The 72,089-nt window shown below is 32.1% G+C and overlaps 1 pseudogene; it reads right to left on the bottom strand.

Annotated features, from left to right (window-relative positions):
- Window positions 1–54,383: 54,383 nt before the first annotated feature.
- LOC149576779 (floricaula/leafy-like protein) lies at window positions 54,384–58,844 on the bottom strand (annotated as a pseudogene).
- Between the last annotated feature and the right edge of the window lie 13,245 nt (window positions 58,845–72,089).

The raw sequence follows: 72,089 nt of genomic DNA, 5'->3' as shown, positions 1-72,089 counted from the left end.
TTATATGACATAATGATCCAACTAATGCCAATGTAAACATATCTTGTCCTTCAATCTATAGTATCACACTATCCAATGTGATCACATCTATGGAATTGACTTCTTCCTTGACTAGTTGTGAAATCTCCTTTCACTATCAACCTTTCTACTATAGTTATCGATCATCTCTTGTGATCCCCAATGATTACTCATGGTTTTCCTTTACTGATTATCCCATTGTGATGAACTAAGTTTGGTATCACTAATTGATGCTATGGACATCCACATGAATTTCTATGAATTTCCATCAATGACAACCATATAATTCTTTACACAATGCTAATCTTTAAATCTCCTTGCAGAGTATCGATCTTGAAGAGGTAATGCCAACAAACTTCTAACAATCTCTCAATGCCAATAGTTCAAACATACTACATATAACTCAAGTAATTAATCTCTACCTAAAAGGAATGGAACTCTAATACTGATTTTTGAAAAATTCAAATAACTAAGTGAAGTGATGAATCAATTATTCCAAAACATTTTTCATAAACTTTATCAAACTAGTATAATCATAGACCATTCAACTATTTAAGATTGGTAAAACCTTGAAAGAGGAAAAATGGTAAGCATTATAACACCAAATATAACATGAAATCAAAGATGGGAAAAACCATAATGAAATAACTCTTATGAACATAAACCGTAGTTAAGGTGACACCTCTTAAGGTGATTTTTACAAAGGGCCTCACTACTAGTCTACTTATTATAGGTAATACTCGCCAATATTACACTCACTTCCAGTTGATGTAATTTTTGAGACACAAAATATTTATATCAAAGATATCTTATAGACAAAATGTGAATAGATATAGGTACATCTACATATGCATGAAATAATGCTAGTTGAAACCATGATAGTATTCGATTGTAATAAAAATGCTTATAGATCTTTTGTTATAAATTTTAAAAATCTTTTTATAGAAACTGAACACTTTCTCCTATAGGTCTTAACTCTATCTTCTCAACAATATTGGTCCTTTTTTTTTCTCATATAGATCACAAAGGATGATGAATAATCATACTCACATTATACCGCCTTCAACACACACAAAAACACTATCTCAATATCAAATACCAAGTGATTTCTACATACACATGCACATGCACACACAAGCACATTTACACACATGCACATGCTCACACATGCACATGCACACACATACACATACACAAACACAAACACATACACATACACATACACATACACATACACATACACATACACATACACATACACATACACATACACATACACATACACATACACACACATACAAAGATGTGTGTGTAGAGGTATAGATATATGTTGGCCTAGCAAGAAAATATGTCAAATTTTATTAAAAAAAGTATTATACATAGATACAGATACACATATAGATACACATACAGATACACATACACATACACATACACATACACATACACATACACATACACATACACATACACATACACATACATGTACATGTACACATGCATGTATACATACATGTACACATACATGTATATATACACGTACACATACATGTACACATACACATATAGATACAGATACAAATACACATACACATACACACGCATACACATATGCATAGGACGTACACGTACATGTACACATATACACACATACATGTACACATACACATACACATACAAAGATGTGTGTGTAGGTATAAATATATGTTGGTCTAGCAACAAAATATGTTGGATTTTATTAAAAAAAGTATTATGCACATACACATACACATACACATACACATACACATCCACATACACATACACACACATACACATATGCCTACACATACACATATGCCTACATATAGGCATACACTGACACATATGTATATGCATACACAGACGCATATGCATATGCATACACATATACATACATATACACATATGCATACATACACATACACATACACATACACATACACATACACATACACATACACATACACATATAGACACATAGACCTACACCTACACCTACACCTACACATACACATACACATACACGTACACATACACATACACATACACATACACATGCATATGCACATAAACATACACACACATATATTGATGTAATCATTGAAGATATATATAGGTGTGCATGTGTAGCTATGGATGTATGTTGGCCTAGCTACAAAATACTTCAAATTTTATTAAAAATAAATACAATATAATTTTACATTCTAGAATTATAGTTAAAATATTGGTCATACATATGATAATATTATACCACATTACTAAAGGACCTAAAGATAGGACACACAATTAGGTTTGACTCCTTGCCCATTATTACCCAACTACAAACACTTGCAGAAGGTGCTAGTTATCCCATGGCTAAAGGGATTAGTCTCGAGCCAAGCTTGCCTTGTAAAGGGAACCCGCTAGGCTTGGGTCATGAGGATACTGTCCGAGAATGAAAAAAAATGACAGTACACAAAAAACATAGCTATGTTAGAAATAGGGAATACTAAGAGTTGGGGGGGGGGGGGGAGTGAATTAGTATTCTACAAACTTTTTCCCAAAACCAGATATTGTTAATTAATTTATAACATGCATATAAAAGTAAACTAAAAATGTTGAATAGTAATAATAACCATACACAAAGAACTCATAATAGTGTATGTGTAGGATCATGGTGTGCCAAAAAGTGGTGATGTGAAAAAAGTGGAGCTTGAAAATGTCTAAAAGCATTTCAAGATCCACTTTGACTTTTTTCCACCCATCCTGGTACCAAGGCAAAAAGGTTAGACCAAACCTTAATGGGCATCCAATCCTTTATCGAGCATCTGATATAAAATTGGATACCCAAAACCTATGACTTTGAATTTTTTTTTTAAAAATCTTGAGAGAAAATAACACATTTGTGTTTGGGTTTTGTTTGGGTTTTGTTTGTGCTACCTCCATTTTGGGTATTGGATATAGGAATGGGTTCTAGATATAGGTGAGTTTTTTTTTTGTATTTTTTTATGATTTTGAACAAATTTTAATATAAATTAGGTATTTTAAATATAAATTATTGAAAATTAGGTTATTTTCAATAGAAATAGTTGAAAATTAAGTTTTTTAAAATAGAAATGTTGTTTTGCAATTTAATAGGTATGGCTATCCCGAATGATGACACTGATCTAGAAAACAATGTTCCTCAAAACCCTCCACCAAATGATCCAGTACCCCCCTCAAAACCGTCCACCGAATGATCCCCTACCCCCTCAAAAATCTCATTGAATTGAAGATTTGATAGAAGAAAATCTCACCGAACTGAGGGTTTTACAAACCACATATAATAATATATCTTCATTGGCTCCCATGTTATCCATGTTAAACACCATAGTGGATAATATTCAAATACTTACCAATGAACAAAATGTTGCTCTTCGTTGGTGTGAGAAAATGCATGCCATGTTTAATGATGGGTTGGACTATCATGAGGTTGTGGCCCTAAATAGAACTAGAGATGATATAGTTAACCTTTTTGCAGACCCAAAAATAGGTAAAATAGTAGACTACAAAAAACCCAAATTATCAATTAAATGGTACATAAATAAGGCTATGCATGCAAACTTTTGGGATCATTAGTGGATAGTTTTTGAGAAACCTCTACACAATAATTTAGAGGTGCCATTCTTTTTCATTAAAAAACTATATGCCAAATTTGTGTTGCACCTCAAGGTGAACTACTGAAGCATGAGGCCCAACAGGGGTGTAGGAGGAGGAGCTCCTCAAGATAGACCCTTTTCCTAGAAAAAAAAGTTAGCACTTCCCCCCGATTATTTCTCCCCCCTCCTCCAGTATGACATCCTGGTATCATTGCAGAGGATATCTCTTAGACTATTATATCCATCCATAGATTGAGTAGCCTGTTGATATCCTAGGCTAGGTTAGTGTTGCCTCCCTGAGTTGATAATGCTAGATTGAGTTCATCATCAATAAGCTCATCACATGTTTATGTGTCCCATACTTGCATAATGTGCAAGAGTATTTGTTTGGGTCTCATAGGTGATCTTTCTAAGTATTAGTTTGTATTTGAGGAGGATGATACACCATACACAAGTACATAGGCTATACACCCTAACATGATAGAGGAGGGGCATGGAGAGCCATGGAATCCTTCTATTTTGGTACTTGTATACATTTTTTTTTATGACATATGTGATTTAAAGTTAATCTTGATAATAAAGAAATTTTAACCCATACTGACTTATACATGTATGTGATCTTCATTCATGTTTAGTTGATGATTAAGGAGGAGCTCAGATAGGTTGATAATGTCATGCTCTTGGCTATTTCATTTGGCCTTGAGACATCTATGATACATTATGTTGTGTTCTCATTGTTTTTCTATTTGATATTGGAGTATATATTATTTCTAATCTTTCTTTTCTCTTGCAAGTATCACTTGTCAGTGTGGGGCAAAGTGTGGGGGGTGAGTCAAAGCCCATTGAAAAAGGGAAAGGTAATTAGGTGCTTTTAAAGTGATTAAACATTGATTCATTCTTGTAAAATATTTATGCTAATGAATTTTAATTACATTCTTTATTATATAGGGCATGGCTACTAGTGATGAGTCTAGGAAGATTTAGCATCGTAGACCCTTTGGCATTTCCATTCACAACGAGAGGCCCATCATATATATAAGTATCATTTATTTGTTATTTTCCTTATTTTCATAAACAAATTCAAAAATTATTTCCATGATATTAACCAGGCTTTTGTATCTCATAGGAAACATCTAGTGTGCAGGAGGCTGGATGTTAGAGTTGTGTATCTTTGCTCACACAACCATTATATCCAGAGTAGGAGTTAACATACATAAGTTTTAGTTTGAATTTTTGATTATATGTTATAAATTTAGTATGCTATGAATAATAATGTGTATCATCTTAAAATGGAAGAACTTCCATCTTGGTAGGTTTAGCACCCTCTTTTAGCACATTTATCATGATAGATTTGCATTTAGGACACATTTTGTAGTTGATTCCTTATTTCTAGGTGAAACTAAGGTTAGGATCTTGAAGATTCTCCTTAATTTCCCTTCTCTATGGCTCTATTTTCTAGGTAAGACTTAGGAATAGGTCCTCCTATCCTTATTATATTAATTATAGGATTTTGTGCCTATTCCTAGCATTTAGTCCTATTCTCATATTATTTCTAGGTTTCTGGGCATCCTCGAAACCTTCTATTTTCTACTCTGACTAGGTTTGGATCCCTAGGTCAACCCTAACCAGGGCAAGGTCAAATAGGTCAACCTTTACATAGGGCAAGGTCAAGGTCATCCTTGACCTTTGAGATTTGATTCCCCTCTTCAAATTTTGGTCCCGGGGGGCCCCAAAATCAATGTCAAGCTTTTGGATCTAAATGTGGAAGGGTTTCAATTTGAGATTCATTTATTTATTTTCCCTCCTTAGTTGGTTATTGTGATTGGACCATAATTTGAGGTGAAATTTGAATTATGGGTCCTCACATTACTCTAGGAGCCTCACCTTGAAGTCTCTATATAAAGATTCTCATTTACATCTATTTAAAACTAGAATCAAGAGATAACACGAAAAAAAGATGGCACTATGAAGATGCAAGAATGCAAGATAATGATATAGAAGATCAAAATATTGTGGATATCAAGCATTTTTATGACTACACCATTGTGAAAATCTATTTGGAGCAAGAGAGATCCTATCTTCCTTGATTGACCATTATCAATATTCAAGCATTCAAAGATAAAATCATGGGGTAGAAATTATAGATTATGAGTTTGGTAGGAGTACCTAATCCTTGGGGGCTTGGCATGCTTTCTTATCTCATTCAAATCTACGCATTGCTTTCTCATATATATATATATATATATATATATATATATATATATATATATATATTCATGCGAGGGTTTCAATCTAGTGGATAAGATCTTGGCATTAAACATTCAATACACACACATTCTATTATATTTTGCTATTCGTGGAGGTGGAAATCACCAAAAAGGGGAGTTTGACTACGGAAAAACTCTATATAGCCACCCCAAGTCCCCATTTTCAGATATATGCAAGTGTTGTTCCAAAGATCAAAGTACAAATTTGGATACCTTTTTTGGAAAAATTGTGAGATTTGTTTATGAAATTCATTAGAGTAGTGTAGGTCAAGGTCAACTTTTTGGGGCATAATTGTGCCCTAGGGTAAGATTGTGCCTCACCGTTTGGGTTAAGGTCTACTTGCCTTCAGAAGGATAAAATTTTTCTGGGTTTTATTCATCTCAACATTTCCAGTCTGGAATGGATTTCAAATTTTCTAGAAACTGTGCATAGGCATCATAGAATAGGTATTTCCAGATTGGTGTGATTTTGAGGTATGTATCTTATCTTGTCTAATTTCAAGAATTTCTATTACTTATTCCATATCAACTCTAAAATTCTAAATGAATAGTGGTGAATGTTATAAGCATTTTTTAAGATCTATTTTTACACTATTCATAATGTTATAGTTTAAGTTGTAGATCCATATGAAAACAATACTTGAACATACATAGGCCACAATCAATGAGGTTCAAGAATTTTTGTGGACATATGAGAGGACTGCTGACCACCACAGGAGGTTGATGAGAGAGGTATTTATAATTAAACTTTAATACTATAAATCCTCATCATGCATTTGATTAATTCAATGTTGATACATAGAATCATATAAATTTAGTAGTCTAACTTTGGGTTTTCCTTTTTTGTTTATGTAGGAGGCATTCGATCCACCTAGTTTAGTGAAGAGGCTACATTTTGATCATCCACCAACATAATAGAATAGTATAGTTTCCATTGGATGTGTTATGAGACATTTTCAGATGGCATATGTGACATTGTATACAAAAACATTGATATTATAATAATTTCAATGACATGATCAACCACATTTTGTATATGGATCTATGTATTTTGATATATATATATATATTTGCATAATGTATCTATGGATACATGAACTTTGATATATATATTTGTTGAAAATTGGCTATATGTAATGATGTAATTGTTCTCATTAATGTAAACACATGATGTAAATATTGTGGTAAACATCGGAAATAAAGATACTTAGCTTTTGGTACTCAAAAAAATTGTCCAAGTATGAAACTTTCTTATGCATGGTTCAAAGTAACAAATAATATCCAATTGGTGACAAGAGTTTGTAGATTACTGATTCACACCCCCTCTCAATATTCCCTATTTCTAATAATATTTATTTAACTTGTCTATGGATACATGTATTTTGATAGATATTTTTGTCATTTATGTGCACGCTAATATACATATTAATTTAGTATAGTATTGCTCAATTTATCATGGATCATGTGTATTGTTCATGTTTATGGAATATCATTCATTTTGATCATGTTTGTTAAATTCGATTCAAATGCAATAATTTGTGAAGAACATTTTAAAAACCTTTATTATAAAATTTTGGTGCAATATTTAATTTGAAATTATATCATATATGTTTAGTTTGAAATGATCTCTACAATCCCTTAAGATGTCTATAGTTAGCCAAATCCATGGCCAATTTGGTCTTAAGAACCTATCTTTGGTGTTACAAGATGTTTTAGTATTTATTGGTCATAAATGTTATTGGGGCTCTATGTTCAGAATAGGGGTCTGACTAGATTATTGTAGATATTGGCATGATCATCTCATAGCATTCAACTTTTCATTGATAGTCCCCATGAGCTCCAAGTTATGATACTCAAAATATCAACCTCCAAAGGCACTTAGAGTGTTGGAATTATGATATATTTTTCATTAGTTACAACACTTATTCGATTCTGAATGATTATCGAGCTCATCACTCAGTCTACAATTTATACCGAGCATTGCTTTGGAAATCAAGCATATGGGTAGTTTAGCAGTATTTACTGAGTTCATAATGGTTACCAAGTAGAATAGTGTTCTCCAAGCAGTTAGTGGTTACCGAGCTTCACAGTGTTTACCAAGTAGTCAGTGCTCACTGAGTCATTAGTAGAACTTAGTGTTTACTGAGTGATCAAGGTAAACAAAGAACTTAGTGTTTACCGAGTGATCAAGGTAAACAAAGAACTTAGTGTTTATCGAGCGATCAAGGCAATCAAAGAAATCAATGTTTACCATGTAAACAAGGTAAATGAAGGAATTAGTGTTTACCAAGTAAACAAGGTAAATGAAGGAATCAATGTTTACCAAGTGAAGAAGGTTATCAATGGATTCAGTTTTTACCAAGTGACACAATATTCACTGAGTCACCAATGGTTACTAAGTTCCAAGCTACTTAGAATGATTAGTATGGACTGTGACTCTACTCTTACCGAGTGCATGAAAATGCAATGTATTGTAGTGGATGCCGAGTATCAGAAGGTCACCGAGTCAGTTTGAGGAACCCGAGTTTTCTACTATCTAGCCGACTCAGTAATGTTTGTTCACTTGTGATTGGCTGACCTTGCCAGTGTAAATATTGGAATGATATATATCATTTGAAATAATGAAATATTGATCATCGTTGGTGTTATATTGCAATATTTTGAGAATAGGAAAAGTGAATCACCAGCAGAACAGAGGAATACAGTAAGGTCAACAATTGATGCAGAAAAGCTATATCCATCACATTAGGTGATCAGAGTACAAGGGATCTTATCAGCAATCAGTTGTAACTAGATCCACTGCTTCATCCTAATAGGTGAACCAGTTTGTAAATCCTTTAATAGGGTAGACATAGCATTCTTTTGTAAAACTCCTAACAGAGTGCATACTTCATTGTATGTTTGTAAATCCTCTAACAAGGTGGATCTAGCAATCCTACTTGCTCCTAACAAGGCAGATCATCAGAAGTGATCATTGTAAGCCTTAACCAGCCAACTTTATACTACAGTATTGAAGTTTTGTGGGCATCATCCCCACCCCAATTTTACTTTCTAATTGGAAGGTTTCTGGGTCACCAAATCAGTGTGTTCATGTGTTATAAATATTTTCATGCATATAGTAGATTAGATGGATGAATGGTGAATGTGTTATTATACAAAATTGAATTAAAGTTTTAGGGTTACTGATTCACCCCTCCCCTCTCAGTAACCTTGTTAGTTTGGATTATTTCCAAAATAGAGCACGTCTTTGGTACAAAGTGGCTATGAATGTTGGAGGCTCTCCACAAATGGAACAAGGGTATCACTATAGTTCAACCACCCATCTAGATTTAATGGCACTGATGATTTGATGCCAAGATCAGAGGTTTCAAAGTTGCACAGTGATGCACCAATGACTTGAGGCACACTGCAAGTTTTGGTATCGAGTGAGATCATTTTGCTGAATCCAAATAAAATATGATCAATCCAAAATAAGATAGTTTATTGTAGGCCTCAACATGACTATCCTATAGCATTCAAATTTTCACCAGTAACACCCATGAGCTCTAAGTTACGACCCTTGGAAGATCAACCTCCAAGTGCACTTAGAGCACCCTAGAGACTCTTTGGTATGGGCTAGCTATGAATGTTGAAGGCTATTTGCAGCTAGAAAAGGGTGTCACTAGGGTTCACCCGCCCAACTAGAGCTAATGGTGCTAACAATTTGATTCCAAGATCAACAATTTCAAAGTTGCACAATGATGCACCAATGAACTGAGATACTACAAGTTTTGGCATCGAGCAAGATTGGTGTACCAAATCCAAATGGAATGTGATCTCTCCAAAATGAGATAGGTTATTGTAGACCTCAACATTACCATCCTATAGCATTTTAAGTTTCACCAATAGCCCCCATGAGCTTCAAGTTATGACCCTCTAAAGATCAACATCCAAATGCACTTAGAGCACATTACACACTCTTTGGTATGGGGTGGCTACGAGGGTCATGGGCTCTTTGCAACTAGAAAAAGGGTGTCACTAGGATTGACCCACACATCTATAGCTAATGGTGTTGATTATTCAATTCCAAGTTCAGTGGTTTCAAAGTTGCACAGTGATCCAAAAATGAACTGCGGTACTCTACAAGTTTTGGCATCAAGCAAGATTGTCATGCCGAATCCAAATGAAATATGATCTCTCCAAAATGAGATAGGTTAATGTAGGCCTTGAAATTTCATCGATATCCCCCATGAGCTTTGAGTTACAATACTCATAAGATCAACCTCCAAATGCACTTAGAGCACCTTGGAGACTCTTTAGTACATGGTGGCCCTGAAGATCATAGGATCTTTTCCACTAGAAAAAGGGTGTTAGTAGGGTTTACCTACCCATCTAGAGCTAATGGCTGCAATGATTTGATGCCAAGGTCAACGGTTTCAAATTTGTGCAATGATGCACCAATGAATTGAGGCACACTACAAGTTTTGGCATCAAGCAACATCATTGTGCAAAATCCAAATAGAATGTGATCTCTCTAAAATGAGATAGATTATTATAGGCCTCAACATGACCATCCTATAGCATTCAACAATTCATCGATATCCCCCACAAGATTTGAGTTATGAGCCTCGAAAGATCATCCTCCAAACACACTTAGAGCACCTTAGAAACTCTTCAGTATGGGGTGGCCATAAAAGTTGTGAACTTTCATAGTCAAAAAAATGGTCTCACCAGGGTTCATCTCCCCATTTGGAGCTAATGGCATTAACGATTTGATGCCGAGATCAATGGTTTCAAAGTTGCATAGTGATGCACCAGTTAACTAAGGCATACTACAAATTTTGACATTGAGCAAGATCATTGTACCAAATCCAAATAGAATTTGATCTCTCCAAAATGAGGTATATTATTGTATGAATTAGCATGAACATCTTGTAACATTTGAAATTTCACTAATATCCCCCATGAGCTCCAAGTTATGACCCTCAAAAGATCGACCTCCAAATGCACTTAGAGCACCTTGGAGAGTCTTTGGTATGGGTTGGATGCAAAGGTCATGGGATCTCTATGGCTAGAAAAAGGGTGCCACTATGGTTCACCCTCCCATCTAGAGCTAATAGAGTTGACGATTCAATGCCAAGATCAATAGTTTCAAAGTTGCAAAGTGATGTATTAATTAACTAAGGAAAATTGCAAGTTTTGGCATCAAGCAAGATTGTTGTGCTGAACCCAAAAATAGATTATTTTAGGCCTTGATATGACTATCTCGTAGTGTATTATGTTTCACCAATAGCCCCCATGAGGTCCAAGTTACAACCCTTAGAAGATCAACCTCCAAATGCACTTAGAGTACCTTAGAGACCCTTTGGTGCAGGGTGGCTATGAAGGTTGTGGGCTCTTTATAGATAGAAAAATGGAATCACTAGGGTTCACCCACCCATCCAAAGCTAATGGAACTGATGATTCAATTCCAAGATCAATGGTTTCAAAGTTGTGCACTGATGCACTAATTAACAAAGGTACACTACAAGTTTTGGCATCGAGTGAGATAATTGTGCTAAATCCAAATAGAATGTGATCTATCTAATGAACATGAATATCTTGAATCATTCAATGTTTCACTAATAACCCCCACAAGCACTAAGTTATGACCCTCAGAAGATCAACCTCCAAACACACTTAGAGCACCTTGGAGACTCTTTGGTACTAGGTGGCCATGAATGTTGGAGGCTCTTTGTGGATAGAACAAGGGTATCACTAGAATTTACCTACTCATTTGGACCTAATGGTGCTAATGATTTGATGCCAAGATCAATGGTTTCAAAGTTGTGTAGTGATGCACCAATTAACTAAGGCGCACTACAAGCTTTGGCATCAAGTGAGATTGTTGTGCCAAATCCAAAAATAATGTGATCTCATTGAAATGATATAGATTATTATAGGCCTCAACATGATCATCCTATAGCATTCAATATTTCACTAATAACCCCTATGAGATTTGAGCTATGACCCTTAGAAGATCGACCTCGAAATACACTTAGAGCACCTTGGAGAATCTTTGGTATAGGGTGGTTACAAACATCATGGGATCTCTACAACCATAAAAAGGATGTCACTAGGGTTCACCCACCCATCTAGAGCTAATGGAACTAATGATTTAATTCCAAGATCAATAGTTTCAAAGTCCCATAGTGATGCACCAATTAACTAAGGAACATTGCAAGTTTTTGCATTGAGTGAGATCATTGTGTTGAATCCAAAAAAAATGTGATTTCTCTAAAATGAGATATGTTATTTTAGGCCTCAACATGACTATCTTGTATACTTTGACATTTCACTAATAGTCCCCATGAGCACCAAGTTATGACCCTTGGAAGATCAACCTCCAAACTTACTTAGAGCACCTTGGAGACTCTTTGGTATAAGGTGGCCATGAATGTTGGAGGCTCTTGGTGGTTGGAAAAATGGTGTCATTAGGGTTCACCCACCCATTCAAAGCTAATGGCATTGATGATTCGATGCCAAGATCAATGGTTTCAAAGTTGCACAATGATGCACCAATGAACTAAGGCACCCTACAAGTTTTTTCTTGAATGAGATTGATGTGCTAAATCCAAATGAAATGTGATCTCATAGAAATGAGACATATTATTATAGGCCTCAATATGACCATCCTATAGCATTTGACATTTCACTAATAGCCCCTACGAGCTCCAAGTTACGACCCTCAGAAGATCAACCTGTAAACACACTTGAGCACTTTAGAGACTCCTCAATATAGGGTGTCCATGAATTTTGGAGGCTCTCCATGGCCAGAACAAGGGTGTCACTAGGGTTAGTATTAAGTAATTTTTTTTAGCTCCCTCAAGTTTTTGGCATTGGGCATGGTGCAAGTTTGGTGTTAGTATTAAGTAAAAAGTAAAAACATTAATTTTTTGCTCCCTCTACATAAATTACATTAAGTATAAACATCTTTGTTTCTTACATAAAATAAACAAGTTTACATTTAAAATATCTCAAGTATTTCATCATTATTACATCGATACACAACTACTAAAAATCATAGTGTCAAAAATAGAATAGATTTTTCTTCATTTTTGCTCCTTTTTTAGTTTTTATCTTCATGCATGGCTACTCTTCATGATGTACCTACATTTCAATATCATAATTTTTTTAATAAATAATAGAATTAAACAAGATAAGCATCGGTTCACCAAAGCATTATGAACACAATAACATAAGAAGTAAATTTATACCTAGTCAAGTGTTCTTGTACAGTCCACTCTCTATTTTAGGGTCTCCAGTAGGGCTTCATGATCAACATTAGTAATAGTAAAAAGTTATTTTACTCTTGGTATTTCTTGATGCTTCAAAAACTTCACATTTTTTTCTATAATAAGATGTGAATTATTTTGTGCTTTTGATAGTCTTTGAATGCAAGAATTTCATTCCTTCTAAGCATGTATGTCTATAGCCATGTTCCAACAACAACAACAAAACCAGTAGGATATGTGAATCCATCATCATCAGTGATAGGTTATGTAATATTTTCTTTACCTCTTACAAACATGCTAACTAATAATTTGATTTCTCATCATTCCCCTATGGTGCAACTAATTCAAAGACATATATTGGCTAAAGAAGATCCGATAGATGGTTATGCTCAACTGAACTTTCTATATCATCATTTATGATAGACTGTATGATAAAAAATGGAGTAAGGTAATGTGGAGATGATGTGTTCACCCACTCACTCAACTCAAAGTGATCCTAATCAAACTGAAAATGAATAGGGCAAAAGAAAGCTATTTGTCATGTCCAAATGGTCCATGTACTAGAATTAGGGCTTGGGAATGAATGCATTTTTATGAGTCTCTAATAGTAGCACAATCTGGGCTATCACCTATGGACCCTTCCTCAACTAGCCAAAAGAATATGCGTACTATTGAATCAAGAGCCCCCCCTGTGATAATGCTCTACTACACTAATCAAAAATTCTAAGAACATCAAGAAGCTCTGCTCCTAAAATCTTCAATTTCTCCTTAACTAGAGCTCTCTTTACACATGCCTCTACTCCATCATGTTCCCCTTTCCCATGGCTAGACTCAAAAAAACTCCAAATATGAGGCACCCCCTTGTCTACATGCATTCTACACAACCAATAAAATATGCGAGCATTCTTGAATTGACCTATACAATTTTCTAACCAAATGATATATCTATCCCTAGCAATGTCATGCTCTTGTAAGAAATCAAAATAATTCTTGAAACAATGTTGCACAAACTTGTGAGAGTGGGATCTATCATCACTCATGTAAAATAATACTTTCTAATAATCTTCTGATTATCTTCCACACTATTAGGGGCATATATATATGTTATGTGCACAAAAATAACAATTTGAATGTAGTCGTAATATTGAGATTGTGTGTCATTTTGGGGCTGCAATGTGTAGTTCTTTGCAAAGTCAACAACTAATATAATAGTGCGAATGGGAAAAGTATACTTCCACATTATAAATTGTTGATCCAACAACTGAGACCTATGACTATGCCTTTCATATTTGTAGAAAAGATTTTTCTTGAAATTTGAAATAAAACTAGCCAAATTGATTTCTTTTGCAACCAATTCACATCTAGAGCCCTCACCTCCACTCATCAATGTGTATTTCACTATTTCATATACCATTTTGTTTACTATTGTCCTCCCAACATCTTGTTCACACCCCTAATGAGAACATGTGTCAAACTTGGATAAGCCACCACATGTTGAATACTTCTCATTTAAGAAAGAATTTCTCTAAAAGAAACATCCATCAACTCTAGGACATAAAAATTGATCTAGCAAGTCTCTTTATAATTTTGGAAGCCCACTAGCACCACAATTCTCCAACATTTCTTTACTATGCAAAGTAGAATTGATGGAGTGTAATAGTTCATGGTGCATCGAAAACTACACATGATATTTACAACATTTATTTCAAATTTTAAGCGGCACACAATAAAATGGCTTCAAGGATTCAAAAGCCCATTGTGATATATGATATCTTGGATGACTCTCTCTAAATTCTTTGAACAAGATAGTTTTACTTACCTCCAAATAATGTTTAGGATGTGGCATGTGGTCTCTAATGCCAACTCTCAACTTCAACACATCTTTAGCATTGGTGATACTCTTGATCTAGAGTGCCAAACTGTGTAATTTCTTGCTTCACATTATCGGTTAACTTCTTATAAAAATGTGGAAGTCTCCAACCAAGAGACCATGTATCATTTTGAAGAGGATAACCAATTCTCTCTCATCTATTAAGTGCTCTTCTAAAAGTAGTATTATTTAGGTTCAAGTCAATACAAGTTTGTCTCATATATCTACCCTTTCTCAAGTGATGACTTACTAAAGAGGTTGTAATAACCCTTTGAGCAACTCTCTTGTCCTTCTCCCTGCTATTTTTTCCAATGCTATTGAGAGCACTGAAAAGATTCTTCACAATAATGACATTTGTTTCCATTTTCTTATTGACACAAATCTTTAATTTGGAAAGCATAGGTCCAATTTTTTTAAAATATATTCTTGAAGCCCATAATCAAATGGTTCTTTATGATTTTTTTCCTTCCAAATTAGTAATAATTGTTTCATCAATTTCAATTATCCATTTTGGTGTTCTAGGACCTTCATGTCAATTATAATTAAGAGATATGTAGCATTCCTATGCATTTTCATTTTCAACATGGTCATTCATGGCTTTCACATTATGAACTGGTAAATTTTCATTATCCAAATTTTCAATCTTGACATTATCATTATCAATTGGTACGTTTTCATTTCTCAACTGAACATATTCATTTTTTGACTCTATGATTTCACCTTTGATTAATACATCTTCAACTTGATTCACATTTAACATACCTTGTCTCTTCCTTTGGTGATTTACCTTGTTCCTTTCCCTATATGTTGCAATGTACCTTCCTTTTGCATTTATCCTTTCAACAACTACTGCTTCCCATTTAGACAACAGTACCAGACATGTAATCGAATCTTGTAGCAACCTTTTTAGTCGAATGGACCCCAAACAATATTTTTTCTCCAAACCCGTGAAAATGGCTCCAAAAACATGTAGTTTTCGGGTTTTCTAGTAAAATAATTCAAGTACCTGATCCCATATTGGGTATTTGATGTTTTTAGGTACCCAATTCAAGATCAAATACCCGATATGATATCAGATACCCGAAATGATCGCCCAAATTTTGGAGGGAAATCAATTGGGCAAGTGTGGGAATTGAGAAACTATTGTATATTATTATATATTAGCATATATTAGTATATTATTATTATTATTAAATATAATATAGTAAAATATGATTAAATATATTATTATTATATAGTAATGGGTTCGTAGGCTAGGGTAATTGATGCAATGTGTCAAATGGGGTTGCGGGCTAGCCATTGCATCACAACATGTGTCCATAGGAGTCCTAACCCCTAAGAACCTATTTCATTTGTTTTAATGGGTCAAAAAGGTTCATAGGATAACCTATCACCCCTTTTAATGCATTTCATGACAACATATGTCCTTAGGGATTCTAGGACCCCTAGGGACCTATTTTCTTTGTTCAAATGGGTCGAAAGGGGTCATAGGATAACCTATGACCCCTTTCGACATATTGCACTACAACATATGTCCCTAGGGGTCCTAGGGACCTATTCTATTTATTTGAATGGGTCAAAAGGGGTCATTGGATAACTTATGACCCCTTTCAACACATTTCATGACAACATATGGACCTATTTCATTTGTTCAAATGGATCAAAAGGGGTCATAGGATAATCTATCACCCCTTTCAATGCATTTCATGAAAAAATATGTCTATAGAGATCCTTAAACCCCTAGGGACCTATTTCATTTGTTTGAATGGGTTGAAAAGGGTTATAGGATAACCTATGACCCTTTTTGACACATTTCGTGACAACATATCCCCCTAGGGACCTATTTCATTTGTTTGAATGGGTCAAAAGGGTTCATAAGATAACCAATAACCCCTTTTGACACATTTCCTGACAACATATGTCCCTAGGGGTTCTAGAACCCATAGGGACCTATTTCATTTGTTAAAATGGATTGAAAGAGGTCATAGGATAACCTATGACCCCTATCGAAGCATTTCATGACAACATATGTCTAGGACCCCTAGGGACCTATTTCATTTGTTTGAATGGGTCAAAAGTAGTCATAGGATAACCCGTAACCCCTTTTGATGCATTTCATGACAACATATGGACCTATTCATTTGTTTGAATGGGTCAAAAGGGATTAGATGATAACCTATGACCCTTTTTGATGCATTTCATGACAATATATGTACCTAGGGGCCTATTTCACTTGTTCGAATGGGTTGAAAGGGATTGTAGGATAACCTATGACCCCTTTCAATTCATTTCATGAAAACATATGTTCATAGGGGTTCTAAGACCCCTAGGGACCTATTTCATTTGTTCGAATGGGTCGAAAGGGCTCAAGGATATCCTATGACCCCTTTTGATGCATTTTATGACAACATATGTCCATAAGAGTCCTAGGACCCCTAAGGACCTATTTCATTTGTTTGAATGGGTCAAAAGGTATCCTATGACCCCCTTTGATGCATTTCATGACAACATATGTTTGTAGGGGTCCTAGGACCCCTAGGGATCTATTTCATTTGTTCGAATGGTTTAAAAGGGCCCATAGGATAACCTATGACCCCTTTCAACACATTTCATGACAAAATGTTTCCGTAGGGGTCCTAGGATCCCAATGGATCTATTTCATTTGTTCAAATGGGTTGAAAGGGGTCATAGGTTAGGATAACCTATGACCCCATTTGAAGCATTTCATGACAACATGTGTCCATAGGGGTCCTAGGACTCTTAAGGACATATTTCATTTGTTCAAATGGGTCAAAAGGGGTCATAGGATAACCTATGATCCTTTTCAACATATTTCACTACAAAATATGTCCCTAGGGGTCCTATTTTATTTGTTTGAATGGGTTGAAAGAGGTCATAGGATAACCTATGACCCCTTTCGATGCATTTCATGACAACATATGTCCATAAGAGTCCTAGGACCCCTAGGGTCCTATTTTATTTGCTCAAATGGGTTGAAAGGAGTCATAGGATAACCTATGACCCCTTTCAATGCATTTCATGACAACATATGTCCCTAGGGGTCCTTGGACCTGTATGCACCTATTTCATTTGTTCAAATGGGTTGAAATAGATCATAGTATAACCTATGACCCCTTTTGATGCATTTCATGATAAAATGTGTCTATAGGGGTTGTAAGACCCCTAGGGACCTATTTTATTTGTTTGAATGGGTCGAAAGGGGTCATAGAATAACCCATGACCCCTTTTAATACATTTCATGACAACATATGACCCTTGGGGTCCTACGACCCCTAGGGACCTATTTTATTTGTTTGAATGGATCAAGAGTGGTCATAGGTCCTTTGGATGCATTTCATGACATGTGTCCGTAGGGGTCCTAAATACCCCTAAGAACCTATTTCATTTGTTTGAATGGATCGAAAGAGGTCATAGAATAACCTACGACCCCTTTCGATGCATTTCATGACAACATGTGTCCCTAGGGGTTCTAGGACCCTAGGGACCTATTTCATTTGTTCGAGTGGGCTAATTTAATAAAAGATATAATACTATGTAATAATATATATTATAATAATAATATATAGATAATATTTATAATATTATAAATAATATATAATAATATATAGTAGTATGATACTAATATACTATGTAATCATTATTAATATCATATATAATACTGTAACAATAAAATTTGTTATATAATATTAAATTAAAAAATTAAAAATAATAATATTCAAATATATCATTGTATTTTAAATTGCAAAACAAATTTAAATATATTTTTTAACTAAAGGAGAAAATATATTTAAATATGTTTCTTAAATTTTTGTTTAAAATGTACAATTATTTCCCACCTTCCCAAATTTTTATTTTATTTTTTGTCATCACATTTCAAGTACCAGATTTTGGATCCGGTGCCCGATTAGGCTTGTTATTTACCAAACCTTTTTGGTGAACTCAAAAAATGTGTTTTAGACATGTTTCTGTAACATTCAAACTTTGAGTAGCCATCTGATGATATATTTCATCAAAATTTAATGAAATGAAAAGGGTTTTTTGATAACACTCTTAAGATTCCATTGATATAATTGTTGTCAAATTATGAGTTCAATAAGTATTTATTAGTTAATTTTTAATAAAGATGTCTATAAACTGCTGATCAACATAGTGATTGAAAAATAGTTGTAATTTTCAAACGGTATAATAGTTTTGAAATCCAAAAGTTGTGTCACAATCTATGCTTCGCCTAGTATAAGAGAATTTTTTTTTTTTGTTGTTGTAAAATTTTCAATTAGTTAAGGTGGTTAGACACAATCATTTTTATTCTGAAAAGTTATAGTAGAAAATTCATATTTAATTATTTATTTAGAATAAAAATACCCAAAAAATATGTGTCACATCCGAGCATGAGTCAAAATTTTATATCTATAATTATATTAAAAAATATTATCATTTGATTTTGATTAAGGTGGTCAGACATACACCTATTTTTTATTTTTGCCCTAAAATTTTTGTAGTCCTACATTAAAATCCAAAATTTTGACAAATCAAATAATTTTTTCTCTAGATAAGGCCTAGTATTTTATAAACTATATTTAATTTCCTACATATTCTTTTCTTACAAATGTTTGATATAAAACCCATAACTACTTTAAAATTATGTGCCAAGTGAACATAACCCTAATTTGCTAGTTTTTCACTACTACTTAAAGCCATAGTTTGGTTGACTATGATTATGCACATACCCAACACCATATTTTGTTAACTAGGGAAAGAGTAGACAAGGGAAAACCCTAGTGGGGGATGGTACTCACAAAATGATTCACTAAGAAAAAGTATCCTATTAAGGATGTTGGCCCTTTTTAGGAGTCTATTAAGTACATATAGTGTCTCAGTCATTGGTAGAGGACTAGGCCCTATTAAAAGCCTCAAACCTATTAGGATTTGTTCCAACTCTATTTTAAGTTGATATATACAATTTAAAAATGTATGCAAGATGAGCCCACTATCCAAATATGCATTTATACAATACAATTCTTTATATAAAGAGATAGATACACAAATCTCTTTACTACTGATATCTTCAATACATGATCTTTCCTTTGCTTCTTTTTTCATAACTTTGATCATACATCAGAATTCACATCAATATAGTTCACATATTACTTACAACTTTATACCATTATCTTTCCTTTATACCTTTACATTTTTACATAACTATCTAGTCAGCCTTCAAGCATCCACATACTAGGAAAAATACAAAATTAATTCTTTCCCTCTTAGGGTTAACATCTAAGATGTCATCCCTAATTAGTCAAATAATCATTTCCTAAAAAAAAAATTTCTTTAACCCATAATTACCCAATTACCAATATGCTCTATTATGCTTTGTGCACTACCTTTACTAGTGTTTAGACCATAACTCGTTCTGTACTAACTTGTGCATTTACATGTTCCATCCTGAAATTCTATACCATCCATATCTAACCACACACATGCTAATAATAACTCCATCATTTGTACACATCAAAACTATCTCTTCTCTGCTAAATAACTATCTAATACTCAGATAATTTTCTATATCTAACTGTGGGGTCTTCATTTGTACATAGTGCCTTCTTCACATAAGGTATATGTTTCCATAAATGAAAACTCTATCATTATACCAACTTATCTTAATTAGACATATTTCTAACAATCTCTGACTTTGGAATTAATGGAAACATATGGGAAAATTGCCCAAGTCCCAAAATGTTGATCAAAAAGTTTACGAAATTGTGACCTTTAAAAAAAATTCAAAATTCAAAATTTTAGGATCATTATATTTATAACCATATTTCCTTATAACTCCTATTATAATACTTCATATAAGTACTACTCCCCCTTAGTATATTACTATTACTTCTCCTTACCTTATACTTTATACAATTTCCCTATACTTCCCCTGCTTTGATATCAATGAAAAAGGTGTCAAAATCTATATACATATCAAAATTGTAGAAATTTACATCTACATTTAGGTGGATAAGTGTGAAATCAAATCCTCAAAACTTGTCTTCAAAATATTTAAATTATTCTCTCTTGTGTCCTTAACTCCATTTGATATACTAAGGAGAGCACATAACCCACATGATGGAATTTCTATTGCATTCAAGTCTGAATATGCAAATTTATCAAAGGATGTCTCTAGTTTTAGAAAGTCCTCCATTTTCTACTCAAGTTTGCTTATCTTAAATGATAGGTGTTCCCTCAAAATTGAGAGACTCTTTGCAATTATTTCTTTATTTAGTTTTATTAGATTTATCTCATCATAACTCTTGCTTATTTTCCACTCAATGTCTTCAATTCTGATGCCTAGCTATTAAAGCTAATATGCTAATGCCTTTAATTCATCATGCTTCCTTCTCAGCTCATCATCATTTTCCTTTGTGAAATTAAAAGACATGGAACATTTGGCATACAATTTCCTCCCTTCTTGCTTGCATCTCCTTAGCTCCTTGATGCATGCATCAATAGCTCCTAAGTCATTCTTTATGATCTAACACACAATATAAAACATTTGAACATCATCCTTTACTTGGATTTGGACTACTACCACATTTGACAAGTAAGTGAATTCAAAATCAAATGGTTGAAGCATTGCCTTAGCTTTATCCTCTGGATCTGGATATGGTAATCCCACTACAAGAGTGCTTTGCAATTTTTCTGTTACATCCATTAGAGTTTCCTACAAAATATTCACCTATCTATTCTTGTTGATTATTTTTTTAGAGATGATATCATCTCTATCTGATCATCATCATTTGATCCTGTTAAATGCTTCAATGGTAAGAGATGTGCTTGGTGCACTCACCTTCTTTTCTTCATCCTCCTCCTTCTTCTTTTCTTCATCCTCTCTTCTTCTCTTCTCTTCTTCTTCTCTTCTTATTTGTTCTTCTTGTTCTCTTCTTCCTCTTTTTTCTCCTTTTCCTCTTTTCTCTTCTTTTCTTCTTCTTTTCCTCATCCTCTCTCTCTTTCTTCTCTTCATCTTCTTTCTTTTCCTTCTCCTCATCTTCTTTCTTTTTCTTTTCTTCACTATCTTTCCTCTTCTATTCTTCTTCTACTTTCCTTTTCTCTTCTTCCTTCTTCCTTTTTTTTTCTTCTTCTCTTTTATTCTTCTTCTTCTTCTGAATTGGTATAGCTGGAGATATTGCCAATAATGCTTGTACTATAATCCTTAAAAGGATTTTCAGTTGTATCTACTACAACCTTTGCACCACCAACTTGCATGGTGTCTATTTCAATTATGATTTGAGGTGTTGTTTTTGCTACCTTGTTTAGGTTTGCCATCATTTTCACAATGGCCTTTTCTATTTCCTCATCTACTTCTTGATAATTGCCTCCCATTATCAATGTGGCTATTTTCTTATTTCTAAGATAAGGTTCAACATTCTTTATCAAGTTAGCTATATGGTCATTGTTATCTACTTGGTATATAGTTTTCTTATTTGTTTATGTTTGATGTTCTTATCCTCATCCAGCACTCCCTTCTGTTAGTCAGCCTCTCATAGAGGTCTTTTGGAATTTCATCCTTAACATCCTCAAATTTCTTGTATTAAATGTCTAATAACAACATTTTCTAACTCCAATCTATCAATGCCTATATAAATGATAAGACTTATTTAACTAAACAAAATTTCCTTCATTGATGATTACACTATTTACCTTTTCAATCTTAGGATTCCATGCCTTTCTTCTTGAGGGTGCATTTTTAGGTTTCTTTTCTATTGTCTTCTCTGACTCTACTTGTCATCACATCTTCTTGCTAGGCACATTAGGCATTATTTATTTTTTCCTCTTTCCTAGTCATGTAGCCATAGCTTTCATTCTCTTCTTCTTGGGAGAGTCAGGTGACTCTTGCTTCACCTCTTCTAGTCTAACTAACTTTCTCTTTACCTCTACAACTTCTACTTATTTTATTTCTTTTGATTCATTTTCCAGTGGAATTGTAGGTGTGATGGGTGCCTATTACTATGATACTATTGCATAGAGAGCAATTGGTGCTATAGTATATGGTAAAACTAATGTTACTCCTTTAGATGGTCGAGTAGATGTGAATGGTGGAATGTACATCATCCCCTATTAACCAATTTGTCTAATTCTAGTGATGGTCTTCCTTGCTGCATTAGCTTCTTCTACTATCATCATTTCTTGTTCCATAGTCTTTCTCATGAATGATTCTACTTCCTTCTTGGTTGATTTCTCTAACTGAGCTTGACTAGTTGATTGAATAAGCTCTTCATAAGTTCCCAATAGGTCAAACTCTTCATCCTTGTTTGTTTCAAGGATTTCCTTTAATATATCCTTCTATTTCTTCTGCTACAATCTCATAACCCAAGGGTTCAACATACAACATCCTAGGCTCTATTGCCTTAATGTATGTAAAATCAATATCTACCATAAAACATATGTCTTCTTTGAACCTTTTTTGTTATAGAGGGCTAGATTCAAAATCTTTCCCTCATCTCTATCTGGTATGTCTTCATGATTAAATTAGCACTATCATTGACCTTCTCAATAAGGTTTCTGTTGTAAACCTCAAAGATCTTCTTCATGGTTCTCCTATCATTTCTCATCAAATTTTATGCTTTCTTGAATGAAAATATCTTTGATTAAATGAAAAAAGCATATGTATGATCAAGGATTAGAATCTAAATTGACCATTAATGACATTTTTTTATCTTTTTCAGATTCTTTGTCAACTGTGCTCTTAGAATTGCACACAAATTTAACTTTCTCTTTGTAAATACAGATCTTGTAAGTTGCTTGTATAAAGCCAACTACCATATCATCCTCTCTAAATTGTTAGTACATCCTTGTTTCTATAATTCTACTTAGGAATTTGACATCATCTTTCTTATTATTATTGATCACAATTCCTCTACCATTGTATACAAACTTATTATTGTCAAGTACTAAATTCTTGAAATTATTTTCATTTACAAGACTAGTGCCTTCATTACATAATCTAGTGACCTCATGAATAAGGTTAGCTGAGATTTCAGCCACATTATCACTTAACCAAAACTTGCCATCATGAATTCTACTTAATATTACTTTAGTCCACTCTTCATTATCAAATTTTTAGTAAAACAAAAACTTAACTAGGTCATTATCCTTCAAGTATCTATATCCTTGTTGATAACTCATAGCTTGGTTGTAAATCTCGTTGAATTCCTCAGAGACTTGTTCTTCTCCTATGTTTTCAAACTTGCTTCTAAGATAACTACTTACATCATCAAGGTCAATAACATTTTCATACATTTTTGACAATGTGGTGCTAGGGTCATAAAAAAGAGGTTTAACAAGTTTTGTCTTTAGCTTAGGTCGAGCTTCATCCTCAACATTGTGAATCAAGGACTTATCCATTTCTACACTTGAATTCTTAACACAATTTACTGATCAAATCCTTTCTTAAGAGTGAAATACCTCACCTCAATGTGTAACTTAGGGCTTTCTGTTCTTCATGCTTGAAATGCTTCAATTCTTCTTTAATTTCATTGTCAAATCACTCTTGATTTCTCCTTAAACCTTCAAATGGTTGAATGATACACATAGCCTTGCTCGTATGACTTTATCTCATCAAAATGAACTTTGCATTAATTGTGCAACTGCTCAATCCACAAAAAATGTTTCTATTCACCACTAAAATTGTTTTCCTTCATATAACTTCATGTAATCTCCAAATGACATTCACTCTTGACCAAAGCTTCCTCTTGACATGTTCCACCTCCTATTAACCTCACAAATCTTAAAGTCAATCTCAAACCTTAGTTATATCTTTTTGATATTTGTTCTTCAATAGAAAGGTTCTTAATTCAAATAGGATGAATCACATATAATAGCCAACTTCAATCTTTCATTAGGTTCATCAAAGTACTATTCTTCTAATGCTACATGTGAAATTAATGGATCTTTTTCTTTGACAAATACCTCTTTGAATTCCTCCACATGTTCTCTCAATTCATCTTTTTAACTAATGTTGTTGCTACCATTCCTTTTGAAATTTCTATTATTGTTCCTTCTATAATTAGGGTTCTTGTTGATGTCCCTTATGTCCATTATGAAAAATCTTGCTATATGGCCAAAGTTGTTGCATAGCTAACATATTGGGGTACTTCTTCTCTAATTGGGTCTATTCTAGTTAACTAGTGCTCTGTTATTTCTAGCAATGTATCCAATGTTGTTACACTGTAAGACACAATGTTACTCCTTGTTCCATTAGATCTTTCTCCTTCATTAGATCTACTATAGGATCTTCTTCTCTCATTACTTGCAAGATTAACATTTCCAAATATTCTACTATTTTTATCATCACTATTGAATCTAGGTTTCTTACAATAAATTGCTTTATGACCAAAACCATGATAATGATAACAATAAAAAATTGTAATAGGTTTGAATGACTTGCCTATATAGTCTCTCTTTATATGACCAAATTCATTACAAAGAAAGCATCTACCTTTAGATTCATATCTTACCTCTTTAGGTGGTTCAACTTGCTCTATTTTCTTAGGTTCATCATGTTTCTCAGGTTGACTTGCATGTTCAACTTCCTTAGGCACATATTTATATTGATTAGGTTCAATCTCATTCTAATCATTCTTCTTAGGTTCAGGATGTTCAATATTTGGATTATTTTCCTTTCTCGATTTAGTTTTCTTTGTTGACTTTTCCAATAAAATATCCAAGACCAGCCTTATCATAGGAAGGTCTCTAAGAATATAGTTGCTCATCAATTTTCTCACAAGTAGAATATAACTTTTCGAATTGTTGCTTAGCCTAGGTTAATTCTCCTTTTGCAATATTATTGTCAAGTCGGCCTTCAAGCATTCACACACTTGGAAAAATAAAAAATTAATTCTTGCCCTCTTAGGGTTAACATCTAGGATATCATCCCTAATTAGTCAAATAATTATTTCATAATTTTTTTTTCTTTAACCCATAATTAACCAATTACTGATATGCTCTCTAGACTACCTTTGCTGGAGTTTAAACCATAACTTATTCTGTACTATCTGTGTTAACTTGCACACTTACATGCATCATCTTGAGATTCTATACTATTCATACCAAACTACACACATGCCAATAATAACTCTATCATGTGTACACATCAAAACTATCTCCTCTTTGCTGAATAACTATCTGATACTCAGACAATTTCTATGTCTAACTGTTGCGTCTTCATCTATATATAGTTCCTTCTTCACATAAGGTATATGTTTCTATAAATGAAAATTCCATCGTTATACCAACTTATCTTCCTTATCCATGTTTCAAAAAATTTATTCTACATAGCATAAGCATGAAAAGATATACATTCAGGGGTTGATGGAAATGCCACAAACAAAAGCATGTATTGATCTACAAAAAATATGAACCAATAAATTGATAGAACTAAATAATACTTATGTAGAAATTGAATGTAATTTGTTGTAGAAAAATAGATGGTATACTGCATTGAATTTATAGGTAGTAAGATGCCTAGAGGAACACTAAAACATAATGACATATATCTATCCAAGATTTCACACTTATGTATTCACTAATATCATATACGTGGTTGCAAAATAGGTTGCCAAAAAATAGGGTAAATAGGGAGAGATGAAGGAGGATAAATTTTAACCTTGAGGAAGGAAGACAACCTATAAATGCATTTATGGTAATCCAACGAACAAACCATGAGAGGACCTACCATATCTTTACTAATCTTACCAATTTTTATGAAAGTATCTAGATGGCATTCAAAAGTCAAACCATGATTAATGGATGATAAAAATTCTATAAGAACACCACATTCAAAAAGTTAGAGTATAAAACATCACTAAAACAATATTTGGGTGAAACAATCTTATAAAGTTGCAAAGTAGAACCCAATATAGATGGACCAAATAATATTGTAATGGATATAACTTATTTCTATCCATCTAGATAAGTGAGAATTTTATTCAATATCCATGTGTTAGAATACATAGTCTACCAATATAACTGGGGGCAGGGAGGGGAGCGGGGGGGGGAGGGTGGGGGGTGGGCTGGGGTGGTTGGAGGTGAATTAGTTATCCAACTATTATCACAATTATCAACCTTAAACAAACTTAACTATATGGGAATTAGAAACCACAAAAAGATACTCATACACAATAACACTACATATGTTAACTAGGGAAACCCTTGATCAAAGGGAAAACCCCAGTGTGGATGGTACCCACAAGATGATGTGCTCATATTAATATTCCTTATTAGAGGATGGAACCTATTAGGAGCCTATAGAAAAATTTAATACATATCAGTCCCTATTAGGAGACTTTGAATCCCTATTAGGAGATTCCAACCCTGTTAGAAGTTTTGCCAACCCTATTAGGAGTTGTGGAAGATAGCTAGACCTACTACCCAAACAACTTCAAGGTTAAGACCAATAAACCCACTGTCCAAATGATCTTTGTCTTATTCCTTGCACAATAATAGAAATGAATAGTACTTCCTTCGACTGTCCTATTAATCATAACTCTGCTCCTTCTGATCTTGTAACCAAATAACAAAACTTGCATCCAATAATCCCTTGGATCGCTTACTTGCATTCAACAAACACTCTACCCCTTTTTTCACTTCACACTTCATACAATGTTAATTCCTTCATACTCTCATTAAAAACAATGAAAACATATTTCATTTATACCATCTCTTCAAAATAATTCCTAGAGTTAGCCTTGAGGCTTTCCCAATTAATTATAATAAGATAGTTAATTAATTATAATTACAATAGCATTGTTAGCTCACAATCTATAAAAAACTTCAAACATGTGATACTAGGGCTTATGCACTTGCTGTCATCACCAACATACCATCCTCTATCACTGGCTGACTGCACATGTCTTCATTGCATCTCAGATGTGAGATAGTGAACAAACATTAGGAACTACTTTCCTAATGCTCTATTTCTATACTACTCTCTATAAATCAGTTACAACTTATGTATGTCTTCAACTTATGTATTGTGCATTGAACCACATCATCAGGATACAATGTTGAACATGTCCATGACCACACATCACTAGACAAGAAACACCTTATCCATACAACTACAATCTTTCTCTATTACTTTGCTAGTCTTTATAAACTTATTGCTATATCGACATCAATGAAAAACATAGTCATGGATAAAACATGACGACCCCAAAGTAGTATCATCATCATTCATGCTAATAATCTCCTCCTTTGGCATTGATGGCAACATAGATGAAAAACATCTAAGTTCCAAGAATACCAAAATAGTACTCTATTGTTGCTACTACTATTCTCATCTTCTCAAATCTTCTTCATTAATCAAATCTAAAATCCTCTAGAACATTGCATGATTCTTCTTCTTCTTTAGGATCAGAAATAGTTGTTCACAATAAATAACACACAATACATCAGGTGCACATCTCCTAGAGATATTCTTGCTTCCTTACATGAATCTTTCTAAATTTCCCTAAAGAGATATCTCACCCCCATTTAGGTACAAATTTCCCATTCATACTTAGTAGTTCTTCTCCCCCTTTACTTAGGAGATGTTTTTCATGCATATTCTCCCCCATTGACATCAATGTCAAAGGTCTTAATATGATAATATAAACCAAATGTTAGTAAACTACTCCAAATCTTTAACCAGCTCGAGTGTCCAAAGACACTATTCAAAACCAAATACCAAGAGTCCTCAATGACTCAAATCTTGTTAGATACTCCCCCATACAAGAAGCATCAACATTTATTCCAGTCTAACAAAAGTGCTCTATACCATTGGACTAATGCACTTGCTACATCATCTAATCAGAAGTAGGCAATGATATTAGCCCAAGAATACCTCTCAAGTACTGAAATGTATCTTTAGGTAAAGATTTCATAAAGATATCTAAAATCTGATCTTTAGTACTTACATACTCCAATCTAATCTCTTTTTTTGATGCTTTCTTTCTCAGCACATGATATACTAAATAGATATATGTTTAGTTTTAGAATGCAATACTGGATTCTTAGACATACTTATTGTACTTGTGTTATCATAGTAAATTATAATAGGTTCTTCAAACTCAATCTTGATATCCTTCAACATTTTCTTCATCTACATAACTTGGTTATAGTTATTTGCTGCTGTAATATACTTTGCTTCAATTGTACTCTGCAAAATACAATCTTGCTTCTTTCTTAGCCAAGAAACCAATGGTCCTCCAAGAAAAAATGCTTCGTCACTATTACTCTTTCTATCATCCATACTGCCTGCCTAATCTGCATCACTATATGCACATAGAGTGAAATCTCTTGATCTATCATATGAAATTCCATAGTCAGATGTTCCTTTCAAATATCTAAATATCCTCTTTACTACTGCATAGTGATACTCCTTAGGATCAACTTGAAATCTAGCTACAATCCCAACTACATTTGCTATATATAGTATGGTGTGAGTCAGATATTGCAAAGCTCCAATCATGGATATGTACTTCTTCTTCTTTGGTGAATGCACAAAGTTGGGTCATAATTTTTTAGAATGAGACCCCTTCAGAAATGGGTACCCAATTTTTTAGAATCAGGTAGCCATTATGGTTCAGGTACCCAATCTATATTTAAAAATTGGGCACCTAATTTTTGAATATAGATCAGGTACTTGAACCATGATTTTAAAATTGGGGCACAATTTTAAACAAATCAGGTACCTAATTTTAAAAATAGAGTACCTAATTTTAAAAATGCATATAATTCATTTTTGTGGGTTTTTATTCATTTTCATCCTCATTGTAAATGAGAGTCCAATTTAAGCTTGGAAATGGGAGCTCATTTTTTGATTTCTACTAAGCCCCAAATTTTTTTTTTTCACTGTACCAGGTATTTTACCTTTTTAAAAAAAAATTATTTTTCATTGTTTTTAGTTTTTTGCTTTATAAATTTGACAATTTTTTTTTTCATGTTTGATAGTTTTGAATACGTAAAATTCTACATTTCCATTGTTAATAGTTTTATATTTAGATTATTGTATTTGTTCATTTAAATAGTTTTGCATCTGTTCATTTAAATTTTTGTTTTGTAGATGTTCATTTAAAAATTATTATTTTAGATGTTTCGATGTATTTAATAAAAGTTAAAGTGATCAATGATTAGAAAGATGTTTAGATCATTTAAACATGTAATTACATCGATGTTTTAAATTTATTTCAACTAAATAGTAATTAATTGTAAATTAGTTTGTTGTGCATGTTTATGAAATTTATTTTTCTAACTCTAATATATTAACTTATTACCCTATTTGTATCCCTAATTTAACTATATAATCTAAATCTTAGGTAACTATAATCCCTAGAATTGAACTATAATCCTAATTTGAATGCTAACCATGTAATCCAATTTTAACTAAAGCCATAGTAACATTGACCTTAATTTATGTACATCCTAACTGAATCCTACGTAATGCACATAATCTAAAACCCTTACTTCAATCTACATCTAACTCTAAATCTTGAATGCCTAGGACTAGATAATAAGTTAAGTTTCAAACTGTATATTCCTAACTCTACCATATAGACACTAAATTCTAAACATAAATGTAAACCATGATGTTAGCTACCCATATCCATAGCCTAACACTAAACCGAACCAAGTTTAATGAACTCATACCCTAAAATGTTATTTCTAAAACTTAACCATGTAACCCTAATCTTGTAGTTTAAGGTGATGTATGTATGTTTGGATTGAATGTAAGTTTAATATTTTATGTAGATGTATTAAATTTATAAAAATTGGTAAATGTTGTAGTCTCTTAGTTATTCACATATGTTCACATGTATGAATTGATAGGTTATTATATGAAAAAATCAAGTTAGAATTTATTTTAATTTTTAAATAATAAATAATTAGCCTTTATGTATTAAAATAAATTCTAAATTCAATATATCAAATAATAGATAATTTAAGTAATTTACCTTTATATCAAATGATCTAGAGTTATGTACATGTATATATGTATATCACAACAACAACTTGGTTCATATTCGATATATTAAACTTGAAAATTTTCCTCTATCACCTCAAATAGGCCCCTAGGACTTGGTAAGACAATATAAATCCATGGACATTTAATTTTTTTTAAGGTTAAGCTAATGTCACAAGTTGATTTCAATGGCTATATTTTATATGTAACATAACAATGAAAATTTTCTTTTTAGCCTAAATAAATATGAAATATCTAACATGAAAGTTTTACTCATAGGTAGAATTAATTTAATTGGGGATAAGACTAGCAATCTAAACAATAAATATAAAACTAAGTATAATGTGCTCCCTTACCTTAAAACCATAATTTTAACTCAAAACCCTAGATTAATGAATGTAAATGTAATCCTAAGTTGAACTCTAATCCTAACATTAACTAAAACCCTAATCCTAAACAATCATTACCAAATCCTTAACACAACCTTAACCCTAATTATGACATAAACCTAGACTAGATCTTAAATTCTATTTGTGATTTTCAATAAGTCATGTTTCCCTTCCAAATCAAATGTAAAATTAAATATAAATTTGATATTTATATTTGAAAAGTGATATTGCAATAAATATAATTTTAAATAGAATTAATTAAAATTAACATTTAAATCTAATTTTGATATAAATATCTACTATATAAAAATCAAAATTTAAAACTTTTATCACAAATACAAATTAATTAAAATTTAAAATTCAATATATTTGATATAAATACTTATTAAGAAAAAATAAATTTAATACAATTGAAATTGTAAAATATCGATTAATGAATGTAACTCTAATATTAAGCCCAACTCTAAAATATTGATTCATGAATGCAAAATTTTAATTCTTAACCCTAGATTCATGAATGTAACTCTAATCCTAAGCCCAACTCTAATCGAAACATTAACTAAAATGCTAATCCTAAACAATCATAACCAAATCCTTAACACAACCTTAGCCCTAATTATAACATAAATCTAGACTCTCTTTTAAATTCTATTTGTTATTTTCAATAAGTCGTGTTTCCCTTCCAAATCATGTAAAATTAAATATAAATTTGATATTTATATTTGAAAAATGTGATATTGCAATAAATATACTTTTAACTATATATTTAATTAAGATTAAAATTTAAATCTAATTTTGATATAAATATCTACTAAATAAAAATAAAAATTTAAAACCTTTATCATAAATACAAATTAATTAAAATTTAAAATTCAATATATTTGATATAAATATTAATTAATAAAAAATAAATTTAATACAATTGAAATTGTAAAATATTGATTCATGAATGTAACTCTAATCCTAACATTAACTAAAACCCCAGTCCTAAACAATCATAACCAAATCCTTAACACAACCTTAGCCCTAATTATGACATAAACCTAAACTCTCTTTTATATTCTATTTGTGATTTTTAATAAGCCATGTTTCCCTTCCAAATCAAATGTAAAATTAAGTATAAATTTGATATTTATATTTGAAAAAAGTGATACTGTAATAAATATACTTTTAAATATAAAATTACTTAAAATTCAAATTTAAATCTGATTTTGATATAAATATCTAATAAATAAAAATAAAAATTTAAAACCTTTATCATAAATACAAATTAATTAAAATTTAAAATTCAATATATTTGATATAAATATTAATTAATAAAAATAAATTCAATACAATTGAAATTGTAAAATATTGATTCATTAATGTAATTCTCTCTCTCTCTCTCTCTCTCTCTCTCACACACACACACACACACACACACACACACACACACATTCTCTTATTGCCCTTCTTGAGACCTATCTCATTTCTCCCCCCTCCCCAGCCTCTCTTCATCTCATCTCTTCTCCCTACCTCTTATCCCTCTTCTCCCTTTCTACCCACTTTTACCTCTTGATTATTATCTATCTTTTTAAATTATTATTTTATTTTGTTTAAAGTTACCATTCATATTGACTTATATTTTAGTTTGGTTTTTTGTAATGATTCAATTTATTTTATCATTTAGTTATTTTTAGAATTCACATTTAAGTTTATTTATTAGTATTTTTTTGGAGTATTATTTTATGATTAGGCTTAAATTTGGTATAATGTTCAATTAGCCTTAAGATTAAAGTTTACTTAAGTGTAACTTTATTTTAGTGTTAGTGTTATGGTTCTATTTGGTGTAGATTAAAATTAAATTAAATTAATTATTAGAGTTTATTTTTAGATTATTATTTTTTGGATTAAATTAGATTCCAAGAAAGGACATTTAGCATTCACTTTTATTTAGTCTTCATTTTCAATATTATTTAAGATGATATTTAATTTCATATAATTTGTTAAAGTAGGTTTTGTTTACTATAATTTGTATATTTTTGCATGTTTATGATGTCCACAATGTTTCTTTCATCCAAATCCAAATATATTCTCTCCTCTTTTTGTTATATTCAAGTAGTTAAAGATGTATTAGATGTAAATTGATATAGTTTTAAAGATGCACATTTATATAATTGATATTTCAAATTTATTTTATTAAATAGTAATTTTGTGAATTTTTATGTTGTTTACATATATGCAGATTATATTTGATGGATCCAACCCAACCCCACCCCTACCTTTGTCCCCTCCATCTCCACCTCCACCTCCACCCCCACCTCCACGACCACCAAGTCCTCCTCCACCATCTACCACAGAGGATCTAAGGGAGAGCATGAGACACAACCTTTGTGACCTCATGTGAGATATTTAGACCATTAGGTGTGAGCCAACTCCACCCCCCCACCCCCCGCTCACCTACTTCACCTTGCAGATAGTATGTAAGGCATTGTACACTCTATTGAGCATTTGGATAGTGACATCAATAGCTTTAGACTATGGAGGCAAAATATGTGTGCCTTCTATTCTTATAGAGAGGTCCATCAACTCAAATTAAATAAAGGGCATTTTAAAAGATATTTTTTAAACCCTAAGACGGATGTTGAGATAAGTGAGAAAAAGCCTCACATATCTATTAGATGGTGCACACATCCTTGTATATCAAAGCACTTTTGGGAGTGGTGGTGGATGGTATTTGACCATCCCCCACACACAAATCATGAGGTGTCTGACTACTTTGTTAAGAAACTATGGGCTGAGTTTGAAACCAAATTTTTTTGATACTAGAGCATTTTAGGGGGTTGGTGGAGGGATGCCTCAAATAGGTCTGGGGCAAAGCTCAACAATAATACAAGGAATCATAGACATCCTCAGCCTCTTGTACCACTTCCTACACTAGTTGTCCCAACGCCCCTCCATCATTGAGTAGTGTCATCTGCTCTTACTTCATTGAGATCCCTTTCAGGAAATTTAGCAGAGTAGTGGACACAAGAGACACATATTCATCCACTTGGACATGTTTGTACCAATTGTGGAGGTATATGGAGAGGCCCCCAGGGTGATGACAATGCAACACATGATGACCATGATGCTGAGGGTGTTGGTTTTGATGATGAGGCATACACTGCTCATGGTGGTGGTAATGATGAGATTGATGTTGAGTCATTTGTTGACTTTCTTTGTGGAGATGGAGAGAGTCAGGAGCAGCAAGTAAAAAATTAATTTAAAAATGTATAAAATACATAATTATTTACTTTCGACATATATGCATAATTGTATTCACCATATTAATGTATGTTGATTTTTAATTAACAAAGGATGAATGATAATGTTCCTCCTAGGAGGCAATATAGTCTTTTTTCAAGACCTTCAGACATTGGCATCCCTCATATGGCATGCACTTTGAATTACAATATAAATAATGTACATTGGAACTCAAATTTAATAACATGTGCTCATATATTCTTTTTATCTTATTTTTTAGGGATTTCCATCTATTACACAATCTAATGCTTGTATAGGTCTTGATCCATCAACCACTGAGGCACAACCTCAAATACCTATGGTATGAACTAAGTTTGAAGACAAATAATTTGTACTATTTTTATGTACAAATTGTTATTAACTTATCTTCAACTTTGATTCATGTACTATAATGTATTTTGGTTTTATGAATAGGAGATGGATCATACTTATCCATATAGGCCCCAAGATAGTCTATTTTTGACTCCTTCATCTTTTGACCATTTCAGACATGTTGATGATCATCATGGTAGCATATCTCTAGACACATTTGTGACATTGGCTACTACTCAAGTATGATATATATGTTTTTATTTCAAAAAAGTTTAATGTAAATTATGCACTTTTTAATTTACATACTTTTTAATTCATGTATATATAATTTTGAATCAAGGTTTATGTATCCATGATTTTAGGACTATGTTTCCATGAGTGCTGCTAAGACTATAGGACTAAGCTAGATGGCAATACAGACATCATCTTTTCAGGTCAATATTGTGATTTATATGTACATAGTTCATTATGATATTTATCAAATTTTAAAAATTTATGTATTCTAAATTACAAGACCTCACCACTGCCACATTTGGTAGGTTTGATAGTGAACCTCCTTCTATTATAGAGGGACACCTATCTCATGTGGTATTATTTTTAATGGGTAATAAATATTTAATTTATTTGCAAGGTAGATTTTGAAACCCATTTCAATTAAGCATGTACATATTGTCTTCTCAGGATGTGACACACAATACCCCATAGGATGTCCCACATGATGTGACACATCATGTTACATAGGATAATCCATCTGAGTCCTCTTCACATGGAGTAAAGAGGACAACAGATTAGATAGATTATGTATTTTGGCACCTTTAGATTGTGTTTTTATGACACATTGTTTATTCTGATACACTTTCTATTAGGAAAATTAACTATATTATATGTATTTTTGACTTCATAGATCATGTTATGACATGTTAGACCATGTTATATATTTTTGTGACTTCTTGTCATGCTAGTGTATCCAATATAGATTATTATGTTATCATGTTGTAAGTATGAACCATTTTCTTTATTGTGACATATTTTATTCATGTTATGACACATTTTATTAGTATATGTTACATGAACAATAATTTTAATTAAATATAGGAACATTAATTTAAACATCTTTGAATGTAAAAGTAATAGAAAAATATAGGAGGTCATTAGTTGAATTGACAAAGAATTTTTAATATCAAGTGCACACCTTTAACTTTCAAATAAAAGTCAATTCCTATATTTTACACAACTAAAATCATATAAATTTAAAACAAGTGAAGTCATATATATGTAACACAATCTGAAGGACATAAATAGAAGTGCATTCCTATTTTAAAATGTTTACAACGTGTTTCAAATTCAAAATAAAAAAATTGGTTCAACACATTTCTTCAAATAAGTTCCTACAAAATAAAATTTTAAAAAAAAAACATGTGTTAATAAAAGAATAAATTAATAAGAGCTACTTGTATCATGTAAATATGTGTAATGTATGTACTCACTATGAGTAATTGCACAAGATGTTGATGTTTGATCCACCTTATACATTTAAATTTGTATAAATTGTAATTGAGACCTGAATAAGAGGTATATATAATTTTTTTAATTTGTTATTGAAAATGCATGCATATATTTAAATTATATAACTACATATGTAAAAAGAGCACAATAAAGGAAAAACTTACATGTATTTGATTTAAATGTAGTCATCCCACTATACCATCTACATACTCTCTTTTTCAATGCATTTATGATTGTCTCATGCTCATGCATTGAAATTGTCCATAATACCTTATTGGCAAGTCTCCCTTTGTATCTTTCTAATTTGATATTTTTTGCCACAACCAAATGAGAATAGTGTAAAATCTTCTTTTCTAATTGGTTGTCTTCAAATGCTGGTAAACCACTTCTTCTTGTTAGGTATGTACAAAGCTAGGTGCTAGCTACAATGACAGACCCAATTGGATACTCAAAATCATCATCATCTACTTGATGACATATGATTTTTTTCTTAGGTTCCACACATCTAGGTAGTGAATACCCAATTTGTTCATCATTATCATTAGGTGCAATAACATCATAAACATGTCCTACAAGATAAGATAAAATACATAAACACTTTAATCACATGTGTACATAAATAAATAATATATTGATGACATGTACTTGAATTATATTAATTAAATGTACATAAATAAATAATATAGATTGAAGCATGATCACAACAAAATTTAATTAAATGTTGCATACCAGGTTGTATGAGGTCTGAAATACGACCATAGTCTTCTAATGCAAAAGTAACATTCTGGCCTTCATTTACTATATCATCTTGAAAATGTGTGTCAATAGGTACTAATGATTTATGTTGCCAATCTTCAACCCATTCTATATTCTTGTATTCTTCCCATTCACTTGCAAGACAAAAATGACAAAAACAAGCAAGCTCCCTAGTCCATATAGTCCAAGTGTTAGAATTTGAACTCCTAAATGAATGTTATTTAGCTGATCCACAAATTGTGTCATAGTCATATCTTGAAAGGATATTCTTCTCTTCAACTAGGTAGAAGAAACATCTGATTGTAGAGTTCTTACTTGATCCTATGTATAAATATTTGTTACATGATTCCACAATCTCATGTGCATTTTTGAACTTGGCTTTTTCCTCAAATTTTAATTTCTCTCTACAAAGGGATCTCTTCACGCATGCACCAACACCATCATGTTCTCCTTGACCATGTCCAACCTCAAAAAATCTCCACACATGTTGGATATTAGTTTGCCTAAGTGTCACTACTAAATTTTGACCCATTTTTTGATGAAAATTGGTCAAAATTTTGAATTGCATTGGTCAAATTTGTGAACAAGTTGTGCATTGTTATTTTTTTCATCAAAACTTTGATGAACTAACCAATTATTTGGTTGAAATAGGCTACATTTGGTGTGAGCATTATTGGTGACCATTGGTTAAAATTTTGACCAATCTTCTTCGCAAGTTCCACAAAAAAAGGGTCAAACTAATGGTCTAATTTTTAACCAATCTTTTTTGAAATGGCCACCAAACAATGGTTTAACTATTGGTCAAAATTTTGACCAATATTAGTTGAAATGATCACCAAAGTGTGGTCAAAAGTTTGACCAATTCTGTTCTATCAATGACTAGGATGTCAAACCCATGACCAATGGATTGGTCAAAATTTCAACCAATGTTGGTCAAAATTTTGACCAATTATGGTCTTTGATCGACCACCATGCCATACTCATGACCAAAGAACTGGTTAAAATTTTGAGCAATATTTGGCATAAATGTCAGCCAAGAGTAGTCAAAATTTTGACCAATCTAATTTCTTTAAAAAAAAATAGTGCGAGATAAATGTCCAAAGTAATTACCATCCTGGTCAGTGATTAGTTTGGATACTTATCTTCAGGGCTTTGGTGGGTCTACCACCACCTTGAGATGATATTTCACAGACCTATATTGATGACACTACAAGTGGCTATAGATGGATGAGGTTCTGATATTGTCTGAATATACAAGTCCAAATGTGATTGTACCTTGATCACTATCTGCATATGGAGTTGGGGATGGAGTTCTTAATTGAAGATGTGTGAGGTTAGGAGTTTTCAATTATGATATTCTCTAATAAGACAACCTTCCTTCTAAAAATATAAATAAGCATTAGAATTGTTGACATATATTATCCATTGAATGGACCCAAAACTAGGGCTTAAAATATTGATGGAGTCAAGAAGTAGTTGGGTTAAATCCATTTCAATATAGACTATGGGGTGAAATTTCAAGCTAGCTCATTTGTTAGAGTTGGTGCCACACCAAATGAATCCCTAAATGTGAAACAAAATTATGAAGAAAGGGGTGAAATGCTAGTTTTAGCAGTGGTAAATACACCCACATGAGATATTTAATTTAGAAACTCTTTCTAGATGGAAAATGTCACAAATCTTTGAAGATAACAAATCTAGCCACAAATCATACCTATATCGTTGACTATATGTAAATAGTAAATTAACAAAAACATCATAATATCTCTATTAGGCTACTGCTAGCTAGTTATGTGCCCAAAATTGATACATAAAAAGGGAACTAAAATTTTATATGGATCCAAACAAAAGGTTGATTAATTTAAGATAAAGAATCTCAAACATCAAGATTGTACTCATAAGATTAGTCAGTAACATTTAAGACATAATGAAGAAACTAAATATGCTCTATAAATGATATAACTACTAGCTCTACCACATCAGCACATTCCTGTACTCATGGTCTAAGGTTCTATAATTTCTACTAGTCCAACTGCCCTTCTACTCTATTTCTAGTACTACTACTCTTCTCATGTTCATATAGATAGAGACATTTTCATCAATTTATATGATAATCATTAAAGCAATCAATTTCAAATTAAATATAGAAAAAGATAACCACCATGCGACTAGCAGATTTGTATCTATGAAGTCTTTTTAACATCCATGCATGTTTAACAGAAATTCTATTAGATAATTTCATACTTTCATGAGGCATGACATATGAAAATTGTATTTAATCATTTCCTTCTTTCATTAAGCATGGCATTCTAGTCTTTTATGATAAGATTTGTGGTTTTTGGCAATGAATGTTCTCATTTCATCCCAATGTCTACAAGATGTCTGTATTAACAAGGAATCTTTTATAAAGGAACCTCTAGAGAAGTTTCTTGGAAGATCTCTCTTTATGGCTTTTACCCTAAATTGGTTCCTCTTGCCAACAATAAAATTCAATCAACCCTTAAAAAATATCATTACAATATAAACTTTAACTTCTAATTAGAAAGACTTAATAACTACCAATAAATCGATCGATCACACACATATTCTAAACTTTAAAAAAATAAAATAAGATCTCAAATTAGATAATAACTTTTGTAACACTTTTCATTTTACATTGTCTATGTGTGAGGCCTTCTTTCCATGTATCTTAAGCTAATTTTAGCTTTAATTTAATGGAATCTTCCTGTTCTCAAACTCTTCCTTCTTTAAAATGGTTTATATTTATATTTTTAATATTCAAAGTTGGTATAATGCCATTGTACTTGATCTCTATATAGTGACTAATAAGATCCATTGTTTATAGTAATGTTTACATAGGTCAGGTAGTTTTTGACAAATCTTTAATTGCTCCAATAGAGACACCTTGAGCAAAGTTTACCAATGAACAATGTGAAATTTTGGTGCCCTTGAATATCATCTACAACAAAAAATAGCAAGCCAAATCAGAAATGAGTTACAAATAATAGAGGTCACTTACATGGGGAAAGCTACAAATCAATACTATATCTAAAATATTTTGTCATTTCAATTTACATTGGAAAATACTTCTTATCAAAAACACATTAAGAATATTGTAAAGCAATGCATAATTTATAACTAAAAAAGTGTAATCTTCCTCAACTTTAATGATATCAAAGTCAAATTCCCAAATTTGCTTTTTCAAACTCGATTCTTAGATTTTCAAAATAGGTTGTCTTCACCTCTGTTAGTTTTTTGCAATAATTATAAAGATTTATCACCCTCTATGTTTGAACATGGAAAACATGAAGACCTAAATAGTATTTTTCTTGGAAGCTCTCTCATTATGGCTTTTACCCTAAATTGGTTCCTCTTGCTGGCAATAAAGTTCAATCAACCCTTAAAAAATATCATTACAATATAATCATTAACTTCTAATTACAAAGACTTAGTAACTACCATCAATTGACCGACCACACCCATATTCTAAACTTTAAAAAAAACTAAGATCTCAAATTAGATAATAACTTTTGTAACAGTTTTCATTTTACATTGTTTATGTGTGGGGCCTTCTCTCCATGTATCTTAATTGTAAGATAATTCTAGCTTTAAATAAATGGAATCTACCTGTTCTCAAACTCTTCCTTCTTTAAAATGGTTTATATTTATGTTTTTAATATTCAAAGTTGGTATAATGCCATTGTACCTAATCTCTATACAGTGATTGATAAGATCCATTGTTTATAGTAATTTTTAAATAGGTCAGGTAGTTTTTGACAAAAATCTTTAATTACTCTAGTAGGGACACCTTGAGTGAAGTTTACCAATGACCAATGTGAAATTTTGGTGCCCGTAAATATCATCTACAACACCAAATAGCAAGCCAAATTAGAAATGAGTTACGAATCATAGAGCTCACTTACATGGGGAAAGCCACAAATCAATACTATAATCTAAAATATTTTGTCATTTCAATTTACATTGGAAAATACTTCTTATCAAAAACATATTAAGAATATTGTAAAGAAATGCATAATTTATAATAAAAAAAAGTGCAATCTTCCTCAACTTTAATGATATCAAAGTCAGATTCCCAAATTAGATTTTTCAAACTCGATTCTTAGATTTTCAAAATAGGTTTTCTTCACCTCTATAAGTTTTCTACAATAATTATAAATATTTATTGCCCTCTATGTTTGAACGTGCAAAACATGAACACCTAAATAGTCTTTTTCTTGGAAGCTCTCTCTTTATGGCTTTAACCCAAATTGGTTCCTATTGCCGGCAATAAAATTCAATCAACCCTTTAAAAAAATCATTACAATATAAATATTAACTTCTAATTACAAATACTTAGTGACTAGCAATCAATTGATCGATCACATCCATATTCTAAACTTTCAAAAAAAAAACTAAGATCTCAAATTAGATAATAACTTTTGTAGCATTTTTCATTTTACATTGTTTATGTGTGGGGCCTTTTCTCCATGTATCCTAATTGTAAGCCAAAGCTAATTCTAGCTTTAATTTAATGGAATCTACTTGCTCTCAAACTCTTCCTTCTTTAAAATGGTTTATATTTATGTTTTTAATATTCAAAATTGGTATAACACCACTATACCTGATCTTTATATAGTGACTAATAAGATCCATTGTTTATAGTAATGTTTAAATAGATCAGGTAGTTTTTGACAAAATTCTTTAATTGCTCCAGCATGGAAACCTCGAACAAAGTTTACCAATGACCAATGTGAAATTTTGGTGCCCTTAAATATCATCTAGAACATCAAATAGCAAGCCAAATTAGAAATCAGTTATGAATAATAGAGCTCACTTACATGGGGAAAGCCACAAATCAATACTATAATCTAGAATATTTTGTCATTTCAATTTACATTGGAAAATAATTCTTATAAGAAACACATTAAGAATATTGTAAAGAAATGCATAATTTATAACTAAAAAAGTGTAATCTTCCTCAACTTTAATGATATCAAAGTCAGATTCCCAAATTAGATTTTTCAAACTCGATTCTCAGATTTTCAAAATAGGTTGTCTTCACCTCTATTAGTTTTCTACAATAATTATAAATCTTTATCACCCTCTATGTTTGAACGTGCAAAACATGAAGACCTAAATAGTCATTTTCTATGGTAAATATCTAATTACTCACACAAACTCATAGTACATGTTTTGATATTTTCACTTCATCACCTCATTTTAGATGGACAACCATGGGAAACCTTTTTTCTTGGCAGTTTTGTGGTTTGCCTAGGTAGGTCTTGTCTTACCAATATTTTTGTAAGTCTTAGGTAAGAAAAATTAGGCACCATAAGAGTTGGATGGAGTGAGAAGTGAAGCATTTGAGTAGTAAAAGAATGAAAGTGTAAGGATGCTCTAGATCAACAAGTCAAACTCCTAGCACATGTGGAATACTAATCACCTTGTCTCCATCATTCTCACATGTTGCAAACTTTGGAACTTCATCTTTAAATTTTTTTGTGGAAGCTCATGTTCACAACCAATGCTTAGATGATAACTCTAAGAAACCATAGGTTGTTGGACATTAGATGGTGAGTGTGCGTCTCAGTTGCACATGGAAAGAATAAAGTGCTATGCCAAGGAAGGGAATGAGTATTGGAATGAGTGTAAAGAAGTGAATCACTCTCATGAAGTACAGAGATTAGAAAAGAAAAGTATTCTTTTGAAAGAATACCCCAAAAAAATCAATGAAACATGTGTTGTAGCCCTTTGGTATTTGTTTGGAATCGAGAGAAAAGCTGTAGTAAGCTAATAAACATGTGACATTAGAGAATAGGAACTAATGTAAGAGGATCAAAGAAAAGGCATGGAGGAGTTCACAACTAAATTATATCATTTTGAGGGTGCAACAGAGAGAAGATTAAGGTATGATGATATGAAATTAGTTTAAGAGCAGCTTCCAAAAGAAGAATTCAATCCAATGAACAAGAAGATTACCAAAAGCTAGTTAAGTCTAACAAAATTTAATCATCTACCTAAAACAAAAGAACCATTTGAGGCTAAGAGCATAAATAGTCAAATGACCAATTGACTAAAATATTTAATGTCATGAGCATTTTCATCTTAATCTATTACTACTAAACCTAATCAAAAGAAGCCATAAAGCACTTAGATCACACTGACAAAAAAAGTCATAAAGCATGACAAACTTAATTGGTATCTATTTGTGGAACAGTCATAGTGGATAAGTGAAGAATAAAGAGATAATCCTATGGTTGTTAACTAATTTTTGAGGTGATGCATATGTTGGAAATACAAATGGGAAATGTATAATTTTGAGAGGGGCGGGGGGGGATGGTGGTGAATGAGAAGTACTAATCTCTAATCAATAAAACTTTTAACTATAAAACAATGCATGCATAAACATATTGAAATAACATGTAAAATAAATGCATCCACATAAATTCTTGACACTAGATATGATTACCAAAAACCCTCCAATGAGAAGGTAGAACTGGGGTGGGAATGACACCCACAATTCTTCACTACTATAGCAATAAAGTTCACCTATTAAGGTTACATAGTTTGACCATTCTCATGATCTACCCTATGAAAGGCCTACCCTATTAAAGGCTTACAAAAGATTGTTAGATCCCACCCTATTAAATGATTTTAACACCTTGTAAAAGTGTGCTTTGCTAAAGGACTTTAGAACACTCACTTGGAATGTCACCTTTTTAAAGGATTTCACTATGACTGTTAAGTCAATCTTAGTACAAAGCATTTCATCCTGCTCATACAATTGTTAGAAACTATAGTAGAATGTTTGGTCTAACTATTTACAATCTAGTATTGCTGATTTCATATCTCAATTCAGTCCATCTTTATCCTTTCTAATTTTATATGAAAATGATGTATCATTGATCCTCTATTTTGCAAACTGATTCTACAATTTTTTCCTTCTTCTAAGTCACCTTGAATGTATACTAATCAATTCACCTATTTCATTTCCTTCAAATCTTTGCTATCATCATCTCCTCACATGCATTCACTAATACTCTCTCTCATACTGAATTATGGAGCTTCATCTCCCCTTTAAAAAGACTTTAGTGGCTTAGGGTTAGGTATGAATATACAGTTAAGATTCATCCATTTTTCCTATTCAATTCCTTCTATTTTTATGATTGGTTTCATCTTGATCACATAGGAATCCAAATAGATTCGATCTTATCTTCAAAACTTTGAGATCTATCCATAAGTCAGCTCAAAAATGGTTTACATAGTTGTTTGTGTCATCACAAACAACTAGGTCCATTCTGTGTTACTCAGCACTTGATAATACTGATGCTCGACACTTACTATAATTCTATCTTGTTTGGCACTTGAACTTTCTTGGCATAAATTATTCACTCAACACTTGAACTTGCTTGAAACATGAGTGACTTGGCACTCATTGCAACTCAGCATCTATACATATTATACTTGGCTTGTGTTACTAGCTCAACATGAACTTAGTAAATTTCTTAAGTGTGTTGACTCTCAATTGTCAAAACCAATCTAAGGTCAACAATCTCCCCCTTTGACATGAGTGGCAAAAACAGTTAATTATACATGATGAATCTAATCTCCCTCGAGTATAATATACATCCAGTTTGGTATATATACAAAACTTCAAAATTGTTCAAAATTTTCTCTGTTTACTTTTATCTTTGCAACTCCCTTTTTCACATGTCTCCCCCTTGCATATTTGTCTCCCCCTAGCATTGATCTCCATTACATTTATTCTCCCCCTTTTTGACACTTATGTCAAAGGGTATATACACTGAGTGTGTATTTATCTAGAAAATTCTTGTTAACTTCCATTACAATCTTGAGAGCAGCATCCCAGTTGTCTATTGAAACATCTAAGGATTTGATTTGGATGGATGTCTTTGCTGCAAGGTCAACTAAGCCATACAAAGTTGAAAGATTAGGATCTTTATTTAGCATTTTTTTAGCATAGGCTAGTTCCTTCTATAGTATTTCCATGTGAGGGGTGGGGGAGGCTTGAATGTGGACTAGCTTGGCTCTTGTGTTAGTCTCTTTTGTTGTTAATACAACTAGTTCTTTTTTTGTGTGAAGCACTGCATGTAAATTCTTCTCACCTTGAGTTGGATTTTGAGGTAGTTGTGTACTTGAAATCTTCAAATTCCTTTCTAGACTCAAAATCCTATGGCTTGTCTCTTGTGTAAAGAGTGTGGGGTCACACAATTTTGTGTATAGCAAGAATATATTCTCAAGTACCTTCTTCACTTTTTCAATCTTTATAGCCAACTCTACTTGTAATAGTGTTGTTCCACTAGATATCTTCTCATTGATTTTTCCTTGAAATTTCTTCTTAGACCATTCCATGAGTTTTGTATTAGTTTCCTAGTCTTCATTTGTCACCTGCTCAACAATTTCTAATAATTATTCTAGTATAGGCTTGGTTTCATCAATTTTTTGCAAGCTGAAGGCATCTAAAAGATGTATTTGATCTCATGTAGTGCTTTCCTTTGTTTATACTCCTTCCTGAGTATCTCTTGATTCTTCTTTCTTTCTAATGCCTCTTGCATGATATTAATCTTCTCTGAGTAAATGGTTGCATAGTCATATTTTGGTATAACTATTTCTTCATCTAGTGTTGGGTCACCATAGTGAAGTACCCTTACAACCTTTGTTGAACTCAAGCCTAGTGAAAAAATTTGAAGTGGCATTGCATTAGTGCTCAGATTTTGAAGAACTTTGGTAGGAGTGCTAGTTGTTGGTAAATCAACCAATGTGTGTATGGCTTCCTGCTCCTTTTCCTTTGGAATGTCCTTGTCTTCTTTTGATCTTCCTTGATAATTCACAATTATTTGTGGTGCACCTTTTGTTTGTGTAGTAGGTATAGAAGCATCTATTTGTCTTGCTTGTTCCTTTGTGGGCTCCTCTACAATCTGAGCCTGTTGTTCAATCATAACAACTTTTATTGTGGTGTCAACCTTTGCTGATGTATCCTCTAATGTTTTCACAGTAGGTTGACCACTAGTAGTTGTAGGGATGGTAGAAGGTGGTTGTTGTGTATTCACCTTATCCCTAGTTATGTCAGCTACTACTTTTTGTAGCTCATCAACACTGACCAACACTAGATTATCACACAATTTAGCTTGTAGTGTGGATTGGTCAAGGATCTTCTTTAGATCCTCTATAGTTAGTGGATTAATCTTCTGAGCTGAGTTGTTAGGAACATCTTTCACTTGTATTGTTTCTACAAGTATGTTTGTGTCATGTGAAGGGCTTAATGGTGGCAATTATGTGTCTTGCACACTCTGTTTTGTTTGCTACTCCTCAGCTTTTAGGATTTCATCTTCCTTTGTTGTGTCTCCTCCATTGTGTTATCTCCCTTTCCTTTCTCAGTTTATCCTTCCTTATTATCATCCTCATCTTCTCCATTATTCCTTGCCTTGAAGGGATCCTCTTCTCCTTCCTTGACAGTAGTCAAGCCATATATCAACTTCCACATTTGAGTGGATTTCTTTACATCTTCAATCTTGTTTTGAAGAATGTTGAATGCCCTATACTTGGGTGCAAATTTGCTACCATGTTTCTTATTTACCTTTTTTATTTTCCCTTTTGACAATTCTATCATCACTTGTGGCAATGTAGATTCTCTTATTTCTTTTTCCATATTTAGGAAATAATGCCATTTATTCTCAACAATTGAATATAAATCTTTGCGCATTGTATTGTCAATTTCAAGAGGGGTACTCTTGAATTTTTCCATCATGGCATACACTAATTCATCAATCATACTCTGGTCTTCTATACTCAATTTATTAAATTCAATATTTTTCAAACTAGTTAACTTTGCATTATCCCTAACATTATCACAAATGTTTTCAATATCAGACTTGGGAGCATGACTTACCACTCTGAACTGGCTTGTGTCTTCTAACTTGGTCCTTTCATTATCAGACTCAAGTTGTGCCATATATTTCTCCTTAGTTTCTTCTAAACTAGACCTTTTTGTTTAGTAGAATTTTTCTTTTCCTTTACTTTCTCCTTGGCCTTTTGAGTGGTGGCTCTTGTAGCTAGAGCAGCAGGCTTTGTAGGACTTGGTTTAGCAGTTTTCTTTCCTTTTGGTTGAGTTGTAGGTCGTGTCTTAGCCTTTCTCTTCTTTGTTTCTTGTTTGGTTGGTGCTTCCTTGACTTTTTCCTCCTTAGAACCTTCTTCTTCTTCATCTTCACCCATGCCTTGGGTTAGGGCAAGAGGTTCTTGGCCTTGCTCTTGTTCTTCCTCTTCTTCTTCTTCATCATCATCTTCATCATTGCCTTCAACTCCTTCACCAAACTTGGATTTTAGCTTCCTCACCATTTTATCTTTCTTTTTTAGAGTTGAGGATGTTTCCAACTCCATTTCAACCTTTGATTTCATAACATCATAGCTACCAAAGATTTTGGTACTCTTATCAACTTCTTCTGTAAAAAGTGCAGTGATGGTAGTTGATGCTTCATCAATGTTGATTTCATAACCCAAAGGCCTTAGCTATATAGCTCTAGGCACTACAACATGGATGAAGGTGTAGTCAATTTCTATTAGAAAGAAAATGTCATTATAGTATTTCTCCACTAGGGAAATAGGAATCCTCAGCCTCTATTTCATTGATTGCTTGAAATCCTCAAAGTAACTAGTCATCACTAACTCAAAATTGTCTCCCATTTGTTCAATGTACTCATTTATTTGTACAACCACTAACCTATTGGTCTTACATCCTACTCTACCAAAAGATGGAAATTCATTTTTAACATAAAAGAATATGTGTACCAATATTGAACCAAATTTGTATTGAGCACTTTTAGATTTCCTTATTGCTCCTAGGTTCTCCATTATTTGTTGCAACTGTAGTTTTGCAAGATCATACGTATAATCTTTCTTTACAATCTTATATCCTACATCAACTACTATACATGGAACACTATTCAATTTGCTTGACTAATAGAATTTGTGTGATATGAACCTTACGACAAATTCAAGAAGTGAATCTTTGATAGTATCAATTGTCATTCCACATTTGTTCCATTTTGCCCCTGTATTTTGCTCAATCACTTCTTTAGATCTCTCTTTTCAGTCTTGGACCAATTTAGGGTTGGGTATCATGTAACCCTATGTACAATTTTTTTTAAAAGTTTGATGGGTCCACCTTCCAGCCATAAACAACCATTATGTATTCTTCTTAGGACAATTCTGATCCATTTAGTTTTGAAGATGCTGGGGAAATCTAGGGCACAAGTTAGTCCCTTTCTCTCAACAATCTTGAACTCTTCCTTTAACACTCCATTTTCACATAATTTATCATATGCCTAAAAAATTTCCATGTCTCCAATTCCTTTGACCTTGCAGTTATGACATTTCCTTACATCTTGTACGATTATAACCTTGGGTGGAATAACTGATAATGCACCTGCTTGATCATTCTTGTATGCAACCTTTGGTATGGTTCTAAAATTTGGTTACTTAACTTCATTTCTCACTAATTGAACTTCAAATGGTTCCTTATCCTTAGGATTCTTAGATCTAGAGGCCATTTTGCAAACTAGGGTTTCAACAAATATATAAACTGTGTAACTGCATAAGTCGATAGGTGAAGAATACCTTTAGATTGATGAAATGATGCTCAATCATTGATAGAATCCATGAAATGCTTCAATATTTCTTGTAGATTGCTTCTTTTCTCTATTTTATCTTTCTCTATGTTTGTAATGATAAAAAAGGTCAAAGCTTGGCCTTATACCCTTTCAAAAAATAGCATTTATTGCATAGTACATGTACAGTTGTAAACTCGGCTCCAAATGTGATTTCTATTTTAATCAGCATCCACTGATTTTCCCATCACTCAATAGCTAAAAGAATTACCTTTACTTAGATTCTATAGAAATTTCCTTCACTTGGAAGCTACTACTAACTTGGCTTCAACTAGATTTGATTGTCAACTCGACACATACTAGAATTTACTTGACAATTGAAGAGGACTTTTCACACTTGGCAATAATGTGAAAAACTTAAAGATTTAACTTTGGTTTTTCCTTTTTAAATTGTATCTATATTCATGCTAATTTATCCTTTTTAGTACTAACTTATCTTGGAATTGATGTATGATGAAGCATTTAAATATCAGTCCCACATACCTCCTTTTTGTTTAGTTTGATGAGATGTGATCACTTGACCTTTTAGGTGAAGTGATCCCTTCATTTGATGTGTTTCATCCATCTTTTGTCCATCTCTTCTCTAATTTTCTCAACATCTACCTTGCCTTTTCCCTTATTGAACTCTGAGTTAGGTGCCTTTTTCCTTGGTAGGAAGTGCTTGCTAATATGAAGAGTCTTCAAATAGCTAAAACATGTAGTTTGACTCAACCATCTATTGTAGCTACTAGCGAACTGTGTTCTTATGCAGTTCTCAAGGATTTTTCCAAACTCTTGATAATAATGATAGCTATCTCTTGTATTGTAGTCCTAGTTATAGGAATTTTCATAGCTTCTTCCCTTTGTTGACTTGTTTGATGACCATGTGGACTTGGATCTACATTTAAAGGCTCTGTGTTCAAACTTTTGACAATTGTAGCAATGTCCTTCAAATTTTGGTACATGCATGGTTTTGGTTCTGCATTCATATGCCTGATGACCTTTTTTGTTGCATTTGTGGAAATAAGTCATGTTCTTTGCTTAGCATTCTGACTAGCATTCTTACTCCTGCAAACATTATTTGTATGTCCTTTCTTTCCACAATGATGACAAGTAGGTTTAGAATTCTTACATTTATTGTTTCTTTCCTTAGTAGCTTTGGATGTTTATCCTTCTTCAGTGCTTGAGTAGCTCAATCTTGATGTGTCTTTATTGGATCTAGGGGATTTTAGTAGTTACTCAAAGTACTTGATGGCTTCATTTGGCTTGTTGAAACTTTTAGCAAATTCCTTTTCTCTTTTCAGGTCATTCTACAATTTTTCATTCTACAACTTCAATGTAGTTATCTCAATGTCCTTGACATTCAACTCATGATGGGCATTCATCATTTGTCTTAGGGTGTCTAATTGTATGTTTGAGATCCTAGATAGCTCTGCTGATTTTTCTTCCAATCTATTTTTCAAAATTCTTTTATCTTCTTCAATCATAGCCTTGTTTTCTATAGCTTTCTTCTTTTGTTCAGTCACTCCACATAGCAATATAGCTTGTGATTCTTGTTCCAACTTGAGATTTTTAATCTCCTTAGCTTGTGCTCTATTCTTATCCATTAGATCTACAATTGCTAGATCAAATTCATAAGAGTTACCATCTACAAATAACTTTTTGGTGCTTATCTTTTTGTATTGTATGTTATTTTCTGCCATAGCAATCTCTTTCCTTCTCTTTAGTGAACTTTTTAATGCATATCTAGCTTCATTTAGTTGTTGTAGTAAGAGATGTATCTCAATCTCCTGATTTTCAATGGTCTTTCCCAACTTGTAAACTTCCATCTCAAGATCTTTCCTCCAAGCTGCAAGGTTTCTCCTGATGAAAAATTAGCTCTAATACCAGTTGTTGGAAATACAAATGGGAAATGTATACTTCTAAGGGGGGGGGGGGGGGGGGGTGAATCAAAAGTACTAATCTCTAATCAATAAAAATTTTAACTTTAAAAAAATGCACGCATAAACATATTAAAATAACATGTAAAGAAAATGCATCCACATAAACACTTGACACCACATATGATTACCCAAAAACCCTCCAATGAGAAGGTAAAACTAGAGTGGGGATGACACCCACAATTCTTCACTATTGCAGGAATAAAATTCACCTGTTAAGGTTACATAGTTTGACCATTCTCATGATCTTCCCTATTAAAGGCTTACAAAGGATTGTTAGATCCCACCCTGTTAAAGGATTTTAACACCCTATTAAAAGTGTGCCTTGCTAAAGGACTTTAGAACACTCACTTGGAATGTCACCCTATTAAAGGATTTCAGTATGACTATTAAGTCAACCTTAGTACAAAGGATTTCATCCTATTGATACAGTTGTTAGAAAGTATAGTAGAATGTTTGATTTAACTATTTACAATTTGGTATTGTTGATTTCATATCTCAATTCAATCCATCTTTATCCTTTCTAATATGATATGAAATTTCTATATCCTCAATCCTCTATTCTGCAAACTGATTCTACAATTTTGTCCTTCTAAGTCACCTTGAATGTATATTTATTAATTCACCCCTTTTATTTCCTTCAAATATTTTCTATCATCATCTCCTCATATGTATTCACTAATACTCTCTCTCATACTAAATTATAGAGCTTCATCTCCCCTTTAAAAAGACTTTGGTGGCTTAGGGTTAGGTATGAATCTACGATTGAGATTCATCCATATTTCTGATTGGTTGCATGTTGATTGCATAGGGAATCCAAATAAATTCAATCTTATCTTCAAATCTTTGAGATCTGTCCATAAGTCAGCTCAAAAAAGGTTTACATAGTTGTTTCTGCCATCACAAATAACTAGGTCCATTCTGTGTTACTTGACACTTGATAATACTGATGCTCGACACTTACTATAATTCTATCTTGCTCGACACTTGAACTTTCTTGGCATCAATTGTTCACTTAACACTTGAACTTGCCTGGGACATGAGTGACTCGACACTCATTGCAACTAGGCATCTATACATATTATACTTGGCATGTATTACTAGCTTGAGACATGAACTTATTAAATTTATTAAGTGTGTTGACACTCAATTATCAAAACCAATCTAAGATCAACAACATAACAATGGTAGTAGAAGATCAAAAGGATATGGTTACATGAAATTAGTCTAAGGGTAGCTTCAAAAGGAAGAACTCAATCCAATAAACAAAGAAAATAGTGTCAAAATCTATTCAAAGCCTAATAGTTTAAGCATCTAACTAGAATGAAAGCACTACTATAGATATATTAAGACCAAAATGGCATTAAGCATGATATACTTAATTTTCTATGATAGTTTACACATCTACCTAAGTGAAAGACTTGTTACAAATGACACATTAAGAGCATAGTTAGTGAATGTTGTTTTGCATGACATATTTAATACTATGACCGTTGGTTTCTTAATCTATGTAGACTCTAATTATTGGATTTAAAAAAGTCTTAAAGAAACTAGAGCATGTCAACAAGAGTAGTCATTAAGCATTACATAATTAATTTTTATGTGTGTGCTATAAAATTCATAGTTGATAAATAAAGAGATAGTCCCATGACTATCAACAAATTTTTTAAGTTATGCATAATAATGGTAGTCAAAGATAAAAAGGGAGGGAAGATTGAAAAGGAAGAGTTCAATCCAATGTAAAAGAAGATTTTGAAAAGACAATTACACTCATAATTTAAGTATCTCCCTACAATAAAAGCACTATTTCATATATATTAAGAGTAGAATTAGTAAATGATCTTTAACCTAAAACATTTAATACCATGACCATTTGATTCTTAATCCATTTAGAATGTAATAACCTACTGAAACTTATGCAACTACTACAAACATTATTAAATCATAGTGAATAAGAAAAGAGTAAAGTGATAGTCCTATGGATGTTGCCAACTTTTTCAAGTGATGCATAACAATGGTGGTAGAAGATCAAAAAGGTAGGATGATATAAAATTAGTTTAAGGGCAGCTTCAAAAAGAAGAATTCAATCCACTGAAAAAGAAGACTACCAAAAGTTAATTAAGTCTAACAAAATTTAAGCATCCACCTAAAATAAAAGAACCATTTGAGAGTAAGAGCACAAATATTCCAATGAACTCAATGAAAATTCATATTCTCTGATGAATTTTATTGTGTTTGATTCATTTATTGTGACAACCATCTTTTTTAACATCTATATATGAGCTATGTTGATGTAGTTGTTTAAGTTAAGTAATTTGTGAGGACATAGTGTAATGATATGGAGGGAATCATTTCAGTAATAGCTTTCCTTTAGCATTGTCTAAAGTTCATGATATGTTAAGAAGAGTTTAAGAATTTCCCTTTATGGTCTTAAGGTAAGTGAATTTAATTCTTAGGTTTTGCAAAAAAATTGTAATAGGTCTTCCATCTAATACTTGAGAAGGTCTCTCAACTCTTGGATATATGCATGTATTGGTAGACAATATTTTGATTTCTCATAACATATCTAACAAGATTTTTTCTATCATGTTTAAATGTTGTCCAAAATAGGTCCATGTACCATTTGGAAAGGTAAGTGTATGGAAGTAAGCTAATTTTCAAAAAATATGTCACAAATAATTAGCCAAAATAAAACAAAAATTAAAAATTTGGAATACTTATAAATAAAGCATGTGGTTTAAATTTGTTGTAGGAATAAATAGCTTATACGGTGCTTTTCTTGTGCTCACTGCATCATTTACATTGAAAATTGGAACTAAGTGTAGCTCTAGCAAAGAACCTACAGTTTCACTCAATTATTTTCTAAACTATGAATCCTTGAATTCATTATTAGTTACAAGAATTTTGGACGATGCAACATCCAACTGAATGATAGCAAGACATACTTTAATTTGTGTAATGTATTGAAATAAATTCTCTTTCCTATTTATCTCCTAATAAAGTATATTGAGCATTAGAAATATGGAAATCATACATAAGATTAAGGCTATTGCAAACCTGACTAAAAAAAATGTCATACAGAGCCATGAGACCACTTTTCCCAACAACAACACATGGTTTCCAATCAAGTTCCACTTATGGTTTCTAGAGACCTACAAAACTATTCAATATTGTAGACATCAATATCAATTTAATAGAGTATTATCAAGTCATGGATAATAGGGATGCCAACACAACCACATTAAATATGAATATGAACATTATATGGAAAAGAAAAGCATGTTGAACAATGTCAACCATTTATTTCAGCACACATTCAAACATTTTTCTGAACATGTAAGAAGAGTTACTGCACTATTGATCGAAACACTATTTCAACCAAGTAAATACACTTTGATCCATGTCACAAACAATATCACTCTCTCTTGATAAGTTATCTAATCTTATTTGAATAAAAGAACCAAGATTTGGTTTCAAATTCTATGCACTATCTTTTTGAGGTGATTGTAGAGCATTATAAACAAATACCTTTGTAGGACATTTGTCCCCTCTTTCCTTAGTGATGTTCTAAACATCCAGCAGAAACTTGCCACACTGCTCATAGAGATCAAATAAATAGCCAAGCCCATTCTTTTTTCCTCTTGCAAGTTCTCTTGGTTCAGTTACAATAAAAGGGTGTTCTCTTTTCCTATCTTTACCATCTTCTCTAGATTCTTTTGAGCACCTTCTCATCTAATTTTTGCAAGCTTTGAGCTACTGATCACTACAATAATTATTATTACCAAGTAGTGTCATTAGTCCACTCACTACAATACTCAAATGATCACTATTTTGGAGCAGCAACACATGATCATTGTTCGTATTCAAGTTTAATGGATAGTTATTCTATGAAAGAATCATAGTGTTATCTCCATTAGGTTCTTCCAATGATAGACTTGTGTCAACAACACAACTAATTTATCATCATATGATCTAATTGACCCTTATAATCCATATATATAGTGCTTCTCTTCACTAAATATTAGAAAGAACCAATAAATCAAAGAATACATTTCATATATAAACGATGAATCTTAGAAGCTATTAAATCTCACCCCCTTCACCACTAATCATTGTTCATGTCACATATGTATCAGATTTAATTAATGAAGTGTATCAAATTTCCACAATCTATATTAGATAATTAATTTCTCTTCTTAAATAGACTATGAGATAGTTTTTACTATCAATGTTGATCATAGTACATGATTCATAATCAAAATGCCTTTTCTCATGATGTATTAGACATCCTGAAGTATGATCCAAAACATCAATGCTAAAAACTATACAAAACTGATCCTAGAAGAGAAAATTACCATATTTGACACTATTTGAGAAGATAAGTTTTAAAACCCATTAAAGAGTTGAAGCATAAAAAACAATTTCATCTTTACAAACAGTGCAACAATGGTACTTGAAACAATATGAATAATGAAACAAATCTCAATTCTCATTTTAATGGAAGAGTGATTACAAGAAACTATTTCTACACAAAGGTATATATAGTTCTACAAGTATTTACTATTTTTACAGCTTTAGAGGCTACCTACTAATATGATCTAAATTATGTGACTTTTTTAGGAGAATATCTAGAGGAAAACATGAGGAAAATGTGGATACAAGAGTATGAAATATTGTTCACAAAAGAACAAACTACAACTATCATGTAAAATTATATAATTGATTAATTTCTCAAGAACTTATATGTCCCCCAAAGGAAAACAAGCACAAAATAGAGTAAGAAAGAATCTATATGTGCACACAAAAACCAAGTATAATGATATCTCTTCCATTCAAACATATGTAGCAATGGATAGGCACAAATTACCTTCTTGAGATAGTGTGTCTAAGGCATTCTCATAACTCTTGCATTGTTTTTCATCCATGATAGAAAAGAGTTTGGTATGCTTCTTCCTCTCTACTTCATCAAACCTTCTCCTTTTTGACCTAATTGTAGATTTAATGTCATATTTATCTCCAACAAGAAGACCAAGGCTATATATTTCAGCCATGATCCTAACAACATCATCCAAGTCCTGCCTAGTCAAATTGACCAATGTGTTGGTAGTGAAACCCATCTCAACAATCTTGCTTAGCTTTATGCATCTCAATTGATCGACTTACCCCAAGGACCCAATGATAACCTATTGTTAATCAATCTATTCTAGAACTAAGAGATGATAGAAAACTATAAATGTATTTTCTTCTGATAATAGAGGGGTCAACAATTTTTGGTGTGAAATGCTTTTTATTGCACAGACAAGAATAGAAGTATTTGATACCATTTATTTATAGTTCCATGCATATGTTAGTTAGTGTATTTGTTACTGGTTAGATTAGAAATCTGAAGACAAGCAAAGCTTTGTTTCTCTTTTCAATTTAATGAGCTGATAAAGTAATCAGAGAATTACTAAAGTTTGAAGGAATATTTCTTGTCGTGACTTCATATCATTTCATCCTACATTTTATTCATCCTAAAAGTTTTGATAACTTCATAATCAATTACATGAATTCATAAGATGTGTGAATTTTTGGATTTGATCTCATTTTAGGACCAACCCATTGCCTGAGTTATTCCTATTTAGGTCTAACTGGGTTTACCTCTTCTATTCTCTGGTCAAGAACACACCATAGTAGGATTAGAAACAAAAAAATTCTTTGAAAATCACCTACAAGGGAGCTACACCTATAATTCAGAGGGAAATTAGTTATTAAGTAACATTTTCCCAACTATTGTACTTAGTTGTTCTTCAAACATTTGGTCATTTTAAGAGTTATCAAAGAAAGAACAATCTATTTACCAACATGATGGTACTATGTTTGGTAGGATTGGAAGTAGCCAAGTTATAGAGTTTGGTAATAAGAATGTATTAACACTTCCTCCTTGCATCAAATGTCAAGGCAAGTTAAAAAATGGTTACCAAACAAATATGTTTCTTTTACCAAAAAAATATGTCTCTTTAAGAGAATGTAACTTTGCTTCCCAATTCTTGACTTTGCAAATTTTTTGGGTCGCCATCTCCAAGAGTGTAATACAAGAAATTTTCACTAAGTTCCTTAATACAATTGATTGAAAGAAAGAATCACATGTGTAGTGCTTATTAGTTAGTTTCCTATCTCTCACAAGCATTAGAATATTAAAATTTTGTGCTTGGAAAAAAAATGGATTTCTCAACAAAAATAAAAATCTTACTAGAGTTTTCTTATATGAATGAAGCTGGTATAGAAGCCAATACATTATGTAGGCAACCTCAATCCACTAGCAGAAAATGCTCACTCAGTTCCCTACAGGAAGGCTGGTGTAAGCATGTGTTGGACATGATTTTATTTTCAAACAAAACTATTGCAAATTTTAAATTTAATGTTATGATGAATTCAATGCTATAATGAATTCATATTTTTATTATAGGTGGTGAATTTAATGCTATAATGAATCCTAAAGAAAAATAGTGGAGAATCACCAAAGAATCTCAATAACAATTGATTTCAATATATTGTCTCAGCCCATATCCTCCCTAATTATAGTTCAAACCACTTTGCAGTTCAACTAAATATCATTGAAGATTCACTCCCAAAAAAATGTCCTTTCAAGTTTGAAAAAATGTGGGTGAGGGATGAAAACCTAATGAATACAATAGAACAGTAGTTAAAGGAAGCAAAGGTATCGGTATCAAAATTATATTTCTTGGTAAAGATCAAGAATAAATTAATACTTTGGTAATAGTTTTGAAGAAAATTAAATAATAGAGTAGGAAATTGAGGATCCTAAAAGGGTAGTGATTGATAAAGGACTGGACATGAAAATCTATCTCAAAGAAAAGAAACTATTAGCTAGTTAGGAAGATATCCTTGGTGTGTTAATTTGAGCTTCAATTGGCTTAGAGAATGCTTTAATATTCTCTACTTAACAAGGCCAACCACATGAAGGTGGAAGTTCATCTGGCCTCACCCCCCCTCCCCTTAACATCAATCTAAATTCCCCACTATCATCTAATTAAATATTTCATTCATTCATTCATCCATTTATGAACTATAACATTCAATCAATACAATCACATAACATTCATTAATATAAAATACTAATCAAGACCTCATTAACACATAGAAATATTCATTAACATGAAATAAAAATCAACATTAATATGCAACATATATAGATAATTACTTTAAAAAATGTTCTTTCATTATCCAACAAAGTTTATCAAACAAGGTTTATCAAAGAGAATTTTTAAAAAATCATTTCTTCTATTTTTTTTTCTTAGCTCTCTTAAGAAAAAGGCTGATAGGAGCATCAATATATTCCTCATTCTCTTCCTCTTGTGGCACATGTAATGTTAAATTTTGATGCCTCCTCCTATTTTGAGGAGCAAGAGGTTGCTACACTAAACGGGGCTCTATTGTAAGAACAAGTAAATAGGTTAAATTGGCATACTCTTTTTCATTTTTTAACTGTTATAAGTATTTAATCAACTAGTACAACATAACATGCATTTTTCTTGATCTACCACCACATCAACATGCTAAACACTTGGAACATGCTCCACTCCTTCACCATGATGTTCAACATGCTCTAAAATATTCAAAAAAAGGTTGTACATCAAATTGTAATTGAAGATGTTAAACTGTATTCATAATTGTGTAATTAATTTCCAATAGATAATTAATACCTCCATCACTATGATGCACATCATGGCCTTCATCATGCACAGGTTCTGTGATAAGATATGAAGGCTGCAGTGAAATGTTATGCAGTCAATTTATGTTCCAAACTAACACCAAAAAAGAAATTTCTCAACTTTTAAATTTTATTTACTTTTTATTTGACCAATTTACATTTGTCTCATTTGGTGCATGAGATTCTTGGGTATGGCTTTTAGATTCTTCGCATAGACATGCAGCCATGACTTTATAGCCTTCCTTCAAGGCAATTTTTTAATCTTCATCCATGGGCTCTACATTGAATTCTATGCCCTATATTTTTTGGTTAATATCGTTAGTTTTGCATGTATGATTTGATTAAACAAATTTTTTTGCAACATTATATTAAAAAAAATATGAAATTCCATTGCTGCTACTTACAAGTTGAGATTGAAGATTCATATAGCCACTAGAGCTAAGTTTGTATTGGCCAACCTTTTCTACTATCGCTTTTGTAGCCACTGATGTGTTCTACAATCTATGAACAATTTGAAATATGTTAGATTATATATTTACAAAGATCACTAATTAGTGCATGATTACATTATACTTAATAATATCATGACATACCTTCTTTTGCCCTCTTCTAGTTCATTTCCTTTATCACGTAGCCTTTTCTCTTTTTTATCTTCTATTATTTCATTCCACTCCATTAGTGGAATCATAAGAGGATGGTCATACTTTGGGTTCTCCTTTAGACCCTTTCTATATTGGTCCTCACAATATTTATATGTCTTGATGCTCTTTTGAGAAGTAGGGTAGTGTCAAAAAAGTTTTTTCCAAAAAGGTCCTCAAAAGATGTAATGAGCTGATTTTTTAATTTAGAACCCTAGTCATTCCACCTTTTAAAAAAATAAAAATTGTTAGATCAATAACTTTAATATATTACAATATAAATGGAAGAAACAAAAAATATTGTAGCAATGATATGAAACTACGTACCTTTTACGTATGGTGGGTCCAAATATCCTCAATTTTATATCAAAAAAATGATCAAAGAAAACATTATTTCCTGCAAAAAACATCATGGGATTATCAGTCCAAAATGAGTTATGTATAAGTAAACTATAATTACACTATAAATAATAACAATTTTAAAGTATCTGGAACCTTTCATAATTTTAATAGAAACATATTTTTCTTGTTCAACAATAATGTCCTCGCAAATGAACCAGTACTAGTCACATGGGCTACTTTAGGAAATAGATCAGCTTCGGTAGTACTGGTCTCTGTTGCTCTATCAATTAAAGGTCTATCTATTAGTGCAAAAAATAGGTACATGAGTATAAAACCCACCCAACAAAAAAAAAACAATGCATGATTAGCACATTACAAAATATAGCAAAGCAAGGTTTTACTAGTTGTATCTGGCATAGTTGAGGATGTTTGCATGCTCCGTATTGCTGATAATGCACTCGACAATATCAGAGTGATGAGCACAGGAGGTGTTTCGACTTCATCATGAGCTAAAGAATACAATATTGTTAGCAAAGAAATTTGCAATGGATAAATATTAAATGGGATACTAGCTAGAAGCAACTAAAAATAAAAGTTAAGTGCTATAATGTTGATGAAAACAAACAATGTTGCACCAGTTTCACTTTCAACATCAGATGTCCTATTTTAACACTGAGTAGGATGGAATAAAAAATAAAATAAATATACCCATAATAGTCATAAGGTTACTAACACAAACACAAGGACCAAGTTAGGTAAGATGGCCAAGTGAAATCCATGTCATTCTTCTCCACATACCTTTCATTTGTGAAATCGCTGTAAATTTCTTACACACTCAATTTAAACAATTCTTGTATCTGCTCAGTACATAACAAATACTTAAGAGAATGATGAATTAGTACTTACCCAATATTATAAGATTCACTTTTAATAGTCATATTTCATTTGAATACAATAAGCATAGAATTAATCATTTATTTAAATAGGATGGAGAAGGAAAAATAGGTTAACCTATAGTGTAATCTTGTTGTTAATCTGTCAAAAAAGGAACCGAATGTACTATTTAGTAGTAGAGGAAACATAAAATTAACATCAATTTATTTTCCACTACATTCAAAATGGTCCACCTATTGATGTCAACACACATAATTGACCTTGCTCGTGTACCTATTTTTTGAAAAACATTAGTGCATTAAATAACTTTTGTTAGTTTTAATATATTGTTGGTACCTACTTCTAATGTTACTTTTATATTAGAATTTTAAACTTTTATGAGACATCTTAAACCTCTATTTCTTTACTTATGGTCACTTACAATATTGCTGAAAGCATATTAGATATACTCAAATTCGAAGGAATTAAAATTTAGGTCACTTGGTTGACTTTATTAATTTTAACTCTAAATGAATTATTTTATTAAAATTAATACAATAGTTGAAGTGGTATTTTTCAAAATAAATAAAATGTCATGGCCCTAATAGTTCTACATCTGACACCGTGGATTCTGAAATTTGTTTTTTTTTTGGATAGTTCGGTACTTGTTGAAGTTATGTTAATTTTGGCAACATTATGAGAATTCAGACGTTACTAAAATCTGATTCTCAGAACAAATATTTTAATACTTTCAATATTGTGTTTTATGCAAAATTTTATTATCTATATCAATTTCGATTCAGGAATGAAATTCTAAATAATGAATTAATGTTAGTATGGTTTTAGTTTTACTTTTGTTTGATTCGTATTTTCAGACTTACATTAAGGTAGCATTAAATTTTATCAGCACTTTGTTTCTGTTACTATTGGATTTAAGTATATATATGTATATATAAGTTATATTTATATATGTATATGTATATGTAGTTGTTGTATATTAGTGTGCTTGTACTTGTATATATATATATATATATATACATACTTATCAAATAGTAACGTTTATTATGTCAATGGAATTAATAGTATTTAGTATTAATGTTAATGTTAATATTGATATTAATATTAATATTAACTAGTATTAATATTAATATATATGTTGATGTATTAATATTAATACTAATTAGTATTAATAGTAATATATATATATATATATATATATATATATATATATATATATATATATATATATATATATATATATATATATATATATATATATATATATATATATATATATATATATATATATATATGTTAATGTTAATATTAATGTTAGCTAGTATTGATGTGAATATTAATACAAACCTATTACTATCTAAGTTAGTGCCTAAACTAACCTATCGCATGGTTAAAACTAAGTCTAAACCTAAACTTGGAACATGGCCTAAGTTATCAATGCATATTTTCAACATGGCATTTCTTTGACTGGGTATTGGCGAGATTTAGTGGGTTTTAAATGCTGGCAGGTTTATCAAGCAGTGAGCTTGTACTCCTATTGCCAAGTGTTGCAGGAAGCTCAGGAAGTGGGGTTTTGGGATAAGCTCATAGTAATGAGCATCACTTCACATGTCTAAATTGGTTTTGTTGGGAGATAGTTGTAATTTGATCAGTCTGCCATTGTTGGATTCCAATCGAGCCAACATGAAACTTTTGTTGAACTAGTTTTTCGGTGAAATTTTTTGGAAACTCTTAGTCATGAAAGAGATTTTGACTCTCTCCAGCTCTATAAACTTTCACAATTTTGTGTTCCTCATTCTTCTGTCATTTCACATTTGTATTTCCCTATTGTTGCTATTCGAAGAATTGTGTGGTATCTCTGGAAAATGGCATCGAAAGTTTGGGATCGTGGGCTACGAATTTGAGTTAGAGGGCTCTTTCGACAACGTTTCTTGAGCATCATTCTGCACTTTCACAGGTACGGGGCTTCTCTTTGACCCTATCTTTTAGTTATTGTAATGAATCATTTAGATATGTGAATTTTTGAATATCAAACTTTGTTATGTGAGGTATTTGGTGTGTTTATCGCTAAACTCTGTACTTGTGTTTACAAATGGGTTTAAATGAGTATGTAGGTTTTTTATCAAACATATTGCTGAGCATGTCTTAAGAATAAATATACATCATGGTGTATTTAGGGTTTGCGGTTATAGGCACATTATTATTTCATTTGGCTGCTATTGTGGGTTTCAATTAATTTAGTGTGTGTTTTATGCCTTTGAGTTCATTATCTTTTAAGTCGAATGTGACTTAGATTTCAGTCATGGTTTCACAGTGATCACGAGTTGGGGTTGGTATTTGTTAGTCGACTTGCATGATTTTGTATCATAGACATAATACTGTATTGTTTGAATTGTGGTTGGTTTGGTTTCTTCTTGGTTATAGTCGAGAGTTTTGGCACTTTGATTAATAGTTATTTTGTATTTAAATGGTAGTTATAATGTGAATTGAGACGTAATCATTATGTCAAACAAATTAAGGTAACCTGAAACAAGGTTGGATTTTCATTTGGTTAGCAAAGTTTTGTTTTATTGTGATTATTAACAAGCTGAAAGTTGCATGTAGTACCAGTCGATACTTTATTGACCGAGCATGATATTTTGAATTCATATATATGAATGCATAAAGATTTATACGATATTTGTAACAGCAAGTCATTAAATTTTACAGTAGAAAGATTATTCATCTATTTTAATTTTGACTTTAATTTATGAGGTTTAATGTATATATTGGTATATGTAAGTGAGTACGTGTATGTATATGTATAGATGCTGTGTGTGTATATATATATATATATATATATGTATAGGTATTTATTTATATGTATTAACATGTATGTTTATCCTTATGTATTGCATTGTTAGAATTGCCATAGATATGTAATCTTGAAATTCTATGATTACTAATTTTGAAAATGGAAATTGTTATATATATATATATATATATATATATATATATATATATATATATATATATATATATATATATATATATATTCTGAGGTTAGTAAGTATTAGGAATTATGGATAATTTTTATATGGGTATTATTAAAATGAAAAGTAAATTTAGTGAATTTGGAAAAGAAAAAGGATCAATTCTTTATTATTTAATTAAAATAAGGTTGATTACTTTTGAAGAGTAAAAGGAACAAGGCTGTTTTGGAAATATGAAATGTGAATTGTATGAAAGGTTACAAATATGGTTTCAATTGGAATTTTTAAAGAAGGTTATTTTGAAAGATTGGAAGTTGGTTTCATATAGTATTTCTATTTTGCTGATTCAATTGTTATATTGAAGCAAATGAGACAAGTGTATTAGTTGGAATTGGAAAATTAATTTATGTTTTCTTCCAATTAGTATAACTAATTATAATGTGTGTGTTAGATTATGCAAGTGTGATCCTTTAGATTGGGTGGCTGTCATAAAGTGAGTAACTTGTGGTGATAGAATTATGTTGTCAAATGCCCTCTGACACTAGTCTAGATCCTTATGGGAAAGTTTATGACAATTATTTAATCAAGTGGTAATATTTAAAATTTCATGGGTTGGGAATCATATAATAAGATAAGAACATTATGGTTTCATTTGACATATTGGGTTCTATGAGCGGCTGAACGTAGAATCTTATGTTGACACCCATGGACTACTGGATCATTACCTTGTCATATTCTATGCGAGTTTATTTTTGCATATCTGCATGTAAGAAATTATGTACTTGATTTATATTTTGAATGTGAAAAGAGAAAGGTATTTTCAGTACATCTGTTATTTAGATTAAATGAATATATTTCTGTTATAAAATCTAACATGCAGGTTTATTGGAGATCTTATCAATTTAATTTGTGTTCTAAGCCCTGTTTGGTGTGTTGTGGTTTTGCTATTTTGGATTTTAGGTTTGAGATATGTTTGAATACGGACTTAGAAGGAATTGGCTACTTAACATTTAGATTTAGTAATTAATTTGAATGTATTTCAAAGATGTTGTACTTCTAATAAGAGAGTATAAATATATAATATACTCTGATGTAATATATAGAAATGTTACATTGCTGATTATGAGTACTTTACTATACCTATTGTTTAAAGGATAATTTTGTAATGGATTTTTATTATAAAAAAATTGTTTGGGCTTTTAATCTCTTATTATCAATGGTTTTGGTTGTATGGTTATTATATGGTTTTGTGATGGTTAGGGTATTACATTTGGTATCAGAGCCAAGTTTAAACACTTGGGACTTGATAAGTTTAATTAGGGGTTTCATTATGCTTCCTATGAGATTTTAATTAAATCTCTTTTATAGGAATTCTAGTATGCCTCCTGTTACATGAGGGGCATGGGGACAAGGTATCCCTAATGCTGGTTCCAATGCAGATAGAGGCAGAGGTGGACGTAGAGGTCGTTGTCAAGTCCTAGATAGAGGTTGTGGCCTAGTTAGGGGTCAAGATCATCAAGATAGGCTTGATGATGAAATACCTCATGTTGAAGAGCAAGAGGGATTTCAAGCTGGGATTCTTTAGCAAATTCTTGGACATTTAGATGGGATTGAAGCTAGGTATAATATTCCTGGTGGGGAAGTAAATGCTCAGGGTATTTAGATCCCCAATGTCAATCAAGCTGTAGTAGTAGATCTTGTTATCAGGACTTCGCTAAAAGACATATCTAAGCTCAAAGGTCCATATTTTAATGGAACCAAAGCTGGTAATGAAGCTGAAGCTTGGCTTCTAAACATCGAAAGATGTTTTATTCTGCATGATTATCACACTAATGTGAAGGTTTGCTGGACTACAATGCAGTTAAGGTATTTTGCATCTATTTGGTGGGAGATGGAATTAGAACACCTTGGAATTCATATTTCTCAAGTCACTTGGGAATTGTTCTTAGAGAGGTTTTGGGAAATATTCATGTCTGAGTATTGGCAGAAAACTAGATCTGAGGAATTCTTTAACATTTTTCAAGGTAATTTGACAATGGAAATGTATGAAAGAAAATTCTTTTAGCTTAAGAAGTATTCTAGTTGGAATGAAGGTGATAAACCTTTAGTGCAACACTTTATCTGAGGTTTAAATCCTAGGATTGGTGAGGAAGTGATAACTTTCAAACCTAAATCTATTAAGGAAGTTGTTGATCAGGCTAAGCTTGTTGAAATGAAATCTGGCTTTTCAACCAAGAGTGTTACTAACCCATTTGTTCTTAACATTAATAAAAGTCAGAAATCCTTCAGGGATGATTCTAAGGTAGCACCCAGTGGCTATGGTAGTAAATCCCAAAAGAGGAAGTTCAATAAGTTTACCAAATTAGACAAGGGGTTTAAGGTCCCTGAACTACCTAAATCCATTAAGCCTGCTGAAAGTGTGAAATAGTGTTTTGCACCACCACAAGCAAATCCCTCGTAGGATAAGAGTACCAAAAGAGGAGTAGAATGTTGGCATTATGGGAAATTGGGTCATTTACAATAGAATTGCCCTCTTAAAGGTAATAATTAGGGTAAGCCAAGAGCATCAGGTTTTGAAGCTACTGTTGGTGATTCTGGAAGGAACCACTATATTTTTGCTACTATGGATAATAATCAAGAAAAACATCAGAACATGGTAATCGAGGCTAAAGGTACTTATCAAGGTATGAAAATTTCCATTTTATTTGACTCAGGTGCCACTGATTCTTTCATTTCTGCCAATTTGGTTAAACATTGTAATATTCCTATTAGAAAGGCTGAGTTGGCATGGCAAGTTGAGTTAGCTTCTAGATCTAAGGTAGAAACTACACTGATTGCGGTAGATTGTGAAATTCATCTTAAGGCATTTACCACTATATCAAACCTTAGAGTTATTCCTTTAGGAACCTATGATGTAATTCTAGGAATGGACTGGTTGGATTAGCACCAAGTTGTAATTGATTGTAGCGAAAAGACTATTGAGTGCATTGATGATAATGGAGTAAGTAAAATCATAGCAGGTATTAAAAGGCCTTTTTCTATTAGAACCATTTCTGCTAAACAACTTCAAAGGTGTTTACAGAAAGGCTGCAAGCTGTTTGCTATTTCTATTAATGATTTTTCTGAACCCATGACAAAGCAAACTAGTCTAGACCATCTTTTGCTAACAAAATTTTCTGATATTTTTGCGACAAAAATTTTGGGTATTCCACCCAAGAGAGAAATAGACTTTAGGATTGATCTTGTGCCTAGAACTGAACCAATTTCTAAAACTCCTTACCGTATAACAACACAAGAATTGGTAGAACTCAAATTTCAACTTGAAGAACTTCTTTAGAAAGGGCTGATTAGACCTAGTGTCTCTCCTTGGGGAGCACCTATTATCTTCATTAAGAAGAAATATGGATCTCTTAGACTATGTATCGATTACATACAGTTGAATAAAGTTACTATCAAGAATAGGTATCCGTTACCTAGAATTGTTGACTTATTTGATCAGGTGAAGGGTGCTAAAGTATTCTCTAAAATTGATCTTAAATTTGGGTACCATCAGCTAAGAATTCAAGAAGTTGATATTCATAAAATAGTGTTTTGAACTAGGTATGGAAATTATAAATTTGTTATTGTACCTTTTGGTTTAACAAATGCACCATCAATATTTATGAGTCTGATGCAAGGAGTTTTTAGAACATTCCTTGATAGGTTTGTAGTTGTCTTTCTAGATGACATACTGGTTTATTCTAACTCCTTGGAGGAGCATGAACAACATTTGAGACAAGTTTTTGAATGTCTCCAAAGGAATAAGCTGTATGCTAATCCTGATAAGTGTGAATTTTTCAAATTAGAAATACCTTGGACACATTATTATGGGAGATGGAATCCCTGTGGATCCAGCTAAAATTAGAGCTATTGTAGAGTGGCCAGCACCTACAAACGTGTTGGAAGTAAGAAGTTTTATGGTTTAGCCAGTTACTACTGAAGGTTTGTGGCTAATTTCTCAAAAATAGCACATTCTATCACTTCTCGTCAAAGAAAAGGTAGGAAATTTGACTGGTCAGATAAGTGTGAAGAAGCTTTTCAACATCTTAAAGTATGTTTGACTAGTGTACCTGTATTGGCTGTACATGATCCTTGTAAAGAATTTGTAGTTTGCATAGATGCTTCTTTAGATGGATTAGGAGCAGTTTTAATGCAAGATGGTAGGGTGATTGCATATGAATCTAGGAAACTCAAGGATCATGAGATAAACTATCCTACTCATGATTTGGAACTTGCTGCAGTAATGCATGCGTTGACCAAATGGTGACATTTTCTCCTTGGATAGCATTTTGGGTTACATACTGATCACAAAAGTCTTCAATATATTTTCACACAACCAAATTTGAATGCATAGTAAAGAAGATGGATGGAATTTTTGTGTGAATATAACTTTGAAGTAAAATATGTGCAAGGAAAAGAGAATAAGGTGGCTGATGCACTTAGCAGAAGATGTTACGAACTCTCTTCTTTAACTCTCATAGTGGATTTGAAGGAGAAAATATTGCAAAATCTGATTATTGATCCTTGGTTTTTAGATGTGAAGGCTGTTATAGATAGTTGTAGCACATTAAAAGGCAAATTTGAAGGTTACTCTATCAGAACTGATGGATTGTTGATCTAGAGGCAGTATTTATGTTCCTAAGGTTGGAGAGCTATGAAATTTGGTTATGTCTGAAGCTCATAAAGCACCCTATTTAGCACATCCTGTTGTTAAGAAAATGAATGCTGATCTTAAACAACATTATTATTGGCCAAGTATAAAAAGGGATATTACTGATTTTGTCGCTAGATGTCTAGAATGTCAAAGGGTGAAAGTTGAACATCAGCATCCTACTGGTTTACTTCAATCTCACAGTGTGCTTGGATGGAAATGGGATACCATCTTCGTTGATTTTATCGTGAGATTACCTTTATCAGTTAGGCAACATGATTCAATCATGGTTGTAGTGGACAAGTTAACCAAAGTTACACATTTTATTCCAATGAGATCTTCATATAATGCTGCATCTATAGCACATATTTATATGGAACATATAGTAAGACTGCATGGGATTTCGAAGAAGATCATATCAAATAGGGACCCAGTTTTCACATCTTCTCTTTAGAGGTCTATGCAACGTGAACTTGGTACTCAACTAAATTTTAGTTTTGCATATCATCCTGAGACTGATGGGCAAACTGAGCATGTAAATTAGATTCTGGAAGACATGCTTAGGATGTACATCATGGATAGGTAGAACAAATGGGAAGAATTCTTGCATTTAGTTGAGTTTGCATATAATAATGTTTATCATAGCTCTATAGGTATGACTCCTTTCCAAGCTTTGCATGGACGACCTTGTAGAACACCCTTGAGATGGGATAATTTGGAAGATAGAATTCTCCTAATTCCTGAAATGCTTCAAGATATGGAATAGCAAGTGAAATGAATCAAGGAACACCTTTTTACAACACAAGATAGACAAAAAAAGTATGCAGATTTGCATAACATTAAGCATCAGTTTGTGGTTGGGGACAAAGTATTTCTACGGGTTAGACCCAGAAAAAGTCCTATTATATATGGTAAAGGCTCTAAATTGTCTCCATGTTTTGTGGGACTATTTGAAATTCTGGAACGAGTAGGTCCAGTTGCCTACAAACTTGCTTTGCCTCCCAGTCTATCTTGAATCCATGATGCCTTTCATGTGTCTGTATTAAGGATATACATACCTGATATCACTCATGTTCTAAATTGGAATGCATTATAGGTAATGGATGGCCAATTGATGCTGGAACCAGTGCAGATTGTCCAACGAAGAGAACTAAATCTCAGAGGTTGCAAGGTGGAGCAGGTAAAGGTATTATGGGATCTTAATGATGATACATCTACAACTTGGGAAGATACCAGGGCAATGAAAGCTTCACATTCTCATTTTTTTCAAGCTTCTAGGAGTAAGCCTAAATTGGTGTGGGAGGGTGTCATGGCCCTGATAGTTCTACATCTAACACCTTGGATTCTGAAATTTGTATTATTTTCTAGATAGTTTGGTACTTGTTGAAGTTATGTTAATTTTGGAAACATTATGTGAATTCAGACGTTACTAAAATTTGATTCTCAGAACAAATGTTTTAATACTTTCAATATTGTGTTTTATGCAAAATTGTATTATCTGTATCAATTTCGATTCAGGAATGAAATTCTAAATAATGAATTAATGTTAGTATGGTTTCAATTTTACTTTTGTCTGATTCGTATTTTCAGATTTACATTAAGGTAGCATTAAATTTTATCAGCACCTTATTTTTGTTACTGCCGAATTTAAGTGTGTGTGTGTGTGTGTGTGTGTATATATATATATAATTGTATAAATAAATACATATGTATATATAAATATAAGTGTATTAGTATAAATTAATTATATATATATATATATGTATATATATATATATTAGTTATATTTATATACGTATATGTATATGTAGTTGTTTGTATATTAGTGTTCTTGTATTTGTACACACACACACACACACACACACACACACACACACACACACATATATATATATATACTTATCAAATAGTAACATTTATTATGTCAATGGAATTAATAGTATTTAGTATTAATGTTAATGTTAATATTGATATTAATATTAATATTAACTAGTATTAATATCAATATATATGTTGATGTATCAATATTAATATTAATTAGTATTAATAGTAATACATATAAGTTAATGTTAATATTAATGTTAGCTAGTATTGATGTGAATATTAATACAAAGCTATTACTATCTAAGATAGTGCCTAAACTAACCTATTGCATGGTTTAAGCTAAGTCTAAACCTAAACTTGGAACATGGCCTAAGTTATAAATGCATATTTTGAACATGACATTTCTTGGACTGGGTATTGGCGGCTGATTTAGTGGGTTTTAAATGCTGGCAGGTTTATCGAGCAGCGAGCTCGTACTCCTATTGCTAAGTGTTGAAGGAAGCTCAGGAAGTGGGGTTTTGGGATAAGCTCACAGTAATGAGCATCACTTCGCATGTCTAAACTGGTTTTGTTGGGAGATAGTTGTAATTTGATCAGTCTACCATTGTTGGATTCCAGTCGAGGCAACATGAAACTTTTGTTGAACTGGTTTTTCGACGCAAATTTTTGGAAACTGTTAGTCATGAAAGAGATTTTGACTCTCTCCAGCTCTATAAACTTTCACAATTTCATGTTCCTCATTCTTCTATTATTTCACGGTTGTATTTCTCTAGTGTTGCTATTTGGAGAATCATGTGGTATCTCTAGAAAATGGCATCGAAAGTTTGGGATTGTGCGCTGCGAGTTTGAGTTAGAGGGCTCTTTCGACAATGTTTCTTGAGCATTATTCTACACTTTCACAGGTAGGGGGCTTCTCTTTGACCCTAACTTTTAGTTATTGTAATGAATCATTTAGATATGTGAATTTTTGAATATCAAACATTGTTATGTGAGGTATTTAGTGTGTTTATTGCTAAGCTCTGTACTTGTGTTTACAAATGGGTTTAAATGATTATGTAGGTTTTTTATCAAACATATTGTTGAGCATGTCTTAAGAATAAATACACATCATGGTGTATTTAGGGTATGTGGTTATAGGCACATTATTATTTCATTTGGCTGTTATTGTGGGTTTCAATTAATTCAGTGTGTTTCATGCCTTTGAGTTCATTATCTTTTAAGTCAAATGCTACTCGGATTTCAGTCATGGGTTTGTAGTGATCATGAGTTGCGGTCAGTATTTGTCACTCGACTTGCATGATTTTGTATCACAGACATAATACTGTATTGTTTGAATTGTGGTTGGTTTGGTTTCTTCTCGGTTATAGTCGAGGGTTTTGGCATTTTGATTAATAGTTATTTTGTATTTAAATGGTAGTTATAATGTGAATCGAGACATAATCATTATGTCAAACAAATTAAGGTAACCTAAAACAAGGTTGGATTTTCATTTGGTTAGCAAATTTTTGTTTTATTGTGATTATTGACAAGCTGGAAGTTACATGTAGTACCAGTCGATACTCTATTGACTGAGCATGATATTTTGAATTCATATATATGAATGCATAAAGATTTATATGATATTTGTAACAGCAAGTCATTAAATTTTATAGTAGAAAGATTATTCATCTATTTTAATTCTGACTTTAATTTATGAGGTCTAATGTATATATTGGTATATGTAAGTGAGTACGTGTATGTATATGTATAGATGCCATGTATATATATATGTATAGGTATTTATTTATATGTATTAACATGTATGTTTATCCTTATGTATTGCATTGTTAGAATTGCCATAGATATGTAATCTTGAAATTCTATGATTACTAATTTTGAAAATGGAAATTGTTATATATATATATATATATATATATATAGAGGTTAGTAAGTATTAGGAATTGTGGATAATTTTTATATGGGTATTATTAAAATGAAAAGTAAATTTAGTGAATTTGGAAAAGAAAAAGGATCAATTCTTTATTATTTAATTAGAATAAGGTTGATTACTTTTGAAGAGTAAAAGGAACAAGGCTGTTTTGGAAATACGAAATGTGAATTGTATGAAAGGTTACA

This window comes from Cupressus sempervirens, chromosome 1 (genome assembly GCF_028749045.1).
Source record: "Cupressus sempervirens isolate cs-2001-9-10 chromosome 1, ASM2874904v1, whole genome shotgun sequence".
NCBI classification, from domain to species: domain Eukaryota; kingdom Viridiplantae; phylum Streptophyta; class Pinopsida; order Cupressales; family Cupressaceae; genus Cupressus; species Cupressus sempervirens.
This window is presented reverse-complemented; position numbering and strand designations above follow the sequence as displayed.